Source organism: Gossypium hirsutum, chromosome A09 (assembly GCF_007990345.1).
Source record: "Gossypium hirsutum isolate 1008001.06 chromosome A09, Gossypium_hirsutum_v2.1, whole genome shotgun sequence".
Taxonomy (NCBI): Eukaryota; Viridiplantae; Streptophyta; class Magnoliopsida; order Malvales; family Malvaceae; genus Gossypium; species Gossypium hirsutum.
The window spans coordinates 30726444-30798532 of NC_053432.1; the positions used below are offsets into that span (position 1 = coordinate 30726444).

At 36.1% G+C, this 72089-nt stretch overlaps 4 protein-coding genes and 1 non-coding gene across 10 annotated transcripts; 1 reads left to right on the plus strand and 4 right to left on the minus strand.

Annotated features, from left to right (window-relative positions):
• The first annotated feature begins 9503 nt into the window (after nucleotides 1-9503).
• LOC121207379 (small nucleolar RNA R71) lies at nucleotides 9504-9610 on the plus strand. Its single transcript, XR_005902469.1, has one exon. It is a non-coding gene; the product is annotated as a small nucleolar RNA R71 (small nucleolar RNA).
• Nucleotides 9611-28373: 18763 nt separating this feature from the next.
• LOC107938094 (uncharacterized) lies at nucleotides 28374-31495 on the minus strand. The gene is made up of 3 exons (XM_016871159.2): nucleotides 31001-31495; nucleotides 28846-28910; nucleotides 28374-28568 (listed from the first exon to the last, which is right to left on the minus strand). The coding sequence occupies exons 1-3, from the start codon at nucleotides 31353-31355 to the stop codon at nucleotides 28485-28487; spliced, it is 504 nt and encodes a 167-aa protein (XP_016726648.1). The 5' UTR covers nucleotides 31356-31495; the 3' UTR covers nucleotides 28374-28484.
• Nucleotides 31496-32955: 1460 nt separating this feature from the next.
• LOC107938095 (probable protein S-acyltransferase 7) lies at nucleotides 32956-35832 on the minus strand. Of its 2 annotated transcripts, XM_016871160.2 has the most exons (6): nucleotides 35654-35829; nucleotides 35395-35516; nucleotides 35041-35223; nucleotides 34232-34528; nucleotides 33783-34016; nucleotides 32956-33667 (listed from the first exon to the last, which is right to left on the minus strand). In XM_016871160.2, exons 2-6 carry the CDS (start codon nucleotides 35488-35490, stop codon nucleotides 33149-33151), a joined length of 1329 nt encoding a protein of 442 aa, XP_016726649.1. In that variant the 5' UTR covers nucleotides 35491-35516; nucleotides 35654-35829; the 3' UTR covers nucleotides 32956-33148. The 2 variants fall into 2 exon arrangements, with proteins under 2 accessions (XP_016726649.1, XP_016726650.1); XM_016871161.2 differs by having other exon boundaries at nucleotides 35395-35832.
• A 1074-nt stretch (nucleotides 35833-36906) lies between these two features.
• LOC107938096 (serine/threonine-protein kinase PBS1) lies at nucleotides 36907-40459 on the minus strand. 4 transcript variants are annotated; one of them, XM_016871164.2, is made up of 7 exons: nucleotides 40291-40459; nucleotides 40010-40053; nucleotides 38970-39072; nucleotides 38423-38628; nucleotides 38144-38333; nucleotides 37629-38020; nucleotides 36907-37459 (listed from the first exon to the last, which is right to left on the minus strand). In XM_016871164.2, exons 2-7 carry the CDS (start codon nucleotides 40028-40030, stop codon nucleotides 37076-37078), a joined length of 1296 nt encoding a protein of 431 aa, XP_016726653.1. In that variant the 5' UTR covers nucleotides 40031-40053; nucleotides 40291-40459; the 3' UTR covers nucleotides 36907-37075. The 4 variants fall into 4 exon arrangements, with proteins under 4 accessions (XP_016726653.1, XP_016726654.1, XP_016726652.1 ...); XM_016871165.2 differs by lacking the exon at nucleotides 40010-40053; XM_016871163.2 differs by having other exon boundaries at nucleotides 40010-40459.
• Nucleotides 40460-40687: 228 nt separating this feature from the next.
• Nucleotides 40688-43576, minus strand: LOC107938097 (uncharacterized). Of its 2 annotated transcripts, none has more exons than XM_041077759.1 (7): nucleotides 43137-43576; nucleotides 42910-43072; nucleotides 42274-42474; nucleotides 41943-42191; nucleotides 41542-41689; nucleotides 41159-41390; nucleotides 40688-41086 (listed from the first exon to the last, which is right to left on the minus strand). In XM_041077759.1, the coding sequence occupies exons 1-7, from the start codon at nucleotides 43486-43488 to the stop codon at nucleotides 40752-40754; spliced, it is 1680 nt and encodes a 559-aa protein (XP_040933693.1). In that variant the 5' UTR covers nucleotides 43489-43576; the 3' UTR covers nucleotides 40688-40751. The 2 variants fall into 2 exon arrangements, with proteins under 2 accessions (XP_040933693.1, XP_040933692.1); XM_041077758.1 differs by having other exon boundaries at nucleotides 41159-41432; nucleotides 43137-43575.
• Between the last annotated feature and the right edge of the window lie 28513 nt (nucleotides 43577-72089).

Genomic DNA, 72089 nt, shown 5'->3' on the forward strand with positions numbered 1-72089 from the left:
ATGTGAATTGATATTTGTGAAAATTCTGTGATTTAATTTTATCGTTTGTGTGTCAAATTATGAAAAAGGATTAAATCGCAGAAAATGCAAAATTGTCCTTCTATTTGAATAATGGTCGAATTGATGTGTCTTTATAATTGAGAGGTACTTATGTGGTTAATATACCATTTGAATAATGGATGGACAAAAATGCCAGTAGTTATTGGAATTTTAATGTTATTTCATTAAGGGCATAATAGTAAACTATGTATAAATGATATAATAAATAAAAGAAAACATGAAATTAGTTATACGTTCATCTTATTTGCTAGAAAATTGAAAGAAAAAGAAAGAAAAAGAGTTCCTAGGGTTCGCCTAAGGAAATTGGTGATTAAGGTATGGTTTTTGATCCGTTTTTTATAATTTCTACGTTTTTGTGATTGTTGCTTTGTGTTCTATTAAGCCCATGCCTCAATTTCTGAATTTGATGAAGATTTTAAGTTGATCCATTGATGATATTGTGAGTTTTATGCTGTTAATTGATGAAAAATGAAAGATATGTGTTAGATTATTATGTTTTGTATTTGAATTTTTTATAAATTTGAGTAATTTGGGATAAATTGTAAAAATGAGATTTTGAAGGATTAAAATGTGAAATAAATGAAATATGTGGGCTTATATGAGCTAAGGGAATATTCGGCCAAGCATATGTATAAAGAAATTTTGTATATTTTGTGATTTATGAAATAGGGACTTAAATGTCAAAATGTGAAAATATGAGGGCTAATTTGTCAAATGCCCTAAATATGTGTTAATGGATTAAATTGAATGATTTGTTGAATGAAAGAGTTAAATTTGAATGTGTTTAGATCAAGAACCAAAGAAAATAGAATTAGATCAGGAAAAGTCGAAAGTAGTCGAATAGCCGTTCATTTCCTTTCGTTCTCGTTCAAGGTAAGTCGATATACAAATAAATGTGTTTGAATTGAATTATTATTGCTTATATGATATTGAATTGTGATGGATGAATATGGAAGACCATATGTGAAATCCGAGAAAGTTTTGATAATGAGACGACGTCCGAAAAGCCCCGTACGAACCATAGGAATAGTTAGGATACATATGTCATGACATAGGATTCCGATATGTGATTTCGTGTAAGACCACATCTGGGACGTAGGCATCGGTTTGAGATTTTCGTCTAAGACCATGTCTAGGACATTGGCATCGTATATGATTTCGTGTAAGAACCTATCTGGGACAATGGCATCGATATTTGATTACATGTAAGAACACATCTGGGACGTTGGCATTGTATGAGCTTTCCAAGCTATCTGAGTATCCTTATTGATTCCAAATGGTTCAACTGGCTTTTCGAGAAACAAATGACTATGCAAATGTATATCCTATTTAGGTATGTATGAACTATATATGAAATGTGGCAATGAAAAGTGAGTATAAATATGATCTTTTGATATGTGAGCTACATGGAAATGTGGTGCACTTTTAAGTAAGTGATTATGAACAAATGAGCTAAATGAGAAATATGAACTTGCTATTATGTTATGCCATGATTCATATAAATGATTTAATTTAAAATCGTGATATGTAATAAGTTTATTTGTATATGGCTTACTAAGCTTTTGAAAGTTTACTTTGTGTGTGTTGCATTATTTTATAATTTATTGAAGCTATCGTGAGCTCGGGAATCATGGAGGATCATCACCACACTATTAAACTCTATTTTGGTACCTTTTGAAAATGTGAATATTGAAGTATGGCATATATAGGCTAGGACTATTGTGATATGTTTTGTGAAGTGTAAATCATGCCATGTGATATGGCTAAATTTATAGTTGTTATATGGATTGATTTTTAGTATATGAACTTGGAATGCTTTGATATGAAATTGAGTTTAAAATTGATTGGTGATAATATAGATTGAAATATGCATGTTTGAGTATGGTTCTAATTGCCATTTGGTCATGAAATGTGCTTGGTTTTATGCTTGTAGGAATGATCCAAAATGGGTGGATAATTGGCTTTGCAAATAGCCTATTTTTGTCCACACGGGTGTGTGTCTTAGCCGTGTGCGACGCACGGTCATGTTACACGTGTAACACTGATCGCGTGATTCGTAACAAGTAATAAATATTTATAATGAAGATCAAACTTAGACTAACTATTATCACGACGAAAAGGCAAGCGCATCTATAGAACAATAGTATAGTAATGGCAAGACCAAGATATCATACCCAAGGGAAGCAAAAGTACTAGTAATGATTGTCTTTTTATTATTTAACCTAGAAATAAAGAGGGGTTGTTTATTAAACTAATTAACTAAACTAATTAACTGATTAAACTAAAGCAAAGAGAAAATTTGGAAAAAGACTTGAAGAAAAGTAATTGATAAAAACGACACCCAATGAGGAATCCACCTAGATTTCACTTGTTATCTGACTCTGAACCAGACAATTTATTCACTTGACTTGATCCGTGAGACTCCCTAACCTATATTATTATCTCTTTCGAGACTAATAACACCTAACCCTCAGTTGAATTAATCAAAATTTCTTTCTTAATTAAAACCCCTAGGGAAGCAATAAATCGATCTATGGACTTCCATATTAGGTTTCACCTTAATCCGGTAAAATCTCGTAACCATATTTCTAGGTGTTCGATCAACTCCACTTAATTATGTCAAATCTACTCTTAGACAGGGACTTTTTCTCCTCTGCATAAGAACATCAAATCATGAATTAATACCCGGAATATTAACTCAAGCGTTAAAAACATATAATTAAGAACAAATCAAGTATTTATCTTACAGTTCAGATAATAATAACAAGATCCATCATAGGTTTCAACCCCCTTAGGTATCTAAGGGGTTTAGTTCATAATAAAATAAGAGTACATCTCAAAAGTATGAAAATAACAAAACATAAAGAAAACTCTAAAACACCTGAAGGAATTCTGAGAGAGATCTTCAGTCTTGGAGTAGCTCCGGCTTTTGGGATGGATCGTCTGGCTTCCTTCAAGTAATTCTCGACGTGTGGTTGTTCTCCAGAAAAGTTCTGGAGGGGAGCGGCCCCTTTCTAAGTCATACTTAGGGTGTTTATATAGGCTTTGGATTGGCATGTGATGTGATTGCCAGGCCGTGTTTGATTCGTTAAATTGCACACGGCCGTGTGGGTCAATGGCCAGGCTATGTGAATCATGAAAACCTTGGTCGACACCCTCGAAAGACACGGGCGTGTGAGTTGCCCGTGTGGCAAAGCTTAGGCCGTGTCATCTTCTCGATTTAGTCTGTTTTGTCCCTTTTTGGCTCATTTTTTGCTCCTTTTGATTCTTGTAGCTCTCCTGAGTACAAAACATGAAATAACTGGATTAAGAGCACCAAAATCCACGAATCTAGTAATAAACATCCATAAATATGCTAAGTATTTGGGTAAAAACATGTATAATTTGGCATTTATCAAATACCCCCACACTTAAGCATTTGCTTATCCTCAAGCAAAACTCTCATTTACTGGTAGAATTCATTCCTTTCAATCACATAATCATTACTGATAATGTTACAAACTATTTCATAAAAAATCATACAGTGAGAATTCAACTATAGGGGCATTAAAAGCCACAAGCAATATAAATCAAATATTTTGATAATAAAATCATAGGTAATCTCCTTCCTCTAAGTAATTAACTTTAGTCCTAAATATACAAGAGATGACATCCTCACTAAAGATTCACTCAAATCACTCAAAGTGTTTACGGTTCAAGATTAAGCACTCGATTGTCTAACATGAGAAGTTATTACCATAGGCTTGCATGAAAATCAAATCTCCACCACTTGTAAATGATATGATACACTAATCAAAAGGTCTTTGCATGGTTGTAACGAGGTTTAGGTTACAGTTATAGATACAAGCTAAAGAGACAAAGGTTAGAATCGAGATAATTTCAATATATTACCCCACTATCAATAACTTAATTACTGAATCACAAACAAATATCTAGATCTATATTACATGAGCTCATGAAAACTTTAGCTTGCTGAGCATTGCAATAATAATATTGAGTTTCTTTTTTTTTAGAACAAATCAAGTCAATACAATATAGAAATCATACTTCCTGATTCAGTAACAAAAAATGGTGAACATAGTGAGGTAACAATATTAAAAATAATCCCCCAAAAAAAAGGTAAATTAAGTAAGAGGATTTCAACAATAATGGGTTAATAGGTTAATGATGAGGGTTAATTACTAAAAAGGGTTAGTAGGCTCAAGGGGGTTTACTAAGGGTTGAAATATGTGGGAAGGCTTTTTATGGAGTAAGTGGGTTAAATCCTAAGTGTCTTTATCATCTCAGTATATCAAATCATACGTGTGGTCTCGACATGTATAATTGAAGCAAGTTCTAGAATAACAGTTCAATGTTGACAGACTCAAACCACAAAAAAAGTGAGCAAGAAAGAAAGCTATATGCTCAAAAGGCTCAAAAATCTCACCAAAAATTTGGGTTTTTGATGTCATTCCTGTATACTTAAGATTTCAAGATACTACTGCAATTTAGGAAAATAATCTAAAAATTTTAGTTCTCAAAATATCAAATTATCATGCTCGATTCTAATGTCCTATAATCAAATAATCATGCATAATTCCCATGGTCTAATTCATGACATATCAACAATAATTATAGATCAATCAAAATTCATTCGATCAATATTATGAGAAAATCACTTAAGCATAAGATCAAATTCAGGGATTTGAGAATAATGCAAAAAGTTAGGCATCATGTTCATGTTCACCCCCCACACCCTTAAGATGTACATTGCCCTCAATGTACAAAGATAGATTAATCAAAATAAAGAAAATCATAATAGAGAAAGAGGTGAAACTCCCTGTTATATGGATGTGGAGCTTGATTCTGAGGCTGGAGTGTTTAGGGAAAGTGGTAGCTACCACTGTTCTTAGCTAGATGACGAAATTGGGTCGTTGAACATGGCATTCGTAAGGTATTGTTTCCCATTTGTTTCTTCATTCCGTAAAATATTCCTAGCAGCTTTGCTTGGAAGTCTGTAGAATCATGAAGAGCTTATTAAGAGTTGGTGTGGAAGAGAGTGCAGTGGGATTACTTGTTGGAGATACCAGAAAAATGAAGAAACTAAAATTTACTAATATAGATATGTCTTTCAAAAGAAAATAATAAAATTGAAATGAAATGAAAATAAAAATAAAAAGATAAAATGATTCAATGATCCTCGTCAGTGGATCCCTCAGGTGGTGGCACTGGAGTGGCGATGTGGAAGTGCTGGCACAGCTGCTGCATCATGGCCTGCATGTCGTCCATCTGTCTGTCACGTCGCCGATCTTGCTCGTGAATCATTTCAAACTGTGTAGTGCAATACTGCTCGAAATGAGCGAGTCGATCGGAAAGGTGTGCCAATGAAGCAGCCACTTGAACTGGTCGTTCCCTAGGTGGGTGGTAGAAGGCTTCTCATGCTGTGGGGGACATCATCAGGAATGTCCTCTAGATCCTCATCGCCAATGGCATGAGTGAGACGATACTGAGGAGGATCAATCCCACGTCGGCGCTCGATCATCCTCATGTGTAACATAGTCGTGATGCCCTGTAGGGACATCTGACCGATCAGTGTAAGCACTAATAATTGGGCCACGTGTTGAAGAGGCCGAAGTGTCTGGCAAGGCGCGTCACGTAGGGTCCGATAGAGATTACCCCTCTCCGATGCCGCTCGGTCTGATGGCGAATGGCAAAAGTGATGAAATATGCCAAGTCAGTCACGTGTGCATTCTCCATGCACCATAAATAGTAGGCATTGTGGGTGTTGACAATGCCGGTGCCCTCTCTCCATTCGATCAAGGTGTGTGCCAATATGGCATGTAGATTGCGTAGGGAAAGGGCGAGAGCTGAGGCCTTCGAGCGGCTGGGGTCGTAGGTGGAAGAGAGTGGTGCCAAAGCCTTCTAGCACAAGGAGGGAGAAATGTGGATATTGCGTGGTAGTGCATTCATGTCCTCCTCCTCCATAAACTCATCGGTGTAAACTCCCAGAGCGACTCCAAACTCTGGGACACTCATCGCGTGAACTAGATCGCCTAATCGGAAGTGAATGGTGCCTGGGTCATCATTGTTCGTCATCACCACATGTAAATGAAAAGTGGAGCATAATTCTAAAGTTAGCTCTAAATAAGTGGGCTCGATAATGGCAAAGAACCGTTTCCATGGGTTTGTGGACAAGAGGGCGCGGATGGCATCAGCTAGCTAGACTTGCTCTACGGTAGCCCAGTCAATGCAGCAACCTGTAGTGAGGGGTCGCGCGCATAATATCTGAAATAGCTCCTCCTGCGAAGCTTGCAGAAACTCAAGGAATTGGTACCGAACTTTGACCGCGGCATTCTTGCCTCTCGATGATGACATAATGTACCTAAAAATGTATAAGCATAAAATGCATCATCGGTTAAGCAAGAATCCTAGAACTAGTATATGATATTTAGTAGTTTAAACAATCCAAATATAGAAAATACTAAAGCAAATTCCTAACTTAATTAGAGCAACTTGGTAATATTAACAATATCTTTGTAAAGCATATAGAATACTAATGTAGCAACACAAATTGGAAAAACAAGGTTGAGAAAGTGAACCAAAAACTGTTGTAGAGCGGCGCACGGGCATGTTGATGGCGAGCACGAGCGTGGGGCGTGAGTGTACAGCCGTGTGGAGGGAAAATGGAGGGAAAAGAGAGGGGAAAGTGAGGATTGATTCAGGGGAGTTGATTTTAAGGTGGTTTGAGGGTTGGAGAAGTGAGAATCTGGGTAATGGCGGCCGGAATAGGGATTAGAGAGTGGGGAAGGGGAGATTTCGGCTAGGGTTTTGAAAGGAAGAAGAAAATGAACAGTGATTTGCTTATATAGGGGAGGTGCACACGGCCTAGGGCCACGCCCATGTACTCTGAAAGTAAGCCCGTGTTTTTCAAATTTTAAAATTTAGGTCGTGCCCGGCTACTATCCCACGCCCGTGTGTCTCGGGCGTGTGTGGCACACAGCCATATCGCACGGTCGTGCCTAGCCTTGTTCGCTTCTCCCACGCCCGTGTGTTAGGGTACCATACCCGTGTATTGTTGTCGATGGTTTATCAGCACGGGCATGTCTCACACCCATGTCAAAGAAACAGAATCGAGCCTTACCCCTGGCACGCCCGTGTTTTACCATTCCCACGCCCGTGTTCTCCTATCAAGTTCACCCACGGCCATGTCGAACGGCCGTAGGAATTTATCGCATCTCGTGTTTTGGGGAGATCATGTCCTGCTTCTACACTACCGTATCGCACGGCCGTGTTTCTTCCCCTGCTTGGCCACGGTCTTAGGTACGCCCGTGCTCCTGGCCGTGTGTGCTAAAAAACTTTGCAATCCAAAGATAAATCTAATGATTTAAAGTGTTAGAAATTGAAAATAAAGAAATCAGAATATGTTAGTGCTCGGGTTGCCTCCCGAGAAGCGCTTATTTATAGTCCAAGCTCGACTTACCTCTCTAGTGAATGGTCAGGGTGGTTCGAGGAGTTTATACTCCTCATTCCTGCTATCAACCTCATCAAAATAGGGTTTTAATCGGGTGTTGTTTACCTTAAAAGTGCCGAACTTTGGGTGACTCACCTCCACGGTACTGAATGGAAAAATGCTGAGTACCGTAAGAGGGATTTTCTCATTCGGAGTGGTAGTGACAATGTGGGGATCTGCAGCCTCTAGTAAGACTTTACCGCTAACCTTAAGTTGATTTGAAGAGGTATCGGCCTTGTTTTGACATAGTTTTGGTTTGTCATGTGTTCTCGGTTTGTGTACTCGCCATTCGTCTAGCTCCTCTATCCGTAGCCTTCGTTCTTCATGAATGTGTCCTTTATCATTTCTAGAATATGGCTCGTGAACTTCTTTGAAGCTTTATTTCTGCAAAGTCATATTGTCAGTTTTAGTATATTGGTGTGGACTATTACCTTTAATGTTCGATGTGATGCCAGAATTACGAGCTTGAAGGGTGACCGTTTCGTCTCCCACACGAAGTGTAAGCTCACCTGGGCCAACATCAATAATTGTTTTAGCAGTTGCTAAAAATGGCCTTCCTAAAATCAAAGGGGTGTTATTATCCTCCTATATTTTTAGAACAACGAAATCAACGGGGAATATGAACTTATCTACTTTCATGAGTACATCTTCAATAATACGCCTTGGAAATATTATAGTTTTATCTGCCAATTGAATACTCATCCTAGTTTGTTTAGGTTTCCCAAGACCTAGTTGCTTAAACATTTTGTAAGGCATAACATTAATACTAGCCCCTAAATCATCTAATGCATGACTTATATCTAAACTACCAATTAAACAAAGAATTGTAAAACTCCCAGGATCTTTCAATCTGTAGGGTAGCTTATTCTGTAGAATAGCTGAGCAGACTGCATTTAGCTCCACATGCGATGCTTCGTCCAACTTCCGCTTATTTACTAAAAGCTCTTTTAAAAATTTCATTGCATTTGGCATCTACGACAAAGCTTCAATAACCGGTCAGTTAATATGTAATTTTTTCAAAAGTTTGAGGAATTTACTGAATTGTTCGTCTGAGTGGTCTTTCCTTGTCGTGTTAGGGTATGACACACGAGGTTTATATTTGACAGTCACTGGTTTGTTTGTATTTTGACCTACCTCATCTCTCCATTTGCTTACCATAGTTTCTTGCCTCGGTTCTGGTTCAAGCTCAATGACTCCTTCGTCATCTTGAGTATTAATTTTGTTGATTTGTTCCCTTGGGTTAGGTTCGGTATTACTTAGCAAACTACCTCGTGGTCGTTCGGAGATCAGTTTGGAAACCTGGCCTATCTGAGTTTCGAGTCCTTGGATCGATGCTTGTTGATTTTTAAGTGCTGTCTCGGTATTTTGGAAACGGGTTTCTGACATTGATATGAATTTTGAGAGCATCTCCTCAAGGTTTGGTTTCTTTTCTTGTTGATAAGGTGGCTGTTGAAAACCCTGAGGATTTTGTGGCTTTTGATTCCCTTGACCACCTCAGGAGAAATTTGGGTGGTTCTTCCAACCTGTATTATAAGTATTACTGTATAGGTTATTTTAAGATCTAAAGTTATTGTTTCCCATATAGTTGACTTGTTCCTCTTCAGTTGTGGAATTGAATGATTGATATTCTGTATGCACAACTCCTCCACTTGAGTCACACCTCATTACTGGATGTACCTACGTAGAACTAAGAAAACCATCAATCTTTTTATTGAGAAGTTCTACCTAATTTGACAGTATAGTAACTGAGTCGACGTTACAAACGCCGGCTATTTTTGTTGGCTTAGTCCTCATGACTTGCCACTGATAGTTATTCAGTGACATTTCTTCAATGAATTCATAAGCCTCTTCAGGTGTTTTGTTGTTGATGGTTCCGCCAGCAGCTGCGTCAACCATTTGCTGAGTCGAGGGATTCAGACCATTGAAGAATGTTTGTACTTGCAGCCAAAGTGGTAACCCATGGTGAGGGCACCTTCTCAGTAAGTCCTTGTATCTCTCCCATGCATCATAAAGTGTTTCTAAATCCATTTGCACAAAAAAAGAGATATAATTACGTAATTTAGCCATTTTAGCCGGCGGAAAGTATTTTAGTAAAAATTTCTCGGTCATTTGTTCCCAAGTAGTAATTGACCCTCGTGGTAACGAGTTCAACCACTATTTAGCTTTGTTCCTCAATAAAAAAGGAAATAACTGAAGATGAATGGCATCATCAGAAACGCCATTGATTTTGAATGTATCGCAAAATTCCAGGAAATTTGCCAAGTGAGCGTTGGGATCTTCATCCTGCAAACCATCAAACTGAACAAACTGCTGTATCATCTGAATGGTGTTAGGTTTAAATTCAAAAGTATTTGCAGCTACAGTAGGTCTAACTATGATAGATTCAATTCCTGTTAAAGAAGGTTTAGCATAATCATACATAGTGCGTGGAGAAGGATTTTGATTAGCCGCAATTGCAGGAGGTAGCTGATTGCCTTGGTTTTTAGTCATCTCTTTGATTGGGGGTTGAGTATTGTCTTCTTGCTCATTCTCCGTGTATCGTAAGCTGTGCCTTATCTCTCTTTGATTTCCACGAACTGTCTGATCAATTTCTTCGTCAAAAAGTAATGGTCCCGACGGGTTTCTTCTAGTCATAAACTATAAAAACCTGCCAAGAGAAAGAATAAGTAAATTAATAGATAATAATAATAAAATAGAATTAAATTGCAAGAAAAATAAATGGCTAAAGTAATAAAATTTAGCGTTCCTAATATTTTAGTTCCCCGGCAGTGGCGCCAAAAACTTGATCGCGTGATTCGTAACAAGTAATAAATATTTATAATGAAGCTCAAACCTAGACTAACTATTATCACGACGAAAAGGCAAGCGCACCTATTGAACAATAGTATAGTAATGGCAAGATCGGGATATCGTACCCAAGGGAACCAAAAGTACTAGTAATGACTATCTTTTTATTATTTAACCTAGAAATAAAGAGGGGTTGTTTATTAAACTAATTAACTAAACTAATTAACTGATTAAACAAAAGCAAAGAGAAAATTTGGAAAAAGATTTGAAGAAAAGTAATTGATAAAGACGACACCCAAGGAAGAATCCACCTAGATTTCACTTGTTATCTGACTCTGAACCAGACGATTTATTCACTTGACTTGTCCGTGACACTCCCTAACCTATATTATTATCTCTTTCGAGACTAATAACACCTAACCCTCAGTTGAATTAATCGAAATTTCTTTCATAATTATAACCCCTAGGGAAGCAGTAAATCGATCTATGGACTCCCATATTAAGTTTCACCCTAATCCTGTAAAATCTCGTAACCCTATTTCTAGGCATTCGATCAACTCCGCTTACTTATGCCAAATCTACTCTTAGACAGGGACTTTTGCTTCTCTGCATAAGCACATCAAATCATGAATTAATACCCGGAATATTAACTCAAGCGTTAAAAACATATAATTAAGAACAAATCAAGTATTTATCATACAGTTCAGATAATAATAACAAGATCCATCATAGGTTTCAACCCCCTTAGGTATCTAAGGGGTTTAGTTCATAATAAAATAAGAGTACATCTCAAAAGTATGAAAATAACAAAACATAAAGAAAACTCTAAAACCCCTGAAGGAATTCTGAGAGAGATCTTCAGTCTTGGAGTAGCTCCGGCTTTTGGGATGGACCGTCTGGCTTCCTTCAAGTAATTCCCGACGTGTGGTTTTGTTCTCTAGAAAAGTTCTGGAGGGGAGCGGCCCCTTTCTAAGTCATACTTAGGGTGTTTATATAGGCTTTGGATTGGCTTTCTTCCTCCCTAAGTATCCTTTCCGTGTAAAATACAACTCTTTGAAAATGGGACACGCCCGTGTGCCACGGCCGTGTGACGTGATTGCCAGGCCGTGTTCGATCCGTTAAATTGTACACGGTCGTGTGGGTCAATGGTCAGGCCGTGTGAATCGTGAAAACCTTGGTTGACACCCTCGAAAGACACGGGCGTGTGAGCTTCCCGTGTGGCAAGGCTTAGCCCATGTCATCTTCTCGATTTGGTTTGTTTTGTCCCTTTTTGGCTCGTTTTTGGCTCCTTTTGATTCTTGGTGCTCTCCTGAGTACAAAACATGAAATAACCAGATTAAGAGCACCAAAATCCACAAATCTAGTAATAAACATCCATAAATATGCTAAGTATTTGGGTAAAAACATGTATAATTTGGCGTTTATCAAACACCCCTTACCCGTGTTTGACGCCGGGACAGGGTACGAGGCATTACCGGACTTTTACTTAGACATTCATGGAAAATCAGGCTATAAAATTTTTCTACAAATCAATTTCATTCATACATACACAATTCGTCCCTTGTATGGGCATACGAGGCCCAAAACATCCATTGGAAGTTGATCGGGACTAAATCGAGAACTTTAGAATATTTTGGGCAACTTAACAATTTTTCTTGTTTTGGAGAGACACACGCCCGTGGGGGTAGGCCGTGTGGTCACACACGCCCACGTGACTTGGGACACGGCTGTGTCCTCAACCCGTGTAACTTTCTGACTATGACGTCATCATCAAAATATATCACATGGCTGTATAACACGTCCGTGTGTCCAGACCGTGTGTCCAGAGCATACGCCCGTATGGGTAGGCCATGTTTCTCACACGGCCAAGACACAAGCCCGTGTCTTAGCCCGTGTGCTTTCTACTAGGTATACTGACTTTGAAAAATAGGCCACAGGGGACACACGGCCATCCAACACACCCATGGGGAAAGACCGTGTGTCTCACACAGCCTAAACACATACCCGTGTGTCTACCCGTATGGACCATTTAGAGGCTATTTTCCAAGCCAATTGTCACCCTCAATCTTTCCTTCACTCAAACTTGTATCATGACATGCAACTTAACATATTTAGACAATCAAATATTCACTATCATGGCATATTCACATCTTCATAATGTCATCCTATTGCACATTCAATTAGTCACACCATTTGGAAGCATTCCACACCAGTTACATGCATAACCAAATTTGTTACCATAACTTCAAGTTATACACTCATGACTATAGCCATCTTAAGTCATTAAATTATTCCTTATCTTCTAGCATCTAATCCATACTTCATCAAATAATTATATTTCACATCATCAAGACAGTAACTCATGCATGCATGGACAATTCGGTTTACAAACCAACATTCAAATATAAGCCATGTCACATGGCCATTACAAAATGAATCATCAATATTAGAGGCCTTTACAACTTGGCCAAATTTGCATGACACATATCACAAAATAATCAAGTCCCCTATGCATCCATACTCAAGTTATCAAATTCACTATACCCAATATTCTTTTGATAGTGTGATCGAATATTTCAACAGCTTTCGATCCCCGAGCTAACTTGGTCGTACTACAGAGGATGGAAAGGGAAGGGGTAGGCATTAAAGCTTAGTAAGTCCACATGCAAATAATATGCAATGATAGTAAACAATTATCACACAAAGACATAATAACATAACCATAAAGATTATTCATCATTCAAGCATTTTGAGTTATTTATCAAGTGTTCATATAGATATACTTTCTCATCACAATTCATCCTTTATCAAGGCATTGCTCATGAGTTTAGCATACATACATGTACTTACCCGTAGTATATCATATGATCATACCTTCTTTAACATGTCCTATTTGGGACTTTCATCACCTCATTCATTGCATTGCTCGTTGAACATTCAGAATACTATTGGATACATAGAAAAGTTGCACATAAGTGCCACATATACATACGTAGCCAAAGCTACCTCATAACATGTAACACTCGCAATGGAGCTACTCACGGGCCTGTTTACATAAGTTATTGGTCAGGGTGTAACTACGCGGGCAGCTCACACAAGCTGTCAGGTATCTGAAGCACTCAAGACTACCTAGCCATCGGTAGTACACACACAGGACCAACGCCCGGAACCCAATTACATGTATCGCATCCATCATGAACTCAAACCAACTCAATGAGCTCAGATGCCACATATATGTCACGAACCCAAACCAACACAATAAGTTCAGATTTCTTAATTCCTAGTGACATGTCACTAGTATCCTAAAGTATTCCTAAGGTTCAAACGGGATTCTTTCTCACGTATACATATCATCTCCATTGCACTTGTTCGTGATGTCGTGGATAACGACCATGATATCATTCGTACTTACAACACCATCTTTAGGCAGAACATACATAATAATAATAAAATATTTTGCACATAATATCAACACATCAAAACATACTATATTGTCACATTATTTACACATGTACTTACCTCGGTACAAAATGATGATAAACGAGCCTATTCATCAAAAACTTTATTCTTCCCTCTATCAAGACCCGGATCACGTTTTTCTTGATCTATAATGCCAAATTTAACTTGTTTATTAATCACATTGTTCAAATCAACCCATAATTCGTGCTTTGGTAAAATTACTTTTCACTTATTTATAGTTTAGTCCCTAGGCTCGTAAAATGAAATGCATTCATTTTTTTTACTCAAGCCTAGCTGAACTTCCCTTATACTGATAATAGCCCATACTTCCCATAAAAATCATATTTTTATCACTTATTTTACACCTTTTTCAATTTAGTCCTTTTTAGTGGTTTTCATGAAAAATCATCTTGTGAAAGATGTTTATCACACACCAAACTCTCATATTCTCCATAAACTATCAAAATACATGCATGTCACACATGGGTAAATTTTCATACATAAACCCTACTTCAAAATAAGGGTGGAAATAGGTAAATCAAGCTACGGGGACTTCAAAAATGTAAAGAACATTAAAAACGGGCTAGGGAACACTTACTATTGAGCTTGAAAGGATGAACAAAACCCTAGCTATGGCTCCTTAAGATTTTCGGCAATGGGGGAGGAAGACGGACACAAATTTTGACTTATTTTCTCCTTTTTATTCTTTTATTTACCAAATCACCAAAATGCCCTTAAGGCCTTTCTTTCAAATTTTTCCTACACATGTCCATTTTTGTCCAAAATTTTAGAAATTGGTCAGATTACTAATTAGGACCTTCTAATTTATAATCTAAAGCAATTTCATGCTAAAAGCTTCTAGAACACAAGTTTTTCATCTAATTCAATTTGGTCTCGAAAGTTCAATTGGACATTTTATGCATAGAATTTCTTCATGAAACTTTCACATAAGCATGCTTACACATCATGGACTTCATAAAAGTCATAAAATTATCATTTTTATCTCGAATTTGTGGTCTCGAAACCACTATTCCAACTAGGCCCTATTTCAGGATGTTACAACTCTCCCCCTTTAAGGATTTTCGTCCCCGAAAATCTTACCGGTAAAAAGGTTTGGGTATTGTTTCCTCATAGCCTCCTTGGGCTCTCATGTAGCTTCTTCAACCCCATGTCTTTTCCATAAAACTTTCACAGGGGTAATACTTTTGTTTCTCAATTGCTTAATTTCTCAAGTCAAGATCTTAACTGGTTCCTCACCGTAAGTTATATATGGTCGGATTTCAACCTCTGTCGGTGCAATCACATGTGAAGGATCAGATCTATACCGGCGCAGCATAGACACATGAAATACATCGTGAATATTTTCCAATTCAGATGGCAAAGCCAATCAATATGCTACCAGACCTATTGTTTCAGTAATCTCATACGGTCCTATAAAATGAGGACTCAACTTGCCTTTTTTTCCAAATCTCAAAACCTTTTTCCATGGAGATACTTTCAAGAATACCTTATAACCGACTTAATACTCAATTTCCTTTCTTTTCAAATTCGCATACGACTTTTTTCCTGTCTGATGTCACTTTCAAACAATCACAAATTACTTTCACCTTTTCTTCGGTTCCTTAACCTAATCAACTCCATGTGTAACACCCCTTACCCAAGACTATCGCCGAAGTCGAGCACGAGGCGTTACCAGACTTATCTTACCTGTTTAGGGCATAAAAAAATTTACTTTTAAAAAAATTTTACTTTGCTCACATTCATCCAATAAAACCCTAAAAAGGGCCCTCGAGGCTCTAAAATGTGCAATTGGGACGGTTCGGGACCAAACCGAGAACATTGAAAAATTTTCGATTACTTACACAAATCAAAACAATTTATTCACTATTCATAATAAAACTATTCATCTGCATAATAGTCACTAAATTAAGTATAACTCGAGTTACGAAACTTAAAATTTAAATCCGTAAAATTTCCACGAAACTAGACTCATATATCTTCTTACCGTAAATTTTTCAGAAGTTTTGGTTTGGCCAATTAGTGCAATTTATTCATTAAAAGTTCCCCTATTTTGCAGTTTAGTAAATCTGACCTCTCTTCACTAAATATCTATTATCTCATTATACAGAAATTGAATCAATTTTTTGTTTTTTATAATGAAAATAGACTAACTAAGGAATCTATAAATATAAACTTTGACTTATAATTATTTTTTTACAATTTCTAGTGATTTTCCAAAGTTGGGACAGGGGATCACAATGTCACTTTGAACCAGTCTTACAGAAATTTAAATATCTCAGAATATAGATTTCTTTTGCTTGTTATATTTCTTTCCTATGAAAATAGACTAGATAATATTTAATTCTATATCTCATTCACCATTTAATTATATTTCTACAATTTTTAGTGGTTTTTCAAAACAACATCGTTATTGTTATTTCCTAACTGTTCCATGGCCAACTCTTACTCTTTCTTAGTTTATTTACATCAAACCTCATTTAGGCATACATAATACCAAAACATGTTCTTATTTAGCTATATCATAAGCTAATCATTACCAAGTATTCACATTCCATTCTTTAATCATATCATAAGGACATACACACAAAATAGCCAAGTCCCTATACATGCCATAACTTAAAGTATTTCTAGTCACAAAATACCGAGATAACTCATTGATAGTGTGAGGCGATCTCCGACATCCTTACGATTTTCTGAATTGGCTTTGCGATACTATAAAAAAGGGAGAAAAGAAAGGGAGTAAGCATAAAGCTTAGTAAGTTTGCATGTAAATAAATAACAACATTCTAAATGAATTATCAAGATAACCTGAACCTTTCAAACATGGACTTATCTTACCTTCCCTTTGGCACACTCTTTGAATTTTCCGTTGAACCATTTGGAATACTAAGGATACACGGGTACATTTCCTTTTTAAACTTACCATTGCCATGTCTTGACATGGTCTTACGTGGTATCCTTGCCATATGAACTCACCATTGTCATGCCTTGGCATGGTCTTAAATGGGATTTTTGTCTTATAGTAGTTTATCAATGCCATGTCTTGACATGGTCTTACATGATTTCCTTGCCTTGTAGAACTTATCAATCTCATGCCTTGGCATGGTCTTACTTGGTATCCTTAAACCCTAATGTCATAACATTTGTATCCTACACATTCCTAAGGTTCAACTGGGACTTTTAAGTATCATTTCTCCGTCAATTCTTGTTTGAATCATCAAGGAATAAATTTACAAAATAAATATATAGATGCTCAAAAATAACATCATTAATTATAAATAATAAAACATTGCATTTATTTACCGCAAACTTACCTCGATACAAAATACGATCAAATATTTTGATTTAGTCCTCAACCTTTTTCTTTCCTCGGTCTAACCCTGAATTTCGTTCTTCTTAATCTATAATAGCAAATTTAACTTATTTAATATTCACATTTATCAAAACAGTCATTAACTCTAACTTTGGCAAAATTATAATTTTGCCTCTAAACTTTTGCATAATTACACATTTTCCCCAAGGCTCAGAAATGAAACTTTATCCCTAATTCTTATGTTTTATGACATGCCGATCATTTATTTACCTAAGGCAACATCAAATTCTCACTCTAACATGTACTTATAACCATTAGGTATTTTTACCGATTATGTCGTTGATCGCATGATTCGTAACAAGTAATAAATATTTATAATGAAGATCAAACCTAGACTAACTATTATCACGATGAAAAGGCAAGCACACCTATCGAACAATAGTATAGTAATGGCAAGACCGGGATATCATACCCAAGGCAACTAAAAGTACTACTAATGACTGTCTTTTTATTATCTAGCCTAAAAATAATGGGGTTTTGTTTTAATTTAACTAATTATCTAAACTAAGAACGCATAGAGAAAAGAGTTGGGGAATTTCTTTTGGGAAAATCGATTGGCTTGAGACAATACCTAAGAAAAAATCCGCCTAGACTTTTTACTTGTTATTCTGGCTCCGAATCGGACGATTTATTCATTCAACTTGTTCCGTAGAGATCCCTAAGTTATGTTATTATCCCTATTCAAGACTAATAATGTCTAATCCCTAGATTGAATAACCGAGACTTTTCTCTAATTAACACTCTAGGGTTGCATTAACTCAATCTATGGATCCCCTTATTAGGTTTCACCCTAATCCGCAAAATCTTGTCACCCTATTTCTAGGAGCGCAATCAACTCCGCTTAATTATGAAAAAATTACTCTTAGACAGGGTCTATTCCTCCTCTGAATAAGAGCATGTCTTGAATCAATATCCTGGGATATCAAAATAAGAATTAAGAACACATAATTAAGAACAAGTTAAATATTTATCATTCGATTCAGAAAATAATAACAAGATTTGTCTTAGGTTTCATTGCCCTTAGGTATTTAGGGGATTTAGTTCATAACTAAATAAGAAAACATCTCAGAAGAATAAAGAGTACAAAACATAAAGAAAACCCAAAACTCCTGAAGGGAAATTGAGGAGAGATCTTCAATCTTGATAATGAATCCAACTTCTGAGATGGATCAATCGGCTTCCTTGGGGTAACTCCTTACCCCCTATTCTCCGTCTCATTTTTTCTCATCTTCTAGGGTGTATTTATAGGCTTTGGAATGCCTAGAAGCCCTCCAAAGTGGCCTTTTCCAAATTGAACTTAACTTGGGCTCGGCAGGGATACTCCCATATGACACGCCCGTGTGAGTCGTACTCCAATTCTGCCAAATTGACATGGCCGTGTGGTCTGCCCGTGTGAGGAGGTCCAGGCCGTGTTGATTTCGTACTTTGGTCCATTTTCTCCATTTTTGGCCCATTTCTCGTTCCTTTCACTCTCCTATGCTCTCCTAAGTATAAAACATGAAATTAAAGCATTAAAAGCATCGAATTCACCAATCCTAATGAGAAATCATCCAAAAAATGCATTAAACATGGGGTAAAAATGTGTATAATTTACGATTTATCAGTCGTTTTACTCGTTTTCGCTTAAAATCACTTAGCTCAAGTCGTTTAACATAATTTCAAGCTTCATATTCTACCATAAAACATTAAAATAAACACATTTCACCTATGGGTATTTTTCCAAATATGAACCATAGGTTAAATTATTGTTAGAATAAGCTAAATCAAGTTACTAGGACTTTAAAAAGTAGAGAACATTAAAAACGGAGCTTGGAATCACTTACTATGAAGCTTGGAAGCTTGACAAAACCCTAGCTATGGAGAACCCTTGAAATTTCTGCTTAATGAAGAAGATGGGCACATTTTTCCATCTTTTTCTCTTTTTTAATCTTTTAATTATCAAATGACTAAAATACCCTTCATTAAAACTTTAGTTATTTTTATCTATGTATGTCCATTTTTGTCCAAGAAAACCTAATGGTCTAATTACCATTTAAGGACCTCTACTTCAGTTATACTCTTCAATTTAATACTTTAGCATCTAAAACTCATATTTATCAACTTTTGCAATTAAGCCCTAGTAGGCAAATTAAGCATGCTATCTATAAAATTTTCCATCGATACTCTAACACATGCATCTAATCACTCGGTAAATTATAAAAATTAATCGGAATAAACTTTTCTATCTCAAATTTGTGTTTTCGCAACCACTGTTTCGTTTAGGCCTTATTTTGTGATGTTACACCATGAATCTTATTCTCCTAAAGTTCAGTCTAGTACAAAGGTGTACGACACTTACGTCCATACAATCTTCATAAGGTGCCATTTTTAAGCTCGACTGATTACTGTTATTGTAGGCAAATTTAACTAACGGTAAGTACTTTTCCCAACTACCTTAGAATTCCAATACACAGCATTGGAGAATGTCTTCCAAGATCTGAATTACTCGTTCAGATTGTCCATCAGTCTGTGGGTGAAAAGTGGTACTAAAATTTAGCTTTGTACCCAAAGCTTCTTATAGCTTCTTCCAAAACCGTGAAGTGAACCTCAAATCTCTATCCAAAATAATCGACAAAGGTACTCCATGGAGTCTAACGATTTCAGAGATATACAATTCAGCCAACTTATCAAGTGAATAATCAGTGCGTACCGGTATAAAGTGAGCTGATTTTGTCAATCTGTCAATGAAAACCTAGATGGCATCTTTCTTCCTTGGCGTCAATGGCAAGCCTGTCACAAAATCCATAGTAATTCAGTCTCATTTCCATTCGGGAATTAAAATAGGTTGAAGTAAACCTGAAGGTACCTGGTGTTCGGCTTTTACTTGTTGACAAATTAATCACCTCGACAAAAACTCGAATATATCTCTTCTCATAGCATTCCACCAATACATTTTCTTTAAATCATTGTACATTTTAGTTCTACCGGAGTGAACTAACATACATCCGTTATGAGCTTCTTGAAAAATATTCTGAATCAACTCAGTATTCTTTGGAACACAAATTCTACCACAGAACCTCAGACAACCGTCGGAAAAATCTAGTTCACTGTTCGACTCATACTGAGCTTTCTTTGCTTGTAACTATTTATCAGTTTTCTAAGCATCACAAATCTGTTGTAAAAAGTCGGTATAGCTCTTAACTCTACTAGAATTACACCATCATTGGACAGGGTCAGCCGGGTGTTCATAACTCTCAAGGAAAATAAAGACTTCCCGCTCAGGGCATCGGTGACCACATTTGCCTTACCAGGGTGATAATCAATCACAAGCTCATAGTCTTTTAACAATTCAAGCCATCTTCGTTGCCTCAAATTCAAGTCCTTTTGGGTCATCAGATACTTAAGACTTTTATGGTCTGTATAGACATGGCATTTCTCCCCAAATAGGTAATGCCGTTAAATCTTCAAAGCAAAAACAATGGCGGCCAACTCTAGATCATGCGTCGGATAATTCTTCTCATGGGGCTTCAGTTGCCGTGAAGCATAAGCTACCACCTTGCCTTCTTGCATAAGTACGCAACCTAGTCCACTCAAAGATGCATCACTGTAAATCACAAATTCTTTCCCTGATTCCTGTTGTACTAACACTGGTGCCTCGGTCAATAACATTTTCAATTTCTCAAAGCTTTGCTAACATTTTTCCAACCATTCAAACTTGATATCTTTTTGAAGTAATCTCTTCATAAGGGTGGCTATCATAAAGAATCCTTTCACAAGCCATCTGTAGTAACCGGCCAAACCTAAAAAGCTCCTAACTTCAGTTACATTCCGCGGCGGCTTCCATTCAGCAATAGCAGAAATCTTACTAGGATCAACTCGGATACCATCACCTAAAACAATGTGGCATAAGAATCCGACCTCTCGAAGACAAAACTCGCTTTTACTGAACTTAGCATACAACTGTTTATCCCTCAAAGTCTACAAAATAGTTCTCAAGTATTCGACATGCTTTGCCTCATATCTAGAATAAATCAGAATATCATCGATGAATACAACAACAAACTTGTCCAAATATGGCTAAAATATTCGGTTCATTAAATCCATAAACACAATAGGAGCATTTGTTAATCCAAATGGCATAACAAGAAACTCCTAGTGGTCATACCTCGTTCCAAAGGCAGTCCTAGGCACATCCGACTCTTTAACTCGTAACTAATAGCTGAATCTTAAATCTATCTCAGAGAACCATGTCTCTTCTTTTAATTGGTCGAACAAGTCATCAATCCTCGGGAGAGGATACTTATTTTTAATTGTCACCTTATTGAGCTGTCGGTAATCGACGCATAATCTCATGGAACCATCTTTCTTTTTCACAAATAACACAGGAGCACCCCATGGTGAAAAGCCTAGTCTCGCAAAACCTTTGTCAGTCAACTCTTGCAACTGTGACTTCAATTCTTTCAGCTCAGTCGGGGCCATCCTGTACGGAACAATAAAAATAGGTGCCGTCCCTGGCATTAACTCAGTACCAAATTCAACTTCTCTAATTGGAGGCAAACTAGCAATTCCTCCGGAAATACATTCGCATCCTTACATACAACTAGCACTGATTCAATTTTCAATTTAGATTCCTTTGTAATATGTATGCCAAATAAGCTTCATATCCTTTTCTCATACATTTTTGAGCAAACATCGAAGAAATTACAATTGGCGACTTATCTGTATCATCTGATTCAACCTGAAGAATCTCACTATTTTCACATTTCAATTCAATAAATTTCTGTCTACAATTCCCTATAGCATCATGTAGTGTCAACCAATCCATACCCAGTATGACATCAAATTCATCAAATGGCAACAACATCAAGTCGGCCAGAAAACAATAGCCTCTAATCATCAAAGGGCATTTCTTACATACTTTATCAACTATCACATGCTTTCCTAACAAGTTTGACACCTTAATCATAAATTCTGTAGACTCAACAGGTATATTCATACTAGATACCAATTTCATTCCCACATATGAATGAGTAGAGCCAGGGTCTATCAAAGCAATAACAGTAGTATCATAGAAAGAAAAATTACCAGTGATCACATCAAGAGAAGTTGCATCTTCACGTGCGCGTATGGCATAAGCTCTAGTCGGAGCTCTAGCTTTAGACCTCACTGCTGTATCTTGTGTTACAGTCTTACTACCGGATCCATTCCAGGCATTTCTCGAGGGTCTTCCTCTAGAAGCTATGCCACTCGGTCTTGGATTCTAAAATATTTCTTTCTTTACCATCTCGGGACAGTCTTTAATATAGTGGTCATGAGAACCACACCTGAAACAAGATCCATTACTCACCCTACAGGTGCCAAAATGACATCTACCACACTGCTGGCACTCGGGTTTGGAAGGTTTAGCGTTACCCACACTTGCCATGGATGTAGCCTGAGATCTAAAACTCAAATTTTGTTTTCTACGGTTCCTGTATGAATGTCTAGCTGACACATTTGAGTGAGAGTACATCTCTCTAGATTTCTTAGACTGAGATGGAAATGACATACTCATGTGTCTTTTTCTTGTGTCTCTAGCCTCAAACTCAGCTTTCCTCTTTTCTTTAATAAGTTCTTCGGCTTTACAAGCCCGTTCGACGAGTACTACAAATTCCTTCAACTCAAGAATACCTACTAATGTCTTGATATCCTCATTAAGTCCATCTTCAAATCTTCTACACATTTTAGCCTCGGAGGATACACACTCCCAAGCGTACTTGTTGAGGCTATCGAACTCTCTCTCATATTCGTTAACTGTCATATGGCCCTGTTTCAAATCCAAAAATTCCTTACACTTCTAATCGATGAACTGTTCACTAATATACTTCTTTCGGAATTCCTCTTGAAAGAATTCCCAAGTAACCCTCACTAGGGGTACTACGGATATCAGTGTTCTCTACTAGTGATATACTGCATCTCTTAATAAAGATATGGCACATTTTAAGCATTCCCCGTGTGTACAAGATAATTCATCAAATACCCGTATCGAACTCTCTAACCAAAACTTTGCTTTCTCAGGGTCATCATTGGCATTTGCTCTAAATTCCTCAGCACCATGCTTCTAGATTTTATCAACTGGTGTTCTAGAGAATCTCATAAAATCTATACCTTGAGGCATCATAGGTGCGGGTTGAAGATTTGAAGGAGGTAAGGGAGGTTGAGCGTTCGAGTTCGTTCGAACGAACGAACTCCATGTACCAGGCATTCATCATGTGGAGAAAGGCTTCTCTGCCTCATTCTCATCTATTAACAGTTTCGGGTCCACAATAGGATGGCACCACTCCTTTAGCAGAAGCAGGTGCGTTCCTTTCTACATCATCCGCCACTGCTCTGCCGAGATCCATTTTTTTGTATGAAAACATATTTTAAAATCATCAGGAGTCGTCACAGTATCATAATATAAGTATGGCATGTGTAGCTAGACTCGAACACATGCTAAGTAGTCCGAGAACTGACTAAATCGTAGCTCTAATACCAATAAGTATAACACCCCTTACCTATGTCTGACGTGGGACAGGGTACGAGCCATTACTGGACTTGTACTCAAACATTCATGCAAAACCGGGCCATAAAATTTTTTTTAAAATCAATTTCATTCATACATACGCAATTCGTCCCTTGTATGGCCTACGAGGCCCAAAGCATCCATTGGAAGAGGATCGAGACTAAATCGAGAACTTTAGGAGATTTTGGGCAACTTAAAATTTTTTCTTGTTTTGGAGAGTATGCCCGTGGGGGTAGACCGTATGGTCACACATACTCGCGTGACTTGGGACATGCCTATGTCCTCAACCCGTGTAAATCTTTGATTATAATGTCATCATCAAAATAAGGTCACAATGTCGTATCACACGCCTATGTGTCTAGACCGTGTGGTACATTAAAAATAAATGAATTTTCATAAAATGGTGCAAACTTCACACGGCCAAAGCACACGCCCGTATGGGTAGGCAGTGTTTCTCACATGGCCAAGACACACGCCCGTGTCTTAGCGCGTGTGTTTACTACTAGGCATACTAACTTTGAAAAAAATTAGGGTGCAGGGGACACACGACCATCCAACACACCCATGGGGGCAGACCGTGTATCTCAAACAGCCTAGACATATGCCCATGTGTCTACCCGTATGGACCATTTGGAGGCTATTTTCCAAGCCAATTGTCACCCTCAATCTTCCCATCACTCAAACTTGTATCATGATAAGCAACTTAACATATTTAGACAATCAAATATTCACTATCATGGCATATTCACATCTTCATAATGTCATCCTATTGTACATTCAATTAGTCACACCATTTGGAAGCATTCCACACCAATTACATGCATAACCAAATTTGTTACCATAACTTCAAGTTACACATTCATGACTATAGCCATCTTAAGTCATTAAATTATTCCTTATCTTCTAGCATCTAATCCGTACTTCATCAAATAATTATATTTCACATCATCAAGACAGTAACTCATGCATGCATGGACAATTAGGTTTACAAACCAACATTCAAATATAAGCCATGTCACATGGCCATTACAAAATGAATCATTAATATTAGAGGCCTTTACAACTTGGCCAAATTTGTATGACACATATCACAAAATAACCAAGTCCCCTATACATGCCATACTCAAGTTATCTAATTCACTATACCCAATATTCTTTTGATAGTGTGATCGAATACTCCGACAACTTCCGATCCCCAATCTAGCTTGGCGGTACTACAAAGGATGGAAAGGGAAGGGGGTAAGCATTAAAGTTTAGTAAGTCCACATGCAAATAATATGCAATAATAGTAAGCAATTATCACACAAAGACATAATAACATAACCATAAAGATTATTCATCATTCAAGCATTTTGACTTATTTATCAAGTGTTCATATATATATATATACTTTCTCATCACAATTCATCCTTTACCAAGGCATTGCTCATGAGTTTAGCATACATACCTGTACTTACCCGTAGTATATCATATGATCATACATTTCTTAACATGTCTTCTTTGGGACTTTCATCACCTCATCCATTACATTACCCGTTGAATAATTGGAATACTATTGGATACACGGAAAAGTTGCACATAAGTGCCACATATACATACGTAGCCAAAGCTACCTCATTACATGTAACACACGCAATGGAACTACTCACAAGCCTGCTTACATAAGCTATCGGTCAGGGTGCAACTACACAAACTGCTTACACAAGCTGTTAGGTATCCGACACACTCAGGACTACCTAGCCACCAATAGAACACACACAAGACCAGCGCCCAGAAACCAATTACATACATCGCATCCATCATGAACTCAGACCAACTCAATGAGTTCAGATGCGACATATATATCACGAACCTAGACCAACTCAATGAGTTCGGATTTCTTAATTCTTAGTGACATGTCACTTGTATCCTAAAGTATTCCTAAGGTTCAAATGAGATTCTTTCTCACGTGTACATAACGTCTCCATTGCACTTGTTCGCGATGTCATGGATAACGACCATAATATCATTCGTGCTTACAACACCATCTTTAGGCAGAACATACATAATAATAATAAAATATTTTCCACATGATATCAACACATCAAAACATACTATATTGTCACATTATTTACACATGCACTTACCTCGATACAAAATGATGATAAACGAGCCTATTCGTCGAAAACTTTATTCTTCCCTCGATTAAGACCCGAATCACGTTTTTCTTGATCTATAATGCCAAATTTAACTTGTTTATTAATCACATTATTTAAATCAACCCATAATTCGTTCTTTGTAAAATTACCTTTTTACCCTTAACTTTTCACTTATTTATAATTTAGTCCCTAGGCTCGTAAAATGAAATGCATGCATTTTTTTTGTTGCTCAAGCCTAGTCAAACTTTCCTTGTACTCATAACAGCCCATATGTTTCATAAAAATCAAATTTTTATAACTTATTTTACACCTTTTTCAATTTAGTCCTTTTTAGTGGTTTTCATGAAAAATCATCTTGTGAAAGATATTTATCACACACCAAACTATCATATTCCTCCATAAACCACCAAAATACATGCATTTCACACATGGGTAAATTTTCATACCTAAATCCTACTTCAAAATAAGGGTGGAAATAGGTAAATCAAGCTATGGGGACTTCAAAAATGTAAAGAACATTAAAAACGAGCTAGGGAACACTTACTATTGAGCTTGAAAGGATGAAAAAACCCCTAGCTATGGCTCCTTGAGATTTTCAGAAATTGGGAAGGAAGATGGTCACAAATTTTGACTTATTTTCCCCTTTTTATTCTTTTATTTACCAAATGACCAAAATGCCCTTAAGGCCTTTCTTTCAAATTTTTCCTACACATGTCCATTTTTGTCCAAACTTTTAGAAATTGGTAAAATTTATAATTAAGACCTTCTAATTTATAATCTAAAGCAATTTCATGCTAAAATCTTCTAGAACACAAGTTTTGCATCTTATTCAATTTGGTCCCTAAAGCTCAATTGGACATTTTATGCATAGAATTTCCTCATGAAACTTTCACATAAGCATCCATACACATCATGGACTTCATAAGAGTCATAAAATAATCATTTCTATCTCAGATTTGTGGTCTCGAAACTACTGTTCCTACTAGGCCATATTTTAGGATGTTACAACACGGTCGTGTGTCCCCTAGGGTGGTCCTACATTTTAAAGTCAGTCTGGAGCATAGCCTAAACACACGAGCATGTGGTTAGCCGTGTGACCCAAGTCAGTTTCGACCACGGCCAAGGCACACGGGCGTGTCTTGTGGTCGTGTGAATAAGTCAGTATGTATGCCCTGCTTTGCCACGGCCTATTCACATAGGCGTGTGACCTTTGTAACTTAAAGAAATTATTTAGTTTCAAAAAATTTTTGTTTGAGATCAGTTTAGTCTCGACCCCTTCTTAAACCATGTTTAAGATCTCGTTGACCTTCTAAAGGGACTATATGTGTATGAATTGCTATGATATGATGATGTTTGATTAAAGTTTTAGAATGATTGATAAATGTTCTGAAATGTCTGGTAATGCCTCTTAACCCTATTCTGGTGATAAATACGAGTTAGGGGTGTTACATGGTCGCTTGGCCACACGGCCATGTGACAGGTCGTGCCAATTTCGCAAATTTGGATTCTGAACTGTGGGGAAACACAATTTTTAGGTTTTTCAAGCATTCTAAGACCTATATATGACAAAAATGGAATATGGGAAAGATCTGTCATAGAATACTCAAGAAAATAACTCCGAAAACACCATTGAAGTTGATTCTGAAGCAAATTTCTGTCAAGATTATTGACTCCCAGTTGATTTCTTAGGAGATTATCATGAGTTTCTTTGTTTCTTTTGGATATACTATGTTTTGGATTTTTTTTTATTTTCAAGTATGAACTAATTTTCTAAATACCTAGGGGAGATGAACCCTATGATGAATTATGTCTTTTGATTTTTATTTTACGCAATAAAGACTTAGATCTTGTTCTCAATTATCCGTGCTCAATTCTTAGTTTGATATTTCTAGATTATTGATCTATATTTGATGTGCTTAAATCAGAGGAGGAATAGACCCTATTTAAGAGTATATCTAGCGTAATTGAGTGGAGTTGCATGCAATCCTAGAAATAGATCGACATAAATCTACCGGATTAGAGTCAAATTTAACAAAGGAATTCATATATTGAGTTAATACGATAATAGGTGTTTTAATTAGAAAGAAATTTCAATTTATCAACCTAGAGTCAGTTGCTCTTATTCTTGAAAAGAGATATTAGCATAATTTAGGGATTTCTACATATCAAGATACTAAGTGAAGAAATTGTGTAATTTAGATTGATAATGGCAGATGAAACCTAGGTGAATTCTTTTCTAGGTATTATTTTGCTTCTTGGTTGTTTACTTGATTATTTTCCTGATTTATTTTTTGTCGCGTACATAGTTAATTAATTTAGTTAATCAATCGCTCCAATTATTCGGTTAAATAATAGAAAGATAGTAATTACTAGTACTTTTAGTCCTCATGGGAACAATATCTTTTCTTACCGTAGCTATACGATTAATTGATAGGTGCATTTGCCTTAGTAAGATTTTTAGTTGGTTTCGTAGACATCATATTAATTTAAGATTTTTATTATTTTAACAGTAAAACGGGCAATACTAATTAAACTGGAGAGTCAAAAACATAAATTCAAAGCCGACCTAAAACAGGTCAGGTTGATTGAGCCAAACTAACTATCCGGCACATGAACACCTCTACTTCTCCACTCTTAAAATACTTTAAACTTGTGTTGAATAGTATTTTTAATTCCTTTTGTTATTCTACCTCTCTTCCTCAGTCCACCACTTGATCCCTGCTTCAACAAATCAGATAAAAATATATTATTTAATGGTTAGGGAAGGATTATCGATAATTCTATAATTTGTATAAAAAAAATCAAAGAATATTTAGTTACTTTTTTAAACAAGAAATTGTTGCATTTCCACATATGAAAGCTATAATTGTTTGTTAGCATTTTAGTGCGAATAAATTAAATTATTATTGCTTTAGCTTAATTGATTTTTCCGTTGATGCAACAACTTAGAAAATTTGAGTTTAAATAAATTAAAAAAAAAACTAAATTCATATACCTTCTTGTTGTAATTCTCAACATCACACTGTTGTCTGGCCTTTATTTGCTCTGTATTATCATAACCTATAGAAGTTGAACACAACATTGTATTTAATTCTCTATTGCTAACATATATGAATATAATTCAAAACCCAAAAGCCAAAAATGAATTGGGTTAATACCACAAAACATTCTTTAACTATCGTCTAAATTTTAAATTATCTTTAAACTTGAAAACATTTGAATTGCAGTATAAATGTCTTACCATTCATGTACATTCCTCAATCTAAACATCAATGTTATTTAAAATAGCAGAACTAAATTGTAAAGAGAAAATATTTGATGCACTATTGGTGTATAAGTCTCATGTACTATCAGTGAATAATAATATGACATATCATCATTAAATACAACAAAAAAAATAGTGGGAGACTTACAAATAAAATATTGATAACTTTATTTAAATACAATAATTCATTTTTAATGCTAAAACCCTAAATTCAAGACCTGAGACCCTAGACTTTAAACCTAAGATCCTAAATTTGAGAGTTATTAATATTTATCTATAATAGTTAAGATTAATGTTTAATTCTGTTTAAATAAAATTAGGGTAAACTACACCAAATGTCACTAAATTGTTAGTAGGTTTATATTTTGGTCACTCAACTTCAAAAAGACATAATATGGTCACTAAATTATTCAAAAGTTTTCAATTAAGTCACTAGACAATTAAAATCATTATTGTATGGCCTTCTTTGTTTGCACTGATTGCACCAATTGAAAGTTCTCATTCCTCTTCTATTTTATAATTCAACTTTTTTCATGAAATAACTTTAAACGTCATGAATCTACGAATCAAAATCCAAACAATTTTCTTCTCTGATCTCCGACACTGATCGCTAGATCGACTTGAACCTAAAGTATGTTTTTTAATCATTGAGGGATATTAATCCACCCTACCAATCCTCGAATTATCTCTTGCAACTCGCTAGTCATATTTTTTTTTTGAAAAAGTTTAACAACTTAGTGATTTAAATAAAATTTTTTGAATAGTTTAGCGATTTAAATGAAAACTTTTGAATAATTTAGTGACCATTTTATAACTTTTTAAAGTTAAGTAACCAAAATTTAAACTTACTAATAGTTTAGTGAACTTTGGTGTAATTTACCCATAAAATTATTAGTATTTTTTTTTGTTTATGTACATCGACGATGCGTCAAATATTATTTCATACATACATGATATTATAAATAACAAACTGTTAAAAGGTTATTTTTTTAACAACTAAGATCCAAAGTGTCAATACACTTACAATTTGATTAACCTATTTTAAATATGATTTAAGTCATATTTAAGTTGAAATTTAACACCAAATTAATAACTAAATTAATGAAAGAACTTCATTCACATTGTAGCTAGCAAAGAAATAATATGGCTTTGCTTTCGCTCAAAAGAGACTTTCTATTTCTAATTTCCACGGACCGGCTAGATCAATACCCGGCCAAGCTTTCTTTCTTTTTTTTCTTTTTTTTTTACTAAATAACTCTTTTTTTTATGATTCTGCAATCTATATTGTTGTAAAAATAAAAAATAAAAAAATAAAACAAATCTTATTATTTCATTAAATCAATAATCAAGAAAAGAAGTCTTATTTCCAATCTTATGATATAGAATCCAACTTTTATTTCTATTATTTTTGCACAATCCATTTTTATATTATGGCCAAGTTCTTTTGTCCTACTTTCATACTAGTACGAGGTTCATTCGAATATAAAATTAAATCTTGAAAATATAATATTTCACTTTCTTTTTGCTATTCAAGGTTTCGAAACATTTCAAAGTTGTGAAATTTTTACTGGTGTAAGTGCTATTCGAGAACAATTTCTTATATACTAAAACTCTTATAACATAAATTTTTTGACAAAAGACGGGAAACCATAATTTTTAGGAATTTTGTACTCCTATCTAATAATCATTTTTTGATTATGCTCAATTTTACTTAATTTTTAGGAATTTTATGTTACTATCTTATAATCCTATCTTGGTTATGCTGAATTCCCTTGTCGACGATAAAGGATGCCTTTATATACAATAATGGCATTATAGATGCTTTAAAGAATGAACTGAAATTAGAGATGAATTTAAAATAGGTGGTAACAAAAAAAGAAGTCACCTCGAGTGTTGTCATCATCGTGATGGGAAGATGTAGTACAAAAATCCTTGAAACTTGGGGAGGGAGAACACAACATTGTTTCATCTCTCTCATGTCCATCTTCTTCTTCATCATCATCATCCTTGTGTTCATTTTCAACCCTTTCACTTTCAGGCCCTTCTTTTCTCTCCGAATTCACCATCTTATGATCAGCCTTGGCATGGTTTTCTCCTTGAACCAACGGCTTGGACGACAATAGGAAGACACTATCCGCAACAGCCCGCTCATCGTTCTTTCGATGAACTATCCTAAAATGACGACCTGCTGGCGCTGTTCCCTCTTGCGAAATCTTACTCCTTGAAATACCACAACCCATCGAACCAACAAATATATGAACCAATCTGCTTTCTTTTTCTCATTTTACATTTACATACACATATATATGTTTGCATGGAAAGAAAGAAAAAAGCCCAACGATAATGGAGGGACTTGCAACAGTGTGGTGTTGCAATTAACTATGTTATTCATCACAACCTTCCATCTTTTATGTTTTTAGCTGTTAATGACAAATTAGCGTTGATATAACAAATAAAAACAAATTTGTTTTAATTATTGGGCAGCAGAGCAGGCTAGAAAGGATAAGGCTTAAAGCAGACAGGTAATAAGTAATGATTTAATTTGTAATTAGTTCTCGTACTTTGGGAGGGTTAATTAAGAGATAAAGCTGTAGGTTTTAACATAAATGGTTTCCAAGTACAAACAAAGGGTAAGATATATCTTCTTCTTTTTTTTAAAGTACTTCAATATTTGTTTATTTAATTTTCTTTTTTAAACTCATGTTTTGTCAAAATCATTCAAAATTAATGAGAAAATTATCATTTTTTTAATTTGGTTGATGTTGCGTATACATGATATTTTTACGTGGATGATATATCAACATTTAATTAAATTTTTAAAATTTTACATTTTTTGACTAGAACATAAATAAAGACGATAGGATTGACCAAAACATTTAGCTTTTTTTAAAGTTAAATTTGACCTCAACCTTTTAAAGAAAATATTGAAATTGACCATTAGACTTTGAAAAATGGTTGAATTGTTGTTTTCTTAATGGAAATATTGATTAAAAGGTTAAGTTTTTAACATCTTGCATGGCAAGTCATGTATACTTCATGTTATTTTTTTTGAATTTTTAAGAACTTTTTTGATTTTTTTATTTTTAAATACTTTTTTTTAAAATTTTAAATTATTTATTGATATGTCATATCAGACAAATAATGTTATATCAACATGAACTACACTTAACTACAACACAAGTTGTCATGCCAATATCCTTAAAGATTAATGTTTTAGTCCACATTTTTATTTTTAATTTTAAAGCGATTAACTCTTTGTAAAGTTAATGACCAAATTTAACTCAAAAAATTAAAGACTAAATTGATAAAAGAAAAAAGTTAAATTTAATATTATGCCTATGTATTTAACGATTAATACCTTTTTACAAAATAAATATTTTTTTATCGAACAAAACAAGTATTATTAATTTAATCTATAATCAAAGGTTGATATGAATAATTCATGTCAACCAAATATGAAATATAACATCATTGTTAAAACTATTTATCATAAAAAAATATAAAAGTACGTAAAAACTGATTAATTTTAGAAGTGAATTCCTCCTTTCTATAGAATTGATAAATATGACTTCATAGATTAATGGAATTCACTTCTCCCTGGCTTAGGCATCTTTGTTTGTGGAGCTAAGCACCAAAAAGAGCATATGGCCTTCGACGAAGATGTTGACAGTTCAACTAAAAAAGAATATTAATAGCTCACTTCCACCCTTAGAACTGACATTGGAATCCGAATTTAACTGCCTTGTGAAAGTCCAGAGACCAGAGAGGTGAAATGAGGATATTACACGACACTAAAACGAATCTGAAAAGGTCACTACAATTAGATACTAACAAATCAAATTGAAAAACCTCACTTTCATACAACATACTACACACCAGTTCTTCCCCAAAGCAGAGGGCCAAACCAACACTTTCAAATGCCCTGCCAAACCCAAAAACATATGTCCCCATATTACACATGATTGAAACAAGAAAACGGAACCTTAGCAGTCAATCCCTTTTCCATATCCTACATTCAATATCACCACATTGGTCATGTCGGGCGGCTTTCGGTTGTCAAATTGTTGCTACTGCTGCCTCCACCGACTCGGTTTGGTTCCCCCACTCTAGCTGCCAAAGCAAGTACTTCAGGTGACATTTCCCATCGACCACTTTTTCTACCCCAGCTAGACCGCCTGGGATGTATACCAGAACGGTCACCTATGTCATCTACTGTACTTCTAATATCTGGAGATAAATCTCCTAATTCACCCTCCTTAACATTTACACGGTCACTTATGAGTTGCCCTTCACAATGATCAGTGCCAGCACCAATATCACCCCACACTGTCTTCCTACCCATTTCTATGTCGTCCACAGCCTTCCCCATATTTGGACTCATAAAACCACCTGGTCGTGTTGGTAGCACAGGTTCCCTGGGCACCTTTTCCCTGAAGTTGTTCTTGGATGATGGAATACTGGAGAAAAATATCTCCTTGAAGTTATCAACCACTCCTTTGTTATAGGGATTTGCTCGACGGTCATATCGATATCTGAAATTCTCATATGTTGTCTGCAGAAGCAAGACAAACAGTCTCACATCAACTTAACAAATGCACTAATGTAACAATATATTAATGGACTCTTTTCACAACGTTATTATGACAAGAGAAGGATGACCATCATACCTGATTTGTACTGATCAGATACAAATGGAAGGCAGTCAAACCACCAACAAACCACATTGCAATGAAAGTGTAAACTATTAGAACAATGGAAGCTGGGGTTTTAATCATTGCTCTCCAAATTGTTGTCTCCTCTGATGCCATGATCCTTCTAATGTAGACCCAACAGAATGCAAAAACATATATACACAGAAGGGTTGTTGAGAAGACAAACATGAAGAAGAATCGATAATTTCGCTGCAGACAAAAAACATGAGAAAAGTTTACAATACCAAAAAGAGGAAATCGGAAAAACATGTTTCACAGCAATTTCAATTTCCAACCACTCTTAATATGAAAATTATGCAGCAAAGAACAGGTACATGCTAATTTAAGTTCCTAGACGGATATGAACTATGAAGATCATTGTTTAGGCTTCATATCCATGTAGCCTAAAGAAAATGGTGATGTACCAGTCCGATACATTGCCCAACCCAAGGACAGTGGTGATCAAATCGTTCTACACAGTTATTGCAGATTGAACAGTGTGAGCAGCGAGGAGGCCTATAAAGCATGCAAGTGTCACAATATTTGATCTTCACAGTGATTCCATTGACCTCCACTTCCTTAATACGTGGCAATCGTAACTGTGGAGTTTGACCAGCCCCAACATCTACATTTCCATCAAAACTTTCTGGCTCAGGAGGGTGTGCATTGCGCGGAATTATACCAGGATCTCTTCCGGATGTTAGCAATAGAAGAAGTAAATCCTGAAAGAAGAAACAAACACATGTATGAGCTTCAAGATCTGTTTTAAAGAAATCATATAGATTCTCCAAAACTCTAATAAATGCCATGGGGGATTTGTTTCCTACATGCAAGACACCATTTTGGACCTTCCAAAACATTCATAAATGCCATCTAGATCGATGCTGCAATCCTACTATTAATTCTATACTAAACTGCCATAAGAGTACGCAAACGGAGGAAAGGAGACCATATAAGCTATGATCATAGCAAATTATGAATTCAGAGTTGATATCTAGCCAAGAACAAAAGGGGGTTTATCACTAACCTTAACAATGGTAAACATCATGAATTAACACTACATGGAAAATATAAATAATGTTAAAGGCAAGATAATTCACGGTTCATCCCTCAAAGAAATCCCACCTCAGTGGGACTCACCATAATACCATCATCTTCCTAACATGTAATCAAACGTTTTTTTGTCCAAAGATAGCAATTCATTCAAACATGAAAAATTTGTAAAGGGACTTACATAGACAGTGAAGACAACAGCAACCACCATAATTAAATTACCCAAGTGATGAGAAAAATCATCCATCAATTTCCTTGCAACAAAAACACAGAAAATGGAAACTGGAGCTACTATAAGCAAAATAGTCAGCCCTAATGATCTTACATCCGGTCCAAATATAAACCTCCCTTGAAATAAAAATATCTGCAAACAATAAACAAGAAATCATAAGTTTAATGCCTTGAAATTCATGGATAAAAATGTAGTCCTTTTAATTATTACTTGTGATGGAAATTACAGTACAAATAGAACAGAAAAGGGGGAAATGAAGGATTTTGAAGTCTAGAAAAAAGGAATAAAACCAGGAAAGCTTACATTGCTGCCTTTCCAAGCTTGGTAAACCCGTAAATCACCCGACCCGCCGCCGATGGAACCCGGATCCGATCGCTGGGGTGGCGGCACCATATACATCTCTCCCTTTTACTCTCCCTTTTACTCTAAAGAATAATGATAAAAATAATTTACTTCAAAAGATGAGATTTGAGGAAAAAAAAACAAAAAAGGAAAGGAAAGAGCTTTTAAGCAGAAAAATGGAATGCCATGGTGGGAGTGAGTGAAGGGAGGGCGAGTTAACTGAGTAATAGCGAGTCGGGGAAGGGTAGGCGACAAGTCATGAGCCTCTTTCCAACAAAGTACTGAAAGTAGAGGAAAAGGGACGATGGTTGGGGGCTATGTGGGTTTTCCCTTCCTTTTTCTTTTATTTTGTTTCTTCGTTGAAATTTGAGTTGCATCGCATTACGCTTAAATTTCTTCACCAAACTAATAATTATAAGTATATAATATATAAAATCACTACTACTCATTATTTTATTTTGTTTATAAACAACAAATTAAAATATTATATTAAAAGAGGTTTTAATTCCTAGTTATTTAAATGGAAGCAGTAAATTTCTTTAGAAACACTAGTAACAAAAGAATGAATTGGTTTCGCTAAAAAACAAATTAAAATATTAAAAATAAATTTGATTTCAACAAGTCCCGGTTTTCTACATTAACCACTGTTTTTACATTAAAAATAAATAATTAAACATCTCGGATACTTGTTGGATCGACTAAACCTTTTAACTAAAATTTATACTTTAAAACAAAATCTCATTTTAAAAACTCTAGATGCTAAAAATATTTTTAAAAAATCGAATACCTATGAGATAAAAAAAATTATTTAATGAAATCGAAGAGAGCCTCTTTCGGAGAAAAAATGCATGCAACATTATGATTGCACCCTCGTTACCCTAAATAACCAATACAAAAAATAATGAATTTTTTAGAAAATAAAAGCATCGGAATTTGCGAAAGTAAAGTGTTGAATTTAATAGAGTGGGCTTTTTTTAATTTCTGCTTTAGGGTTTAGTTTAAGTGCAATTTGTATAGCATCATATCTTTCTCATAATTAGCTGCAAACGCCCATCGAAAACAAAAAGCAACAAAGTTGGCAGATCAAATTGAAAGCTTTCGGAGGGTTCTTGCAATGGTAAGAAAATGAAAAGAAAGCAAGGTTATTCAAGTGCTTTCACGCAGTGAAATGATTACGTCGATTGATGGTCGAGTTATTTGTTCTTCAAACTAAAAATAATAGTAAATTTGTGAGATGAACTTGAGCACAGGTGGTGCCATGGTGTAGTGGTTAGCACTCTGGACTTTGAATCCAGCGACCTGGTTCGACTCCCGGTGGGACCTTTTTTGCAACAACTTTTGGGTTTTTTCTTTTTTAAGAATTACACATGTATTTTAGTCCAACTATTATAATATTAATATGAATCAGGTTTTATAAACGCACCCAATTTAACTCTTCCATATTCCATTGTTCTTCAAACTGGAGGAGCCACATTATCAAAACAAATGCTAAACTCATTATTATTGCTGTTTCAAAGGAAAAACTACATATAGGTTTTTGGGAATCCATTGCTGCTTTCAACTGAATATACAAAGTCTTTCTTCTTACTAACTTCCTTTCTGTACTTGACATGTTCTAAAACATTAGAGATGAAAGTACCCTTTACGTGTTCGATCCATCCGAACTATTTTCTGCACTTTGTAGTCTTTTCTCCCTCCAACTCTCCCCCCACATCTTGGCCTCAGCCACCGCTCGTTCCCTGTTAAAATCCCGGTCTAACATCCTGGTTGTTTCCCTCGGAGACTCATTGTTCTCCGGCCCTTTCACACTGACCCTTTTAGCTTCATGTGCGCTATATGGATGGGATGTCAAATAATCAAGAGCAAGCACTATATCACCAATAGAGGGCCTGCAATTTGCATTTTCTTGGATGCATAGGAAGGCCACCTCTAGAGCTTTCTTCATGGTTGACTTGGAGAAGTGACCTCTCAGCAATGGATCCGCTAAGTTCAGAATGTTCATTCCATCTTTCAACATCGGTCGTGCCTGGAAAAAAAATGGAATGAACGGTTACTTAGAGAAACAATTTGATGTAATGGAGTTCCTAGGATCGGTATATTTCATTTAGATATTGATCCTCAAAGAGACTAGAATATATCAATGGCATTTCTTTGAGAATCAAACAGTTTCTGCCAGATCTTAAACAAAATATTACCCAATCAACAAGGAATCGTTCTTCACGAGCACGGCTATCATCAAGAGCTTTACGTCCCGTTATCAGCTCCAATAAGACTACCCCAAAACTAAAGATGTCAGACTTCATAGTCAATTTTCCACTAGTGAGGTACTCAGGGGCACAGTAACCGTGGGTTCCCATGATCCTGGTGGAAACATGTGATTTATCTCCACTCGGACCGAACTTTGCAAGCCCGAAATCAGAGAGTTTTGGGTTGAATCCCTCACCTAATAGTATGTTAGATGACTTTAAATCTCTATATATAACAGGAGGATTAGCTTCAGTGTGAAGATATTCCAAGCCTTTTGCTGCACCAGCAGCTATTGTCATTCTTGTATTCCAATCCAAAGGTTTCTGATCAGGTCTAAGATCTGCAAAAAAAATAAAAAATAAAAAATAAAAAAAACAACATTGTTTATCCTATTTAAGTTGCTGAAAATATGCAGAACAAGGATATCGAAACAAGAGGGTCGGCTTCTTTGTGAAGGCATTACAATGGAGGTGATCTTCCAAGGATCCTAGCTGCATGTACTCATATACGAGAAGTCGTTGATCTCCTTCGGCACAATAACCAATCAAATTGACAAGATTCGGGTGACGCAAGAGAGAAAGCATGAGAACCTCCACAAGGAACTCCTTTTCCCCTTGGAGCCCTGTCTTATCAAGCTGTTTAACAGCTACAACCTGCTAATAACCGTAGTGCATGCATGTGATTAAGATAGAAATACAAACAAAATTATGGGGAAAAATGTTCCAGGAAAAGAAGAATGTACCTGACCAGTACTTTCTAATTGCCCTTTATAAACAGCCCCAAATCCACCTTGCCCTATCAAGGATTCTTTTCTGAAATTTTGTGTTGCATTTGCTAGTTGTTGATAGTTGAAAGTGTGAGCCCTCTTGTCATCATTAGCCTCATCAGTTGTAGCAGATGACTCCTTTCTTAAGCCTGCAATGCTTTTTGATCCTACTGAACCAACTCCTGTTTAAGGCACAGATTAAACTGTGTCATTTCACTATGATCACCATCCAATTTCAGAAATTTTTTACATTGAAAATTATTTAGGAGTATCAAAGTGTGCCATGGAAACATATTATGAATTGGATCCAAAGAACCCCCATTAACCAGTTTCCATGGAAAAAGCATGAACAAAAACTGATTTAACAAAGCATATGAAATGAAGATCAAGACGAAGATATGTAAACTGAAAAAATCAAACTGAAGAACAGCAAGACTGAGGCATATATACAGCAATAAAGAATGCAACAAAAATAACCCAGAAAAAAAGAAGAGAGAGAACATCTTGCATGAAAGGGACTAACCAGAACACAATTGAGGCTTGCATTTTCTGCCAAGTTCTTTCTTGTCATCACCCTTCAGCTTCTTGCCTTTGGTCCAACCAAAACAAGGGCAAAAACCCATTTCCTGCAGATCAATTAAACGAAAACCTTTTACCTTGTTTTTTCCCCTCTCTGTTTCTCTCTTTATAACTTGTGGAAAAAGCTTTGAAATTTGAAAGACTGTAAGTTGATAATGAACAGTTTTAAAAGAGTGATCCGCGTTTTGGCCTTCCGCGTTGATTTCACGAAAACAAGCATCAACAAACAACACTTTTTTCATACGTAATGAGAATGGAAAATGACAACATCAGAAGAAAAACACCATTCCCAATAGTACGTCATTACTATAATAACAGACTAACATGTTTTCTTTGTTTTTGTCAATAATCTTTAAATTCTGTCTCATTTATGAGAGAATTAATGTAATAAACAAAAAAAATCTCATTTTTATTTTATTTCTTTTGTTATTTGAGCAAATATTTTGAATTGTATTTTTGGGATGATTTTTAAACATGAAAATGGAAATGAAAATTTGTAGTTGGGATCATGAAGTTTAAATCAGAAGAAATAAAAATACATTTAATGAGATATGTTGCCATAAATATTTAATCCATTAATGATTTTGAGGTAACTTGCAAGGAAGGAATAAAGAAATTAATTATTTGTTTTATTCTTTCCTTGTTTGATTAAGACTGTCAAAATCAACTGGTTCTTCATTGTTTTTCTTTTGAGGCTATGGTTGTTTGTATTTCAACTTTTTGGTTTTTTGTTTGGATTGAAATCATATTTATTTATAATGAAATAATAAAAACAACTAAAGTTGATAAATAAACTGTCGATTCAATCACGAGTAGAATGAAATAACGGTCACGGAAGTAAAAAACCAAAAAATGCTTGGAGTCCAATAGCAGTAAAATAAGATTAATTTAGGAGATGGGATGGATCTCCTATTTCTTTTAAAGAAGGAAAAGGAAAACCAATTTATTTTATAAGGAGATAGGAATAGTCATAGAAACAAATACCGTGTTCTTCACTTTCTTCATGGCTGCTATTTCATACCAAATTACTGCGTATGAAAGCTTTGCTCAGTGAAAAAGAAAAACATATATGCATCTCGAGTGTTACCATGGCTCCTTCAAAATCCTCTAATGTTAAAGAGGTTTTGAATTCAAGCCTTGCTTTTTAGGAATCATGGTGCTATGTGCTCGCTCTTCAGCGATCATTGCATATGAAGGAATAAAATCGATTCACATTCGAGTAGAGCATCAGATCAGAATAGACTTGAAAGATAGAAGAAGATTACCTCCATTGAAGCCACTACCAGTGCTTATATTATCTTAGGGCTTGGGAAGAAGGCTTTCCTCTCTTCTTATAAATAAAATAAATGCACCTTGGAATCTAGGAACCCTTGGAAAAGAGAGAAGCATAGTGCTTTGAAGGAAAAGGAAAGGGGGATGCCAATGCTAATGCCAATACCAAATTGTGTTTTAAAACTGACCGTGGATATAAAGATCTCGTTTCCTTTTACAACAAGCTGTGATTTGAGTTTAAGATGCGTTTTGGGAAAAGGCTTCCCTTTTTCCTTTATTCTATTCCATTCCATTCCCGACTCTTGTCTTTTCCTTTTCCACTTTTCTCATTAACATGTTAAGCTAAAAGAGAAAAATTAAACGCACAAAACATAGCTGGAGACACACACATGAAGGCATCACCTGAATAAACACTTCATAGATTGATAAAGTTTTAATGCATCATAAATCTCTTCTATATGAATGAAACAGTTTTCACAATGTTTTTCCTAGAACTGCAGAAGGCATGAATCTGATTTTCATCTATTGTTCCAAAGCCTGAGAGTCGGATACCGTATTGTTCCAACCTATGAATATCGCGCGGAATCGGAGATTGCCACTGGCCGTCCCACCAAGCAGGAGGAAGAAGTGGTGTGAAAGCACACTGATTCGACTGCCCCCGACAACTCAACGGCCCCGCAAATCGGTTCCATACATGTCCCCAACCCACCTGAAGCTTCAAACCTTCTGCCAACAAATTACCCTGGAAGCTGCTTAGAAAAGAAAACCTCGAAGTTGTTGAATTTTCTCCTGAAAGGATCAAGCCAACTATAAGATAACACAGCATATAAATGAGTTGAAAAACACAGGAAGCAGCATTACCTATACTGTCTGCTGCAGCTAATGCAGCAATTAATTGAGCATAGGTAGTCCCAACACGTCTGTGAGCCCCCGAAACAACTGCATGCTTTGCACGAGATGCAAGAAAAAAGTCCACAAAAGCAACCCACCTGGGTGCCGGCCCCCAATCTTTCACCCTAAACTCCAAACTTGGTAATGATTTAATATCATCAGAGACTTTACCTCTGAAACTTTCATAATCAAAATGAAGAACCTGAGATGGCGGAGGGGGAAACAAACACATCAGCTTCTCTACCTATATAGGATATATGAATGTTATTTATCACTAACATTGGTTTTTTTTTTTTTTTTTTTTTTGTGGTGTGTTTGGGGGAAAAAAATGTGGGGATGGGGGGATACATTACCTCAGCAACTTCACTTATATTTGGTGTGATGCCTTTTATAAAAGAAGGGGTATCAGATATTACAACCACCCTGGGTCTTGACCCTTGCTGTAAGTTGCGTATTGCTCTTTTGAGGCAGTTCAATGCAGCCTGTGCAGCTCTAACCGACCTGAACATGTTACACAAGAACCAGAATCACGAATCAGTTAAAATTCCTATCAGTGCTAGATGCTTAATTATCTCTTCAAGAATGTCGGTTGGTTTTAGAGCACTTGAAACATGTAGTTTAGATATTATAATTTGTGTAAGGATATTCAGTTTTTAGAATTTAGGTGTTTCCAAATGTTTTTAATCAAATTTCTCTGCAAGAAAAAATGTCAGCCAATAGATACGATAAATACTGGAATTGTTTATTGGAATACCTATTCATAAGCATCCGCATGTGCAATGTAATATCAGGATCTCTCCCACCATTACCAATAACCCAATTTACTGCTTCCTCAACGTCTCTTGAAGGAGAAATGAGAATTCTCATTAGTTCTCCAAATACATTAGGCCGCGATTGAAGAGATTCTGGCTTCCCAAATAACTCAGACGCAGCATTCCTCATATCAGGATGTACATTCTTCAAGAAAAACTGAGCTGCTACAGCATCCGTGGTGCCTTGATACCTGAAGAATTGTAGCAGGTAATGATGCATCCTTAACTACAAAAATCCGAGCACAATTTATATTGGCATAGTTGACACTCTACCATATAATAGGTTGGGGCCACTTCCTCCAATTGCCACAGAGAGCATTTGTTTTTGTTGGCTTCTCAAAATCATCAATCCTCATCACAAGATGCCTTCCATACTTCTTTAGACAACCATTTTGTCTCCATAAATGCTTAACTTCTCTCAGTGTAAAGGTGAGATTGGAATACAAAATGTAATCCCCAAAAGGATATTTACCCCTGAACAAAGAGAAGTGAAAAAATAAACATAATGAGCACAAGAAAAGCATGAGAACATAACTGCAATGACATAAAAAATCATAAACACGTTTTTTATGACACTACCATGCTTGCTTTCCAATATAGCCTTCTCATTTCTAAACAATTTATTTTCTTCTAAGTCTAAAACACAGTAACAAGCACGCCTGATCCAGGACACCATAAAACACACCTAAATGAAACTAAAAAAAAAAACTCGAACACCCAAAATACAACTAGGCAAGCACCTTTACACTATAGCAAACCTACAACATAAAAGCTCCCAGATTTCTTTTACAGGACGACTAAGCACTTATCAGAACAAAATTCTGAACCATTTGCAACCAAGTAAATTGTTGGACAAACAAGAACATTTAAAACGCAAAACAGAGGATTGAGAAAGAACCAATAATATGCCTGGTTTGCCCAATGATTAGTGACCGGTTCAGCATTACACTTAATGCTGCAGCAGTTAATAACTTGTACATTTCATTCCCAAAACCAGCTTCGGATGCTTTTCCTATCACAAACCCATGTCTGCAAAACTGCTCCGGAGGCAGTTCACGGATTCTTGGAGCGCCTGAAAATAGGAAAAAAATTACAATAATTCTTTGAAAAGGGACTCAAAAGAGAAATACGATTACCGTTGATAGAAAAGTGAGTTTGAATAAGCTTTCGAACTCTAAGACTGTCCTTCAAAATCCTCCCCCTAAAAACCTTGCCCATTTCTTCCACGGTTGCACAGTTCTTGGTCTTGGGCCCAGCTTGAATGGGCGTCTCGGCCGAAGACAAAAAGGCGACCCTTTTGAGGTCTAGGAGCTCGAGCTGGGCAGGCAAATCCAGCATGGCTCCGTTGGAAGTGGTGGTAATGGTGGTGGGCGGGGCATCGAGGGATCTTAGAGTGAGCATAAGCCGGGTAATGAAAGTAAAAGCTGCGAAGAGAATGAATAAGCAACGTAGCAAAGCTCGCTTCCTCCTTGAAATGCCATACCTCATTTTTGAGCTTCGCTTTGATTTGGTTTTTGGAGATTGAAGTGTAGTGTGAAGCACTGATAGTTTGATTGGATTTCTTTTGTTTTTTTTGGTCTTAATGATCTTCTAATTTAATATTTTTAGCTTTGATTAACACCAGATTGCGTCGGTGCCCACACGCCAAAACTTTTTTTTTTTTGTTACTTTCATAACAAAAAATAATGATAATTATGGAGGGCCGGATAAAAAAGAAAAGTGAATTGTAGAATTATTCGCTTAACTATTACTTTTGTTTTCATCATCAAATTATAAAAAAAAATCAATTTTATCATTAAAGTTTTAAATTATTTTTATTTTGATCACTTTTCTATTAAATTATTAATTGGAGTGATAAAATAACATTTTTCTAACTAATATGTATATTAATACATTTAATCCTTATTACTTACACATTTTATCAATTTAATCATAATTCTAAATAATAAACAAATCACAAAAGTTTCAAAAACTACATCATGTTCATTAATTAAAAACAATTTAAATACAAACTATATTTACTTCTTGAAGGGAGCAAAATAATTTACAACTAGGGATTTAGCAATAGGAGGGTTAATTACATCGTTAGTAGGGTTAGAGGCATCAGCATCGACATCAACTTCACTTTCAACTTCATTCTCTGGTTGTTCCTTATCTCCTTAAGCAAAGGATACTTCAGCTTGAGGTGTGCCGGTAGGGGGAAGAACTTTATCTCGCATCAATGAATGGAAAGTTGAGAACTTTGACCACCTCGGCATGCAAACACCGAAATAAGCAAAATAATAAATATGAAAAAAAAAGTGTGATTTTATTGCAAGTGTACAAGATAAATGGTATAGTTTTTAATTACAACAAAATGCAGAAGTATTTCAAGGATCGTATCGAAGGGATTGTCAAATTGGTAATGTGTTTTTCAAGTCCATTAACTAGCTAAACAATTATCAATATATCTAATAAAATCATAAATTATTAGTGCAAACCAAATATAAAAATCGTGTTAAGACTATTACAAATTAACAATTAAAAACATTAAACTAACTTTCTTTCATTTTACTAAAAACTATGTGAATGCTTAAAAAGACGGTTGATTGACTCGCAAATCATTAACTACACTAAAAAACCTATCTCAATTGTATTGTTGCTACTCCCAACTAACAATCTTGTAACACCTAAATTTCTAATTAACTTAGAAACTTGAAATAATAGGGGGACTAAATTGAAAGAGATCGCAAGTTGGAAACTTCTATTGAAAGAAATGAGAAAACTAGAAATTGAATTAGACATGGTTGAGAACCAAACCTGGTTCGATTAGAATGTAACCAATTGGTTCCTTAGGGGAGGACAATATGATTAGAAACGGATGGTTTTCTTAATGTTGGTAATAATGCGGGAATGGCTATAAATAGTTGGGAAATGGCTTCCCAAGGATGATTTTCCTTCCCGATTCTATTTCATTTTCTTTTGTTCTTCATCCTCTTTAGTAGTTTGAAGAAGGAATATGTAACACCCCTAACCCGTCTCTATGATAACCCGAATTAGGGCCTAATCGGAATAGTGGTTTTGTGACCACAAATCCGAGATAGAAATAATTGTTTTATAATTATTTTGGGGTTTATGATATGATTTCATGATTTCGTGAAAATTTCGTGATGAAATTCTATGCATTGAGCGCTTAAGTTGAGATTAGGGACTAAACCGAATAAATTGCAAAACTCGTGTTTTAGAAGTTTTTAGTATGAAATTGCTTTGGGATATTAACTATGAGGTCTTAAATAGCAATTTAACCAATTCCTAAGTTATGGACAAAAGTTGGACATGGAGGGAATTTTTGGAAAGTTTAATAGTAAGGGCATTTTGGTCATTTTGGTCATTTGTATATTAAATGAAATAAAATGGGAAAAATAACACAAAATTTGGTCATCATCTTCACTAGTTGCTGCCGAAATTTGCTCTCCTCCATAGCTAGGGTTTCTTCAACTTTCAAGCTTCATAATCAAGAAAGGCGTGGAATCGACCTCGAACGGGGGAAGGAGAAAGTTTTGGACTAAATTGCAAAATTCTCATATTTTGCACCGAGGTAAGTTTGTATGTAAATAATACGTTAATTTAATTTACATTTTTATATTTCAGCCTATTATATATATACTAGCTGATGTTGAAGTATAAATCGACTATTGAAAGAATGGAAATAAGTAATAGAGAGAGATCTCGGTTGAACATTCGAAAAGATCGAATAAAATAGATGGAGCGTAGCTAGGTCACATGTATGGTGCTGAGTGCACATCATGTGTACAAGAAAGCTACGAGATACTATGTAGTAGCTAGGTCACATGCGTGACACGGGATGTATCCCATGTAGACAAGAGAGCTACGGGAGAGATAAATGTAGGTAGGTCGCATGCGTGATTCCAAGTGAAGAACACCATGTAGACAAGAGAGCTACGAGACAAATTGGCTAGGCCGCATGAGTGGTACTAAGTGTTCACCATGTGTACAAGAGAGCCGAATTAAATGAAGTATGATGGTGGGGCTGTGTGTTGAAACCATCAAGTATCGAGGATTAATCCGAATTGTTCAACGGGATGGTTTTGTGGTGACATTGTAATCATGGGCCTATACTCGCGATGTGTGAAATTTGGTGAAAATGATTTGTGATATATATATATAACTTAAAATGAGGTTAGTACAAAGAATGTGTGAAAGAGTGAAATTAGCACTAAAACTGTTTTGGACAGTAGCAGTGATGTGATTTTGAAAAATCACCAAAAATATAAGAAATTTAATTAGAGGTTGAATGAGATGTGAAATTAAAGCTTGATGAGTCTATTTTCATATAAAAGAAACAGAACAAGCAAAGGAATTCTATATTTTGAGATATTTACAATTGTGTGTGACTTGCTCAGGATGACTATGTGATCCCCTATTCCAAATTTCAAAAGTCATTAAAAATTGTACAAATTACAATAAGAAATATAGTTTATATGCCTAAATTCTTTATTGAGTATAGTTTTAAATGAAACAGGTTTCATGGTTATTTGAATTGTGTACTGAGAGAAATTCAATTCGTAGTGAACAGAGGTCAGATCAGTTGAGCTGTGTAACAGGGGAAACTTAAACTAATAAACTGTACTAATTGGCTGAACTAAAAATTCTAGAAAAAAATTAGTAAGAAGTTTTATGAGTCTAGATTCGGGAAAATTTTACAGATTTGAATTTTGAGTTTCGTAGCTCGAGTTATGATTTATTTAGTGATCATGATGCAGGACGGACAACTTGATCAAATCGGAGTAAATAGTAAAATTAAAAACATGATATAATTGAGTTATGTTGTAAACATATTAGATTCCTTATTTGTTATTTAGATACTTACTTACTAAGCTATAAGCTTACTTTCTTTTCTCTCTTTTTTTCTTATAGTGTCATCTAGCTAGCACAAGAGTTAGAGATCGTTGAAGATCCGCCCGCACTATCAATACTCTTGGTATTTGAACTCAACATTTTGAAATATGGCATGTATAGTAGACTTAGTTATTTTGTTACGTGTCATAATTGTCTAGGTTTAAAATACTAATTATAGTATCAAACTAATCATTTTGTATGAAGCCTTTGAAATTAGTTTGTATTGTTAATGTCATATGTTATAATGATTCATGATCAAATTGCACGCCATATTTTTATTTGGGTTCTATTTAATAGTATATACTATAATTTGTTAATACCTCGTACCCTGTTCTGGCGACCGATACGGGTAAGAGGTGTTATATTTAGTGGTATCAGAGCTATGGTTTAGTCGATTCTCGGACTAATAAAGTGTGTGTAAAAGTCTAGCTATACATGCCATAAAAATATTGTGATAGTGTGGTGACTCCTGATTATTTTAAACTGTGTTTTGTTTTAATATAGTAATGGATCCTGAAGGAACTGCGGCTGATGATGCTGCTAGTAATGCACCGGCTCCTGCACAAGGGACTGCGCCTGTGGAAAGTAGACCTGAGACATTGAGACAGGGAGATGAGGCTCGGGATGTCTTTCTCCAAATGATGAACAATTGGTATAGTGAGTTTATTCGAGCAAATCCAAATGCTCAACCTCTTCCACCCCCTCCTATACCTCAGACGATTCCTGTAGCTGCTCAAGGCATAGATTTTGTAAGAATGAACAAGCCTCCGGTTGACAAGATTCGAAAACAAGGGGCTGAAGAGTTTAGAGCAAAGATCGATGATGATCCTGAGAAAGCGGAGTTCTGGCTTGAAAATTCTACCCGTGTATTTGATGTGCTCTCATGTACACCCGAGGAGTGCTTAAAGTGTGCTGTATCACTTTTGAGAGATTCGGCCTACCACTAGTGGAAGACTTTAGTAGTAGTGGTGCCAAAAGAAAGAGTTACTTGGGATTTCTTCCAGGAAGAATTCAGAAAGAAATACATAAGTCAGCGATTTATTGATCAAAAACGGAAGGAGTTCCTTGAATTGAAGCAGGGCAAGATGTCTGTGGCAAAGTATGAACGCGAATTTGTAAGACTCAGCAAGTATGTCCAGGAATGTGTGTCCACCGAGGCCATTATGTGCAAAGGGTTTGAGGATGGGCTAAATGAGGACATTAAAGTGCTTGTAGGAATTTTGGAGTTGAAAGAATTTGTAGTCTTGGTTGATCGAGCTCTTAAAGCCGAAGAATTGAACAAAGAAAGAAGAAAAGCTACTGTTGAGGCTCGAGATGCCAAAAAAAGACTGATAAGCAAGTCATTTCAATCTCAATCAAAGAGGTCCAAAGAGACAAACCCTCGAATGATAGTTTCAACTGGGGATTCACACAGAGATCGTGGTAGAGCATATTCGGGGTCTAAAGCTCAAGCTACTTCGGTGGCAAGTGTGGGTAATGTGCGACCTAGAAAGCCCGAGTGTCAGCAATGTGGCAGGCAACATTATGGTGAGTGTTGGGGAAACGAGCGAGCTTGTTTCAGGTGCGATTTTCGCCAGCATTTTATTAGAGACTGTCCGGAGAAATTTAAAGAAGAAAGATTTCAGAGTGCTAGACAGAATACCACCGCTAGCAGAGGTAGACCACCGAGAAATACTGGAGGTGGGACTAGCAGTAAAACTGCAATGAAAGATTCAACGACGAGATCAGAAGCTAAAGCGCCTGCTAGAGCTTATGCCATACGTGCCCGAGAGGATGCATCATCTCCCGATGTCATTACTGGTACATTTTCTCTCTATGATACTATTGATATTGCATTGATTGATCCCGGGTCCACTCATTCCTATATTTGCATGAATTTAGTATCTAATAAAAAGTTGCCTGTTGAGTTTACTGAGTTTACGATTAAAGTGTCGAACCCCTTAGGCCAATATGTGCTAGTTGACAAGGTTTGCAAGAATTGTCCATTAATGATTCAAGGTCACTGTTTTTCGGCTAATCTGATGCTGTTACCATTTGATGAGTTTGACATTATTTTGGGAATGGACTGGTTGACATTTTATGATGCCAAGGTAGATTGTAAACAAAAAACACTAGAGTTGAAATGTGAAAATGGAGAAATTCTGTGGGTTGAAACAGATGAATCAAATAAATTGCCTATGGTGATTTCGCACATGTCTGCACAGAAATATATGAAGAAAGGGTGTGAAGCTTATCTAGCTTATGTAATGAATACTGAGTTGCCTCAACTGAAGTTTGAATCAGTACCAATAGTCTGTGAGTTTCCAGATGTATTTCCAGAGGAATTGCCTGGGTTACCTCCGAACAGAGAGATAGAGTTTGCCATTGATTTGTTGCCGGGTACTGCACCGATCTCGATTGCTCCATATAGAATGGCTCCGACTGAATTAAAAGAATTGAAGCCTCAGTTGCAAGATTTAACAGATAAGGGATTTGTGAGACCGAGTTTCTCTCTCTGGGGTGCTCCTGTATTGTTCGTAAAGAAGAAGGATGGTTCAATGAGACTTTACATTGATTACCGTCAGCTTAATAAGGTGACTATAAAGAACAAGTACCCATTTCTGAGGATTGATGATCTATTCGATCAGTTAAAGGGGGCCACAGTGTTTTCAAAGATCGATTTGAGGTCTGGTTACTACCAGTTGAGAGTTAAGGAGTCGGATGTGCCGAAAACTGCCTTTAGGACAAGGTATGGACATTATGAGTTTCTTGTGATGCCTTTCGGCTTAACAAATGCTCCAGCTATATTTATGGACTTGATGAACCGGATCTTTCGGCCATATTTGGATAAGTTTGTAGTAGTGTTTATAGATGACATTCTAATTTATTCTCGGGATGAGTCTGAACATGCCGAACACTTGAGAACCATATTACATATCTTGAGAGAAAAGAAATTGTTTGCTAAGTTTAGTAAAAGTGAGTTCTGGCTTCGTGAAGTCAGATTTTTGGGACATATAGTCTCAGATGATGGTATTCGGGTGGATCCGAGCAAGATTTCTACGATCGTTGATTGGAAACCGCCAAAGAATGTATCTGAGGTTAGAAGCTTTTTAGGCTTGGCCGGGTATTATAGACGTTTTGTTGAGGGATTTTCGATGATTGCCTCTCCTATGACTAAGTTGTTGCAAAAGAATGTTAAGTTTGAATGGACTGATAAATGTCAGTAGAGTTTTGAAAAGTTGAAAGCACGATTGACTGAAGCACCAATTTTAGTACAGCCCGAGCCAGGGAAGGAGTTCGTAATTTATAGTGATGCATCATTGACAGGCCTTGGATGTGTGTTGATGCAAGAGGGTAAAGTGGTAGCTTATGCTTCGAGACAGTTAAAACCACGTGAGAAGAACTATCCTACACATGATTTGGAATTGGCCGCTATTGTCTTTGCCTTGAAGATTTGGCGACATTATTTGTATGGTGAAAAATGCCGAATTTTTACTGATCACAAAAGTTTGAAGTATTTGATGAATCAAAAGGATTTGAATCTGTGACAGCGTAGATGGCTTGAATTAGTAAAGGATTATGAGCTAGTGATTGATTATCATCCGGGAAAAGCAAATGTAGTTGCTGACGCCTTGAGCAGGAAATTTCTTTTTACTTTGAGAGCCATGAATACGGGGTTAGCATTGTCTGATGATGGGTCAATCTTAGCAGAGATGAAGGCTAAACCGTTATTTCTCTAGCTGATTTGTGATACTCAAAAGAACGATGTGAGTTGCGAACCAAGAGAACTCAATGCGAATCAGGTTACGACTCAGATTTTCGAGTTGGACCAGGTGACTGTTTGATGTTTCGAGACAGGATATGTGTACCGAAAAACGATGAATTGATTCAGAAAATATTACATGAGGCGCACAGTGGCTGTTTATCAGTTCACCCTGGTAGCACAAAAATGTATAATGATTTAAAGAAGTTGTATTGGTGGCCAAGTATGAAAAGGGACATTTCTGAATTTGTAACCAAGTGTTTGATCTGTCAACAAGTAAAAGCTGAACATCAAGTGCCTTCAGGACTACTTCAACCGGTAATTGTGCCTGAGTGGAAATGGGACAAGATTACCATGGATTTTGTAACCGGTTTGCCTTTGACTCCTAAAAAGAAGGATGCTGTCTGGGTAGTGGTTGATAGGTTAACAAAGTTAGCCCACTTTATACCAGTACGTACCGATTACTCACTTGATAAATTAGCTGAATTATATATTGCTGAAATTGTGAGGTTGCACGGAGTACCTATGTCTATAATATCAGATAGAGATCCGAGGTTTACCTCGAGATTTTGGAAAAAGTTACAAGAAGCTTTGGGTACAAAATTGAACTTTAGTACCGCGTTTCATCCACTAACAGATGGTCAGTCGGAAAGAGTAATCCAGGTACTCAAGGATATGCTTAGATGCTGTGTCTTAGAATTTGGAGGTAGTTGGGAGAAATATCTATCTTTGATTGAATTTGCCTACAATAACAGTTATCAGTCAAGTATACAAATGGCACCGTACGAAGCCTTGTATGGTCGCAAGTGTCGGACTCCTTTATATTGGACCGAACTTAGTGAGAAACAGATTCACGGAGTTGATCTAGTTAAAGAAACCGAAGAGAAAGTAAAAGTAATTTGGGATTGCTTGAAAGCTGCTTCAGATCGACAAAAGTCATATGCAGGTTTAAAAAGAAAAGAGATTGAATTTCAGGTGGGTGATAAAGTTTTCTTGAAGGTGTCACCATGGAAAAAGGTTCTGAGATTTAGCCGAAAAGGCAAGTTGAGTCCGCGTTTTATTGGGCTGTACAAGATTACTGAAAGGATTGGACCAGTGGCATATCGGTTGGCCTTACCGGCAGAGTTAGAAAGAATTCATAACGTGTTTCATGTATCAATGTTCCGACGTTATCGTTCTGATCCTTCACATGTGATTTCTCCAACAGAAATTGAGATTCGACCGGATATGACCTATGAGGAGGAACCAATAAAGATTTTGACTCGGGAAATTAAACAGTTAAGAAATAAAAGTATAGCCTTAGTGAAAGTATTGTGGCATAGACATGGGATAGAAGAGGCTACGTGGGAACCTGAAGAAGCTATCAGGAAACAGTACCCGAACCTCTTTACCGGTAAGATTTTCCGGGACGAAAATCTCTAAAGGGGGGAGAATTATGACAACCCGAATTAGGGCCTAATCGGAATAGTGGTTTCGTGACCACAAATCTGAGATAAAAATAATTGTTTATAATTATTTTGGGGTTTATGATATGATTTCATGATTTCATGAAAATTTCGTGATGAAATTCTATGCATTGAGCGCTTAAGTTGAGATTAGGGACTAAACCGAATAAATTGCAAAACTCGTGTTTTAGAAGTTTTTAGTATGAAATTGCTTTGGGATATTAACTAGGATGTCTTAAATAGCAATTTAACCAATTCCTAGGTTATGGACAAAAGTTGGACATGGAGGGAATTTTTGGAAAGTTTAGTAGTAAGGGCATTTTGGTCATTTGTATATTAAATGAAATAAAATGTGAAAAATAACACAAAATTTGGTCATCATCTTCACTAGTTGCTGCCGAAAATTGCTCTCCTCTATAGCTAGGGTTTCTTCAACTTTCAAGCTTCATAATCAAGAAAGGCGTGGAATCGACCTCGAACGGGGGAAGGAGAAAGTTTTGGACTAAATTGAAAAATTCCCATATTTTGCACCGAGGTAAATTTGTATGTAAATAATACATTAATTTAATTTACATTTTTATATTTCAGCCTATTATATATATATACTAGCTGATATTGAAGTATAAATCGACTATTGAAAGAATGGAAATAAGTAATAGAGAGAGAGGTCCCGGTTGAACATTCGGAAAGATCGAATAAAATAGATGGAGCGTAGCTAGGTCACATGTATGGTGCTGAGTGCACATCATGTGTACAAGAAAGCTACGAGATACTATGTAGTAGCTAGGTCACATGCGTGATACGGGATGTATCCCATGTAGACAAGAGAGCTACGGGAGAGATAAATGTAGGTAGGTCGCATGCGTGATTCCAAGTGAAGAACACCATGTAGACAAGAGAGCTACGAGACAAATTGGCTAGGTCGCATGAGTGGTACTAAGTGTTTACCATGTGTACAAGAGAGCCGAATTAAATGAAATATGATGGTGGGGCTGTGTGCTGAAACCATCAAGTATTGAGGATTAATCCAAATTGTTCAACGGGATGGTTTTGTGGTGACATTGTAATCATGGGCCTATACTTGCGATGTGTGAAATTTGGTGAAAATGGTTTGTGATATATATATAAGTTAAAATGAGGTTAGTACAAAGAATGTGTGAAAGAGTGAAATTAGCACTAAAACTGTTTTGGATAGTAGCAATGACGTGATTTTGAAAAATCACTAAAAATAGAATGAATTTAATTTGAGGTTGAATGAGATGTGAAATTAAAACTTAATGAGTCTATTTTCATATAAAAGAAACAGAGCAAGCAAAGGAATTCTACATTTTGAGATATTTACAATTGTGTGTGACTTGCTCAGGATGACTATGTGATCCCCTGTTCCAACTTTGAAAAATCATTAAAAATTGTACAAATTACAATAAGAAATATAGTTTATATGAATAAATTCCTTATTGAGTCTAGTTTTAAATGAAATAGGTTTCATGGATATTTGAATTGTGTACTGAGAGAAATTCAATTCGTAGTAAACAGAGGTCAGATCAGTTGAGCTGTGTAACAGGGGAAACTTAAACTAATAAACTGTACTAATTAGCTAAACCAAAAATTCTAGAAAAAAATTAGTAAGAATTTTTATGAGTCTAGATTTAGGAAAATTTTACAGATTTGAATTTTGAGTTTCGTAACTCGAGTTATGATTTATTTAGTGATCATGACGTAGGAGGGACAGCTTGATCAAATCGGAGTAAATAGTAAAATTAAAAATATGATATAATTGAGTTATGTTGTAAACATATTAGATTCCTTATTTGTTATTTATATACTTACTTACTAAGCTATAAGCTTACTTTCTTTTCTCTCTTTTTTTCTTATATTGTCATCCGGCTAGCACAGGAGTTATAGATCGTTGAAGATCCGCCCGCACTATCAATACTCTTGGTATTTGAACTCAACATTTTGAAATATGGCATGTATAGTAGACTTGGTTATTTTGTTACGTGTCATTATTGTCTAGGTTTAAAATACTAATTATAGTATCAAACTAATCATTTTGTATGAAGCCTTTGAAATTGGTTTGTATTGTTAATGGCATATGTTATAATGATTCATGATCAAATTGCGCGCCATATTTTTGTTTGGGTTCTATTTAATAGTATATACTATAATTTGTTAATACCTCGTACCTTATTCCGGCGACGGATACGGGTAAGGGGTGTTACAGTCTCTATTGCCGGATTAGGGTTACGGAGCATTACCGTACAATAAAAAACATTCAACATCGTAGAATTTAACTAAACCAAACATATAATAATTTATCCAATCACATGCATTCTGTCCCTAAATCGAGCCTTCGAGGCCCTAAAAATAGTTTTGAAGTAATTCGGGTCCAATTTGGAACAAAACAAATGTTTTAAGAAAAATTTACAAAATTTAAAAAAAAAGGTCAGATGGCCATGTGCATTACCCCAGGCCGTGTGACGTTTAGGCAAGGGACACATGGCCGTGTCCTAGCCCGTGTCTTTACCTGTGTAACTCACTGAGATGCCTCACACGCCGTTGTGCCAGGCCGTGTGCTGGGTCATGTAATTCTCTGAGTTACCACATAAGCTTGTGTGTCAGGCCGTGTAACTCATTGACTTAAACTCTAAGAAACTCCCAGATGACACACGGCTGTGTAACAGCCCGTGTCCTAGGTCGTGTGAACCCAAAATTTACCTAAAAACAAGCCATTTGTAATCCAATTTATACCTAAACATTTAAACCATTTGGGCATACATTCAAGGGGTTCTAACACCATCTAAACACACATAAATGTACCATTTCAAACATCCAAAATCATCAAACCAATATGCTATTCAAAGATACCACAAATATACCAAAACATTACATACTAAAACAAGTTAACATTGCCTAATATCATGCATAAAGTCCTAGTTCAAATAAGTGCCAAAACCTACCACAAATGACCATTTTTCAAACCATCACGAATATACCAAAAGCGCCATGCACATCAATTACCTGAAAGTGATCAAGAGGACCTAACTTAACAAGCATTACAAGTCCGTCAACCATACATAAACTTCAAGGCACAAACATACCAAATTACCATTTATACAATCATTAAATACCAATCAAAATGACCTATACATACCATTATTAACCTTGGCCAAAAGTATACAAAAGCTACCAAAAGGATTGCTAGATAGTGTGATAGGTCTCCGACGAGCTTCCAAACAGATCGAGCTTCCGATAAACTATAAAATGAAAGAAAGAAACTACTTAAGCAATGAGTGATTAGTAAGCTCGTATAAACTAAAACATAACTTGCCATGTCATTTATACAGTTCAAAGATTAAACATAATTCATCACCAATGCCATAAGCTTAGTAAAAGTCTAAACAATATCACCAACTTATAAGTTAGTATACTTTTTCATGATACAAATGAAATCAACCATAAGATATGTTTATTTCCATATGTAATAACATCATTTAGTTCATAAATCCTTACATAAAGTCATGATTCATTCCATTTGCACGCTTACCATTTCGTTCCCTTTTCTTTACCTGTTGAACCATCTAGAATTACAGCGGATGCTTGAGAAAGCTCACACATAGTATGCATTTACATATAACTGTAACCTTTTCTTTACATCAATTCTCACACGAGTTGTGAAATAGGCCTACTCACATGAGCTATGTAATAACCTAATTTATTTTTATTTTATTACATGGTCTGTAATATGTTAGAAATGTCATGTGAAAATTCTGATAATCAAATTTTATCGATTTAGTGCTTAATTACGAGATGGACTAAATCGCATAAAATGTAAAAGTTGAATTCTAGTAGCTAGAAGGATTAAATTGCTATGGAATTCAAAAATTGAGGTCCTTATATGGTAATTAGACCATTAAAGAAAAGTATGTAGATATTTTGGTGACTCATCCATGGAAATTTAGAAAAAGGGTAAGGACTAAATTGGAATTTGAAATAATTTAATTAATTAAAAGATGAAAAGAAAATATCGTCTTATTTACTCATATTCTTCCAAAAAATACATGGAAACCCTAAGAGAGAGAGAAGAAACTTTCATGGCTTAATTGGGTAAGTTTCCTTGTCCCGTTTTTAGTAATTTTGATATTTTTGAAACTGGGATAGCTTAATCTATCTATTTGGGGGATCAATTTGAAGAGTTATCAAAGTATGGAAATTAGGTCATGGATGTATATGTTGAAAATTAGAAATTTATGGTAGAAAATGAAAGGTTGATGATTGATAAACAACTTTTACAAAGTGATTTTTGATGAAAACATGATTTAGGGACTAAAATGTAAAGTTGTGAAAATTGATGAAAAATTCTAAAATTTGTAGAAAATATGTGCTGTAAATTCTATATTGAAATTTTGGTTAGGCTTGGAATAGGGAGTAAATTACATAAATTTCATTTTCCAAGCCTAGGGACGAAATTAGAATTTATGGAAAAGTTAGGGGCAAAATGGTAATTTTTCCTAGGACGTAAATTGAGTCCAAATAAATATGAAATGTGTGAAATTGATGATTGAAGTTATTTATATAGATCTAGACAACACAAATTCGAGGTTAGATCGAGGAAAAGAAAAAGTTTTGAATTAGTAGATTATTTACGCGGACAAGTGTCGAGGTAAGTTCCTGTAACTTAATCGATCATGTAACTATGTTAACTTGGATGTTATGATTGCATGCAATGTGATTTATATTTATGTGAATATTGTAAATGTGTGAAATGATTACATGTTCGGAAATGTTGGAAAAAGGGTAAAGTCTCGTTTAAATGTTGAATTTCGATGGATAAATGTGATTGCCTTATAAAATGAGGTCCTACATTTGTTGCTAATGGGATTTAGCTTAGACAAGTAACCCTATTGATCTCATTATAGAAAGTATTTAGCCCAGATGGGTAATCTTGATATAATCCCTCTCGAGCATATGTTACAATTAGGATTTAGCGTGGACTGGTAATCCTAATTGAACTCTTCTGACCATACGTTACATAAAGGATTTAGCCTGGACTAGTAATCCTGCAATACAATATGTGGCTCGAGAGTGTGTTCTTTGCTTAAATGCCCTAATGGGTACTCTTGAATAAGAATTGACGGATTATCGAATTGTACCCTTAAGTGTACTACTTAAGTATCCATCGAAATTTCAATGATTCAATGGACAAAACTCTTGGCATGATGAGAGAATTATGAGATGAAATGATAATGTCTTGAAAGAATATTGCATGATGAGCTCATCTATGTTTACTTGATGTATATAAAAATTTTGTGACTAACATGTTTGATTGAATGCATGTGTTTAGGCAATTTGCCAAGTTGATGGAAAACATGATATTGTAAACTTAGATTTAATAAACAGGATTGGTAAGTTTAGTTTCCATTATACGAACTTACTAAGCATGCAATGCTTACTAGATTTTATTTTCCTTGTTTTATAGTGCTTAGAAGCTCGCGGAGGTTGGAGGTCATTGGAGCATCATCACACTATCCACTAGCTTATTTTGGGTACAAATAGTAAAATCATTTTGGTATAATGGCATGTATAGGCTAACTTGGCCATAGATGGCTTAAATATGTGGTTTGTAATCTAGCCATTGGAATGGATAGTAATGGTTTTTTTTATATACTAGTAATGTCATACTATGGTAGCTACATGTTTGTTACGTAGTTGATTAAATTATGCTTGACATATGGAATATACCAAGGTAAGATTATAAACATGTATGCATGTAATGATATGTCATGTTGAATGATAGAGTTTGCTTAATTTGAATGTTTGAAATGGTTGCTACTTGGATGTGAGTTTAAGTGCAGGTTATTGGTGTGATTTTGGGTGAGAGATGAAGCTAGAAATGACTTTATTTTGTCCACAAGGGCAGACACACGGGCGTGTATCTAGACCGTGTGTGACACACTATAACATCCTGATTTTTGGGCCTAGTCGAAACAGTAGTTTTGGGACCACAATCCGAGGTCATAAAATTTATTTTAGTATTATATTGAGGTCTACAACATGATAATAGGATTGTGTAAAAATATTGTTAAGAAACTTTATCGTTTGAATGCTTAATTTGTGAAAAAGGACCAAATCGCGTAAAATGTGAAAGTTGTGTTCCTCTAGCTAAAGGTGTTAAATAGCTATAGAACTCAAAATTTGAGGTCTTTAATGAGTAATTAGGCCATTATAAATGTGTATAGTTGTACATGAAGTGTAATAAATGAAAAGTCAAAAATTGGGTATGGGTTAGTATTTGATGACAAAAGCAAAAACTAATAAAATAAAAATAAAATGGTCATATTCTTCTCCATCTTTTTCCACCAAAAATTCAAGGAGAAAAACCCAATGGAATATTGGATTTTTCAGCACAATAAACCCTCTACATGTAAGTCATTTTGGTAATAGTTTTTTATGTTTTTGAGATCCTTGAAGCATAATATAGCTATTTCTACCATTATTTTGAGCTAGGGTTTATGTTCAAAAATTTATCCATATGTGTCATACATGTATTTTGATGATTAATGGAGGAATATGGAAGTTTGGTGATAGATGAACATATTTTTCTAAGCTATTTTTCATGAAAATACCTAAAAGGATTTGTTTGTAAAACATGTAAAAATAAGTGTTAAAAATGTAATTTGATGAAAAACGTGGGTTGTTATAAGAGGGAATGTGAATCGACTATGCTTGGGTAATAAAGAAATTGGCCGCATTTTATTTTACGAGCCTAGGGGCTAAATTGTAATTATGTGAAAGTTTAGGGGAAAAAACTATAATTTTGCTAAAATATGATTTATTGGCTGTTTTGAATAATGTGGTAATTAAACAAGTTAAATTTGCTATTATAGATCAAGAAAAACAGAGTCCGGACCTAGACCGAGGAAAAAGCAAGATCTTGGACTAAATCGAATTAGTTGCCCATATTTTGTACCGAGGTAAATTTGTGTGTGATTGATACAGCTTTTTATTATGCATTTAGCTATTAATGTTGTATGAATTGTATATTTGTCTTCTTGAATACTATTGATGTATTTCAATAAAGATTTGAGGTGATAAAAGCCGGTTGAACCTTAGGAATACTTAGGGTATACCAATTAAGATATTTGGGTTGATAAGATCTCATATAAGACCATATCTGAGATATGGCATCGGTATCAATATGAGTTATCATGTAAGACTATATCTAGGATATGGCGTTGATATGAGATTTCGTATAAGACCATATCTGGGATATGGCATCAATGTAAGATCCCATGTAAGACCATGTCTGAGACATGGCATTGGCATCTTATTACGTATGGTAATTTCGAGTGCCCTAGTATTCCAAGTGGTTCAAATTGCTAATCCCAGGATTTGTCAAAGAAATGACGAGGTATGATCATATTGAAAGAGTACAGGTATGTACGCCAAGCTAGAAGTTATTGAAATTACGAAATGATAAAACTTCGGTAAGAGGAGAATAAAGAAATTGTGATCTTGAGTTCTATTGAATGTTATGTAAATTGTATGAGGTAAGGTATGACTACAATGATTATTAAGAGTGAGATGAGTCAAGTTGCATTATGTATGTGTATGAAAATGCATATTCTTATTGCTTATTAATTACATGTAAGCTTACTAAGCTTTATGCTAACCCCCTCTCTTTTACTTTTTCTTATAGTACCATCAAGCTAGCTCAGGGATCAAAGTACGTCGGAGGCACATTCACACTATCGGTAGGATTATTTGGGTATAGTTAATCTCACCATTTCGAGTATGGCATGTATAGGAACCTAGTCTTTTTTGTTTTATGTCCTATTGGTCTAGCCAAATGTGTTGGCTTATAATAATAGCTGATTTATTTTGTGTACGGCCATGAGATTTGGATCATAATACTTATTGGGTTGTAAACCTATTCATCTATGTATATATGTGCCAATTCCATTATGATATGGCCTATGATTATGGATGATTGAATGTGGGTGAATAGTGTGTGTATAAGATGGTATGGAAATGCATGCATGCAAGTCTAAGAAATATTGATTATTTGTATAATGTAAGGAGATGTTGTCATGCATAAGCTATGTTTATGAGTGTTAAGTTATCGTTGAAACCATATGTGTTTGTATAAACAAGGGTGGCAATTGGCTTGGAAAATAGCCTTAAAGTTGCTCACACGGGTAGACACACAGGCGTGTGTGTAGACCATGTGTGATACATGGCTTGCCCCATGGGCATGTGATCCGACCGTGTGTTCCCTGCTCCCTAACTAATGTAAAACAGAATGCTCAGTAGCAAACACACAGGTAGAGACATGGCCGTGTGTCTCGGCCGTGCGAGAGACATGGACTCAGCACACGGGCGTGTGCCCAGGCCGTGTGAAGTCTGCACCTGATTTTGGAATTTAATTCACCACACGGCCTAAGGAAACGGGCGTGTGCCCTAGCCGTGTGACCTTATTTGGCTGATGACGTCATAGACAGAGAGTTACACGGGCTGAGGACACGGGCATGTCCCTAGCCACACGTGCGTATGTGACCACGCGGCCTACCCACGCGGGCGTGTGACTCTCGAAAACATGAAAATTTTCTAAGTGTTGTAAAAGTTTTGGAAGTTTCCAGTGTAGTCCCAAATCTTTTCCGATGCATGTTTTGGGCCTCGTAGGCCTTTATAAGGGATGTGAAGTATATGTTTGAATGACTATAATTGGAACGAAATTTTATGGTCCAGTTTTGTGTGTTTGATTGTGTTCAAGTACAACACTGCCTCGTACCCAGTGCCAGTGTTGAATACGGGTAAGGGGTGTTACATTTAGTGGTATCAGAGCTACGATTTAGTCTATTCTCAAACTAACGTAACGTGTGTACGAGTCTAGTTATACATGCCATATATACGTTGTGATAGTGTAACGACTCCTGAGCTTTTAAATTGTGTTTTTTATATAGTAATGATCACAATTGAGCTGAAGCCGACGACGTAGAAAGTAAACCATTTGCTCCCGCTAAAGGGACAGTGCCACAAGAGTGTAGACCACCCACAGTTAGTCAGGGAGGAGGAGAAGGGGCTCGGGAAGCCTTTCTCCACATGATGGATGCCTAGTACACGGAGTTCGTTCAGACGAACCCGAACGCTCAACCCCCTCCACCCCCACCTATCCCTCAGCCTGTTCCAGGAGCACCCCAAGGCATGGATTTTATGAGAATGAATAGACCCCCAATGGATAAAATTCGAAAGTAAGGAGCTGAAGAATTTCGAGCTAACATCGATAATGATCCGGAACAAGTAGAGTTTTGGCTCGAAAACACCATCTTGGTTTTTGAAGAATTGTCATGCACACCAGAAGAATGCATGAAATGTGTTGTATCACTGCTTAGAGATTCAGCTTACCACTGATGGAAGACACTTGTATCGGTTGTACCGAGGGAGAGGGTAACATGGGAATTTTTCCAAAAAGAGTTTCGAAAAAATTATATTAGTCAGAGATTTATGGATTAGAAAAGAAAGTTGTTCCCTGAGTTGAAGCAAGGTAGAATGACCGTAACTGAATATGAGTGTGAGTTTGTGAGACTCAGCAAATACGCTTGGGAATGTGTGTCAACCGAAGCCATTATGTGCAAGAGGTTTAAGGACGGAGTAAATGAAGACATTCGGATGTTTGTTGGTATGCTTGAGCTAAAGGAGTTCGTTGTACTCGTTGAAAGAGCTTGTAAGGCTGAGACATTGGCCAAAGAAAAGAGAAAGGCCGAGTCTGAGGCTAGGGATTCAAAGAAAAGATCTATGGACAAGTCATTTCAGTCCACATCAAAAAAATATAGGGACTTCCATCCTCGTTTCAATGCTACAGTTGAGTTTTTAAATAAAAATAGAGGTAAACAGTATTTGGGTGCTGAGGCCCAAACCACCTCAATTGCTAGTGTTGGTAATGCTTGACCAAGTAGACCGGAATGTCCCCAATGTGGTAGATGCCACCTCGGTGAGTGTCGAGGGAGCGACAGGACCTGTTTCAAGTGTGGTTCCCCAGACCACTTTATTAGAGAGTGCCCTAAAATGGCAGAAAATGAGAGGTATCAAAGTGCAAGATCGGGTAACACTGCCAGTCGAGGTAGACCGTAGAAAAATTCAAGTAATGGAGCGAGCAGTAAGAATGCCTCTAAAGAGTCTGCTGTGGACTTGAGGGTAGAGCCCCTACGAGGATGTATGCCATTTACGCTCACGAAGAGGCTTCATCCCCGGATGTGATTACGGGTACATTTTCTATTAATAATGCTACTGTTATTGCTTTGATTGATCCAGGATCTACCCATTCCTATATTTGTATGAAATTGGTGTCTAGTATGAGCATGCTTGTTGAATCTACGAAATTTGTGATAAAAGTGTTAAACCCATTAGGCAAATACGTGTTAGTTGATAAAGTATGTAAAAATTATCCTTTGATGATTAGAGGTCACTGTTTTCCGGCTAACCTTATACTTTTTCCGTTTGGCGAGTTTGACTTAATTCTTGGTATGGATTGGTTAACTACTCATGATGTAGTAGTAAATTGTGGGAGAAAATCTATTGAACTGAAATGTGAAAATGGTAATATTCTCCGGGTTGATTTAGATGAGTCGAATAGCTTGCCTATGGTGATTTCTTCTATGACCACTCAGAAGTGGGTAAGGAAGGGTTACAAAGCTTATCTTGCTTTTGTGTTGAATACAAAAGAGTCAAAGTTAAAGATTGAGTTAGTACCAGTAGTATGTGAGTATCCGGACGTGTTTCCAGAAGAATTGTCTGGATTGCCTCTGATTAGAGAAGTAGAATTTGGTATTGATCTAGTTCCAGGTGCGGCACCCTTTTCTATTGCTCCGTATAGGATGGCTCCAAATGAGTTAAAAGAGTTGAAAACCCAATTGCAAGAATTGACGAATAAAGGTTTCATGAGACCTAGTTATTCACTGTGGGGTGCGCCAATTTTATTTGTGAGAAAGAAATATAGTTCGATGAGACTATGTATTGACGACCGACAACTCAATAAGGTGACGATAAAGAATAACTACCCTTTGCTGAGGATAGATGATCTATTTGACCAATTGAAAGGAGCCACAATGTTATCCAAGATAGATTTGAGGTTTGGTTACTATAAGTTGAGAGTTAAAGACTCGGATGTGCCAAAAACTGTATTTCGGACAAGGTACGGTCACTATGAATTTTTAGTGATGCCTTTTGGTTTAAAAAATGCTCCTGCAATTTTCATGGATTTAATGAATTGAATTTTTTGACCTTATTTGGATAAATTTGTTGCAGTGTTTATTGATGATATCTTGATTTATTCTCGTGATGAATTTGAACATGCTGATCATTTAATGACTATTTTGCAAACTTTGAGAGATAAGCAGTTGTATGCTAAGTTTAGCAAAAGTGAGTTTTGGCTTAGAGAAGTCAAATTTTTGGGGCATATTGTATCAGGTGATGGGATCCGAGTTGATCCGAGTAAGATTTCGACCATTGTTGATTGGAAACTGCCGAGAAATGTATCCGAGGTTAGAAGCTTTTTTGGCTTAGCCGGTTATTACCGAAGGTTCGTTAAAGGATTTTCTATGATTTCCTCCCCAATGAAAAAAATGTTGCAAAAAGACATCAAGTTCGAATGGTCAAAAAAGTGCCAACAAAGCTTTGACAAATTAAAGGCATTATTGACTGAGGCTCCGGTATTGGTGAAACTCGAGCCGAGAAAAGAATTTGTGGTTTATAGTGATGCGTCCTTAAATGGATTGGGTTGTGTACTTATGCAAGAAGGAAAAGTGATAGCCTAAGCTTCGAGGAAATTGAAACTATACGAGAAAAATTATCCGACGCATGATCTAGAGCTAGCCGCCATTGTGCTTGCATTAAATATTTGGAGACATCACTTGTATGGTGAGAAGTGTCGGGTATTCATCGATCACAAGAGGCTAAAGTACTTGATGACTCAAAAGGATTTGAATTTGCGACAACGGAGGTGGTTAGAGTTGATAAAAGATTATGAGTTGGTGATTGACTATCACCCAAGTAAGGCGAACGTGGTCGCCGATGCCTTGAGTATGAAATCCTTATTTGCCTTGAGACCTATGGATGCTCAGTTGATTGTGTCTGATGATGGTTTGATACTAGCGGGGTTGAGAGCTAAACCAACATTTCTCTAAGAGATCTGTGAAGCTCAAAAAAGTGATAGTGATTTGCAAACCAAGAGAGCTCAATGTGAGTCGGATGTTGAATCAGATTTTTGGATTTGTTTTGAAGGTTGTTTAATGTTCCAGGATAGGATCTATGTACCTAGAGATGACTAGCTTATTAGGAAAATTCTTCATGAGGCACATAGTAGTTGTATGTCAATTCATCGGGGCAATACCAAGATGTATAATGACTTGAATAGATTATATTGATGGCCGAGTATGAGAAGAGACATCTCAGAGTTTGTTTCAAAATGCTTAATTTGTCAGCAAGTGAAAGCCGAACACTAAGTACCTTCGGGTTTACTTCAGCCTGTGTTGGTGCCCGAGTGGAAATGGGATCGGATTACTATGGATTTTGTGACAGGATTGCCGTTGTCACCGAGAAAGAAAGATGCTGTATGGGTTGTAGTTGACTGATTAATGAAATTGCCTCACTTTATCCCGGTACGTACTGACTACTCACTCGATAAGCTAACTGAGTTGTATGTTTCAGAAATTGTGAGACTTCATGGAGTACCTTTGTCAATTATTTTGGATAGGGATTCGAGATTCACATCGGGTTTTGGAAAAAACTACATGAAGCTTTAGGTAAAAAGTTGAATTTTAGTACCGCTTTCCATCCGCAAACAGATGGTCAGTCAGAGAGAGTAATACAGATACTTGAAAACATGCTCCGGTGTTGTGTTCTTGAATTTCAAGGCAGTTGGGAAAAGTACTTACCGTTGGTGGAATTTGCCTATAATAATAGCTTTCAGTCAAGCTTGAAAATGGTGCCTTATGAGGCATTATATGGGCGTAAGTGCCGAACACCATTATATTGTACTGAATTCAAAGAGAATTAGATTCATGGGTAAACTTAGTTAAAGAAACTGAAGAGAAATAAAGGTGATTCGAGATTGCTTGAAAGAGGCTTCGAATAGACAGAAATCTTACATAGATTTAAAACAAAGAGAAATGGAGTTTCAAGTCGGTGATAAGGTATTTCTAAAAGTGTCCCGGTGGAAGAAAGTTCTCAGATTTGGTCAGAAAGGCAAGTTGAGTCAGCGTTTTATTGAACCGTACGAGATAACCAAAAGGATAGGGCTAGTAGCATATCAGTTGACTTTGCCATTTGAATTGGAAAAGATCCATGATGTGTTCCATGTATCTATATTGTACCGATACTGATCAGACCCTTCACATGTTATTACACCAACAGAGGTTGAAATACGACCAGATATGACTTATGGTGAGAAACCGGTTAAGATTTTGGCTCGAGAAGTCAAGCAATTGAGAAATAAGAGTATTGCCCTCGTGAAAGTATTCTGGAAAAGGCATGGGGTTGAAAAGGCTACATGGGAACCCAAGGAGACCATAAAAGCACAATACCAAAACCTTTTTACCGGTAAGATTTTCGGGGACGAAAATCCTTAAGGAGGGAGAGTTGTAACATCTCGATTTTGGGCTTAGTCAGAATAGTAGTTTCAGGACCACAAATCTGAGGTCATAAAATTTATTTTAGTATTATTTGGAGGTCTACAACATTAAAATAGGATTGTGTGAAAATATTGTTAAGAAACTTTATCATTTGAATGCTTAATTTGTGAAAAAGGACCAAATCGTGTAAAATGCGAAAGTTGTGTTCCTCTAGCTAAAGGTGTTAAATAGCTATAGAAGTTAAAAGTTGAGGTCCTTAGTGAGTAATTAGGCCATTATATATGTGTATGGCTGTACATGAAGTGTAATAAATAAAAAGTCAAACAGTCAAAAATTGGGTATAGGTTGGTATTTGATGACAAAAGCAAAAACTAATAAAATAAAAATAAAATGGCCATACTCTTCTCCATCTTTTTCAATAAAAATTCAAGGAAAAAACCCCCATGAAAGCTTGAAATTTTCAGCACAATAAACCCTCAACATGTAATTCATTTTCGTGATAGTTTTTGATGTTTTTGAGATACTTAAAGCATAATATAGTTATTTCTACCATTATTTTGAGCAGGAATGTTAAAAAATTTACCCATGTGTGTCATGCATGTATTTTGATGATTAATGGAGGAATATAGAAGTTTGGTGATAGATGAACATCTTTTTCTAAGCTATTTTTCATGAAAATGCCTAAAAGGACTTGTTTGTAAAACTTGTAAAAATAAGTGTTAAAAATGTGATTTGATGAAATGGGTTGTTATAAGAGGGAATGTGAATCGGCTATGCTTGGGTAATAAAGAAATTGGCCGCATTTCATTTTACGAGCCTAGGGGCTAAATTATAATTAAGTAAAAGTTTAGGGGAAAAACTATAATTTTTCTAAAATATGATTTATGGGTTGTTTTGAATAATGTGGTAATTAAACAAGTGAAATTTACTATTATAGATCAAGAAAAACGGAGTCCGGGCCTAAACCAGGAAAAGAGCAAGATCTTGTAGTAAATCAAATTAGTTGCCCATATTTTGTACCGAGGTAAGTTTGTGTGTGATTGATACAAGTTTCTATTATGCATTTAGCTATTAATATTGTATGAATTGTATATTTGTCTTCGTGAATACTATTGATGTTGTTCGATAAAGATTTGAGGTGATAAAAGTAGGTTGAACCTTAGGAATACTTAGAGTATACCAATTAAGATATTTGGGTTGATGAGATCCTGTATAAGACCATACCTGGGATATGACATTAGCATCAGTATGAGTTATCATATAATACCATATCTGGGATATGACGTTGATATGAGATTTTGCATAAGACCATATCTGAGATATGGCATTGATGTAAGATCTCATGTAAGACCATGTTTAGGACATGGCATTGGCATCTTATTACATATGGTAATTCAGAATGCCCCTAGTATTCCAAGTGGTTCTAAATGCTAATTCTAGGATTTTTCAAAGAAATGATGAGGTATGATCATGTTGGAAGAGTACAGGCATGTACGCCAAGCTAGTAGTTATTGAAATTACGAAATGATAAAAATTCACTAAGAGGAGAATAAAGAAATTATGATCTTGAGTTCTATTGAATGTTATGTAAATTGTATGAGGAAGGGTATGACTACAATGATTATTAAGAGTGAGATGAGTCAAGTTACGTTATGTATGTGTATGAAAATGTATATTCTTTTTGCTTATTAATTACATGCAAGCTTACTAAGTTTTATGCTTACCCCCTATATTTTCCATTTTCTTATAGTACCGTCAAGCTAGCTCGGGAATCAAAGTACATTGGAGGCATGTTCACACTATCGATAGGATTATTTGGGTATAGTTAATCTCAACATTTTGAGTATGACATGTATAGGAACCTAGTCCTTTTGTTATATGTCCTATTGGTCTAGCCAAATGTGTTGGCTTATAATGATAGCTAATTTATTTTGTGTATGGCCATGAGATTTGGCTCATAATACTTATTGGGTTGTAAACCTATTCATCTATGTATGTATGTGTCAATTCTATTATGATATGGCCTATGATTATGGGTGATTGAATGTGGATGAATAATATGTTTGTATAAGATGGTATGGATATGCATGCATGCAAGTCTAAGAAATATTGATTATTCGTATAATGTAAGGGGATGTTTTCATGCATAAGTTATGTTTATGAGTGTTAAGTTATCATTGAAGCCATATGTGTTTGTATAAACAAGGGTGGCAATTGGCTCGGAAAATATCCTTAAAGTTGCTCACACGGGTAGATACACAGGCGTGTGTTTAGACCATGTGTGACACACGGCTTGCCCCATGGGCATGTGATCCGGTCGTGTGTTTGCTACACTCTAATTAATGCAAAACAGAATGCCCAGTAGTAAATATACGGGCAGAGTCATGGCCATGTGTCTCGGCCGTGTGAGAGACATGGCTTCAGCACATGGGCGTGTGCCCAGGCCGTGTGAAGTCTGCACCTGATTTTGGAATTTAATTCGCCACACGACCTAAGGACAAGGGAGTGTGCCCTGGCCATGTGATCTTATTTGGCTGATGAATTCATAGACAGAGAGTTACACGGGCTGAGGACACAAGCGTGTCCCAAGCAACACAGGCGTGTGTGACCACACGGCCTACCCACACGGGTATATGACTCTCCAAAACATGAAAATTTTCTAAGTGTTGTAAAAGTTTCAAAAGTTTTTAGTTTAGTCCCAAATTTTTTTCGATGCATGTTTTGGGCCTCGTAGGCTGTATAAGGGATGTTAAGTATATGTTTGAATGACTATAATTGGAACGAAATTTTATGGTCTAGTTTTGTGTGTTTGATTGTGTTCAAGTATAACAATGCCTCGTACCCTGTGCCAGTGTTGTATACGGTAAGGGGTGTTACACACACGGCCTGATACATGGGCATGTGGTTAGGCCGTGTGTCCCCTGGACCTTAAATTTGAGAAACATAATGCTTAGAATTGAGCACACGGGTAGAGACACGGGCGTGTGTCTTAGTCGTGTGTGCGACACGACCTGGAACATGGGAGTGTGTCATGGTCGTGTGAAACCTGTACCTAATTTCGAAAAAAATTAATAAACCGCATAGCCTAGCACACGAGCGTGTGGCATGGCCGTGTGCACAAGTCAATAGTTACACAGGGTCAAACACGACCCGTAGCACAGACGTGTCCCAGGGTCACACGGGTGTGTCCCTTGGACCATACGGGTGTGTGAGCCCTATAACTTAGAAAATTTTTGAAATATCGCGAAAACTTCTTAGAATTTTTAATTAAGTCTTGACTTGATTTTAATGCTTTTATTGGGTCTCGAGGGTCCATGTAAAGGGCGATTTGAATAATCTCGGTTAATGAATAGTAATTTATGTGAATTATCTAAAAACTATTCTAAAAGTTTCGATAATGCTCTGTAACCCTATTCCGATGATGGATACTGGTTAAGGGGTGTTACATTTAGTGGTATCAGAGCTATAGTTTAGCCGATTCTCAATTTAACAAAGCAAACATGAGATTAACTATACATGCCATTATATAATTTACAATAGTGTGATGTCTCTTGATTATTTTAAATGTGTTTTTCATATAATAATGTCATCCAACTAAACTAGAGCTGAATCCGAGGAAGTTAGGAGCAATGCTTCAGCTTCAATTCAAAAAGTTGCATCTCTATCTGGTAGTGAAAGACCCGTATTTGAAAGCCAAAGTGAGGAGGCAAAACAACCTTCTTTTAATTGATGAATGAATGGTTTACTGAGTATTTAAGAACAAACCCCGCTGTACAATGACCTCCCCTACCTACTTTTCAGCCGGTTCCTGAGGTACCACAGGGTGCTGAACCCGCTAGAACAGGTAAGCCTCCGGTAGACAAAATCCATAAGCATGGGGCAGAAGAATTTAGAGCTACAGCAGATGATGATCCAGAAAAGGCTGAATGTTGGTTGGAAAATACCATCCGAGTTTTTGATGAATCATCTTGTACACCTGATGAATGTTTGAAATGTGCAGTATCTCTACTAAAAGATACAACTTATCATTGGTGGAATACCATAACTTCAGTTGTACCAAGAGAGAACGTTACATGGGAATTCTTCCAAGCTGAATTTAGAAAGAAATATGTTAGTCAAAGATTTATGGATCAGAAAAAGAAAAATTTTTTAAAAATCAAGCAAGGAGACATGACTGTATCTGAGTATGAACGAAAATTTGTTTGGTTGAGCAAATATGCCAGAGAATGGGTTCTAACCGATGCTGATATGTGTAAATGCTTTGAAGAGGGTTTAAATGAAGATATCAAGTTATTGATCGGGATTCTTGAAATCAGGGACTTTGCAATGTTAGTCGATCGAGCACACAAAGCTGAGGAATTGAGTAAAGAAAAGAAACAAGATGAAAGAGAGGCTTGAGTTTCTGGAAAAAGGATTATGAGTAAGTCACAATCATCCACTTCTAAGAAGATAAAGAAGTATTATGATCGTGTTACTACCTCTATGGGGTATTTTGGAAAAGAGTGAGGCTCTCAACGCTCTAACTCGAGGTCTTCATCGCATCTGTAACAAGTGTGGGTAGTGTCGGTAATCCCAAACCAAAGTGTAAGCATTGCAACAAATTTCATTTTAGGTAATGTCGTTTGTGAAGTAGAGCTTGTTACCAATGCAGTTCATTTCACCATTTTCTCAGAGATTGTCTAGAAAGAGTTGAAAAGAAATAAAACCAGCTCCAAAGCCAAGTAATCCTATTTCGAGGGGTAGATCACCCCGTCACCCCCGCAATGTTAGTGGTAGTCGAGGTACTACCAGAGATACAATAGTTAAAATTGAGGTACAAGCGCCTGCAATAACATATGCTATTCGTGCTAGAAAGATACTTCTGCACCAGACATCATTACTGGTACATTTTCTTTACTTGATACTGATATTACTGCTTTGATTGATCCTGGTTCCACACATTCATACATATGCATAAATCTAGTGTCTATTAAAAATTTACCTGATGAATTCACTGAATTTGTCGTTAAAGTTTCAAACCCCCTGGGTAAGTGTGTAATGGTGGATAAAGTCTGTAAATACTCTCCGTTGATGGTAAAAGGTTATTTTTTTGGCTAACTTGATGTTATTGCCATTTGATGAATTTGATGTGATTTTGGGAATGGATTTGTTAACCCAATATGATGCAGTGGTGAATTGTAAACAGAAATATATTGTATTGAAATGTCAAAGTGGTGAATTACTTCATGTTGAATCTGATAAAATGGATGGATTACCTAATGTGATTTCAGAAATATCAGCACAGAAATATGTCAGAAAGGGTTATGATGCTTATCTCGCATATGTGTTGGATAATAAAGTATCTGAGTCAAAGATTCAGTCAGTGCCGATTGTATGTGAATTTCCTAATGTATTCCTATAAGAATTACCTAGTTTACCACCGAATAGCGAAATAGAATTCTATACAGATCTTGTTCTGGGTATAACAATGATATCCATAACACCTTACAAAATGACTCCTACTAAATTGAAAGAGCTGAAAGTATAGTTACAAGAATTGATTGACAGAGGTTTTGCTCGACCTAGTTTCTTACCTTGGGGTGCGCTGGTTCTATTTGTAAAGAAGAAAGATGGATCGTTGAGGCTGTGCATTGATTACAGGCAACTCAACAAAGTTACAATAAAGAACAAGTATCCATTACTCGTATTGGTGACTTGTTTGACCAGTTAAAATGTGCCACTGTATTTGCAAAGGTTGATTTCTATTTTGGTTGCTATCAACTACGGGTAAAAGATTCAGATGTGCCAAAGATAGCTTTTCGATCCAGGTATGGTCACTATGAATTTCTTGTGATGCCATTCGGTTTGACAAATGCACCTACAATGTTTATAGATCTGATGAATAGAATTTTTAGCCCATATTTAGACAGGTTTGTGGTGGTATTTATAGATGATATTTTGGTTTACTCCCGAGATGAAAATGAACATGCGGAGCATTTCAGAATAGTGTTGCAAACTTTGCGAGAGAAATAATTGTATCTACTGAAAGTTAGTTTTCGTAGGCATATAGTATCTACTGAAGGTGTCAGGGTAGACCCTAATAAAATTTCGGCCATTGTTAACTAGAAGCCACAGAAGAATGTGTCTGAAGTTCGAAGTTTTTTAGGACTAGCTGGTTAATATCGGAGGTTTGTAAAAGGTTTTTTAATGATAGCTTCTCCGATGACTCGTCTATTGCAAAAAGATGTGAAATTTGAGTGGACTGATAAATGCTAGCAGAGTTTTGACAAATTAAAAGCTTTATTGAAAAAAGCTCCATTGTTAGTTCAACTAGAATTGGGTAAGGAATTTATAGTTTACAGTGATGCGTCATTGAATGGTTTAGGCTGTGTTTTG

What these genes read in the sequence shown, in the direction of transcription:
- LOC107938096 (XM_016871162.2), bottom strand. Translation starts at nt 39,267, where the DNA reads ATGAAAAAAGTGTTGTTTGTTGATGCTTGTTTTCGTGAAATCAACGCG. An exon ending in CAAGCCTCAATTGTGTTCTG is followed by an intron (nt 38,629 to 38,969) that starts GTTAGTCCCTTT and finishes TGCCTTAAACAG; the next exon opens with GAGTTGGTTCAGTAGGATCA. An exon ending in AATTAGAAAGTACTGGTCAG is followed by an intron (nt 38,334 to 38,422) that starts GTACATTCTTCT and finishes GGTTATTAGCAG; the next exon opens with GTTGTAGCTGTTAAACAGCT.
- LOC107938094 (XM_016871159.2), bottom strand. Translation starts at nt 31,355, where the DNA reads ATGGGTTGTGGTATTTCAAGGAGTAAGATTTCGCAAGAGGGAACAGCG. An exon ending in CGATGATGACAACACTCGAG is followed by an intron (nt 28,911 to 31,000) that starts GTGACTTCTTTT and finishes CAACTTCTATAG; the next exon opens with GTTATGATAATACAGAGCAA. An exon ending in TTGAGAATTACAACAAGAAG is followed by an intron (nt 28,569 to 28,845) that starts GTATATGAATTT and finishes TTGTTGAAGCAG; the next exon opens with GGATCAAGTGGTGGACTGAG.
- LOC107938097 (XM_041077758.1), bottom strand. Translation starts at nt 43,488, where the DNA reads ATGAGGTATGGCATTTCAAGGAGGAAGCGAGCTTTGCTACGTTGCTTA. An exon ending in TGGCCCCAACCTATTATATG is followed by an intron (nt 42,192 to 42,273) that starts GTAGAGTGTCAA and finishes ACAATTCTTCAG; the next exon opens with GTATCAAGGCACCACGGATG. An exon ending in ATGCGGATGCTTATGAATAG is followed by an intron (nt 41,690 to 41,942) that starts GTATTCCAATAA and finishes TAACATGTTCAG; the next exon opens with GTCGGTTAGAGCTGCACAGG.
- LOC107938095 (XM_016871161.2), bottom strand. Translation starts at nt 35,490, where the DNA reads ATGTATATGGTGCCGCCACCCCAGCGATCGGATCCGGGTTCCATCGGC. An exon ending in TTGGGCAATGTATCGGACTG is followed by an intron (nt 34,017 to 34,231) that starts GTACATCACCAT and finishes TTTTGTCTGCAG; the next exon opens with CGAAATTATCGATTCTTCTT. An exon ending in ATCTGATCAGTACAAATCAG is followed by an intron (nt 33,668 to 33,782) that starts GTATGATGGTCA and finishes TTGCTTCTGCAG; the next exon opens with ACAACATATGAGAATTTCAG.